This window comes from Perca flavescens, unplaced genomic scaffold (assembly GCF_004354835.1).
Source record: "Perca flavescens isolate YP-PL-M2 unplaced genomic scaffold, PFLA_1.0 EPR50_1.1_unplaced_scaf_11, whole genome shotgun sequence".
Classification (NCBI taxonomy): domain Eukaryota; kingdom Metazoa; phylum Chordata; class Actinopteri; order Perciformes; family Percidae; genus Perca; species Perca flavescens.
The window spans coordinates 99,821-171,909 of NW_021166526.1; the positions used below are offsets into that span (position 1 = coordinate 99,821).

Genomic DNA, 72,089 nt, shown 5'->3' on the forward strand with positions numbered 1-72,089 from the left:
CGTGTGGCAGTGTGACCTATTTCGTGACATAGGCACTGTGTCTTCAGGAATGTGTACAGCGGTTCAGGTTTTCTGCCAACAAATGTGTCACGCCTTATGTTCCATTTGTTATTAGCATCATCGGTTTGCAACTCGAGATACCAAGGGATGGACACCGTCAGTGTCCTGGCACTTCGTTTGTCTTGTAATCTCCACCATAGCTTTAGGAACCTTTCAGCAGTGTCTCCTTGGTCAAATCCGATGCTGTTTGTTTGGAGTTTTCCAAACACGTAGCTGGCAATACGGCTTCTGGCCTCTGCAGTCTTGTGAAAAACGTACCGTTTGCTCTGCGCGAGTTCCACAAACAGCATCACAAAGTAAGGTGTGTGCATAACAGCCAAGTGTTCCAAGCACTGCCAGACACTGATCACAGTCGTCCTCCGGGCAGTGGTCTCAGCCCTAAAACTACCACCAGTTGCTGTCATCGATATATTCCAGCACAGTATGCAAGACCTACTGTGGTCATCGAAGAACATATTGAGACTCACGGGACCACGCATTAGCTTCTCGGAGTGGTAGTAGAAGTCTGTGGCCGAGCCTGGGGTCCCTTGTTTATCCTGGTATGTGTACAAGTATTGTATGATATCATCTGTGCAGGCAAACGTTCTATCACGACGATGACCTTCGAGGGCTCCATAGTAGACAGCTGTTGCGACAGTCCTCCACATGACCACTTCATCCCAGGGCTCCATTGCGCAACGCTCTATAAAAAAGAAAAGATGTGAAATGGCGATTAGTGTGCAGCATGGGGGTGGCCCAATGCATAGCACTGTGATCTCAAAGCAAGAAGGTTCTAGGTTTGAATCCAGGTCGTTCTGGGCCTTTCTGTGTGGAGTTTGTATGTTCTCAAGGCACTGGCTCAGATATGGAGTTGGTCTCCGGGCGCTGTAAATGGCTGCCCACTGCTCCCTTGAGGGATGGGTTAAACGCAGAGAATGAATTTTGCTACATGTATGTGTATGTGACAATAAAAAGTACCTTTAGTGATCAAAACAATTATTGTTGCAACCATACGTCTGATGAGTCCCCAGTTAAAATATGCCTGGACCATAGACCTGTAAACATCATGTGAAGTGCCAAGGGTGCCGAGTCATCGCTGTACCGTCAAAGTCTGAATATTTGCAGTGATGTGTCAGTGTCCCTGACCGTATGACATACCATCATCTGGTATTTCATGTCCCTGGCATGATAGTACAGAGTATGTTGCACGGCAATTGCCATGCAACTACTTCCATCCTGCTTGAGCGTCCATTCTACCAAGGACGCCTTGAGCCCATCGGTGATAGCTGAGGCGCGCCCGTGCTTGATCCCGCAGCTAAACGGTGTAGGTTGGTAGCGTCTCAAACCAGGTAAGGAATACCAGAAACTAAACGCCAATGAATTTGGACACGGAGAGCCCATTCTACTCCTATTTCCTGGCACCCGGCCGATTGTGCTAGTGGCCAGATCCAAATCTCCCGTAAAGGACGTGTGCATGAAGAACGATTCGTTCTGATTAGGAGGCTCGGGTAGATCCACGTGAAACGTGTCCATGTCCATGAGTATGTACCTAATTCCGTGTAGTTCGTTTCTGTGGTCTACCATCTGCACCTCATTTGGTAGTTCGTTTGCTTGGCCGAAGAGCCACGCTAAAACTTTACACTCGATGTCCTGAACGTTGTTGCTGTGGTTTGACCACACGACAGCTTGCAGTCCCCGCAGTTTGGGGATCGCGTTGATGCAAGCAGTCTTAGTGTCGAATGCCCTCCACCTTAGATCTATGACACACATCCGCTCTGTCCGCACAGCTACCTCGTGATACCCGCACGCGATCTCGGGTGGCGTCGAGCAGCGTGTGATGAGATCCAAGGCTCTTGCCTCTCCGTACATTCTGTTCCCGTACTCCCGTGGGGACACGGCGAGATTCCGGTTGATCACGTACAGGGCGCTTAAATTCTCATGGCCGGGGAACATATCTATGGTAATGTCGCCCGGTAGCTCTTCCCCTCTGCTGCTAAACTGCTTCTGGTGACCATCAAAGTTGAACTGTTCCACGACCGTCAAGGGTCTCTCCACAACGCAGCCAAAGTGACGCGGGTGTGTTCTGTAGACGTACAAACCCGGAGGCAGACTTGGTGACTTTTTGAGCTGATAAACAAGCACGGCCCCACAGCACTTGGGGTATTTGAGGCTTCGATTCCGCATCAGCCAACTGTGTGCCATAACCACAGTGTCCAGTTCATACGCCCAAAGCATCCCGCTAGATCCGGACCCTACATTCGTCCCCCGCCTCGCCCCACCCCGCAACATGCAGGCGTTCCCTGTGGCATCAGGTACAAAAGGGGAGATGTGCTGTTCCTCCAAGCATTCATTCCGCAGCTTCGAACAAGACACCGACTCACACGAGCACTGAGTTTCCTTAAATGCGTGCTGACGCAGTGTCCTCACTGCGTGTCCAAAGCTGTATCTGTGAGCTGGGCAAGCTGTATTCACTAGCTCTTCCTTAAGATCACTCAACTTGAAACCCTCCACTGCAGGAATGTACACCATGTCCCCGATCACAGGGACAGGGTCCAGAGTTAGCGCCTTGAACAGCGAGCAGCACAAAACGACAGGATCCATCGACAACAACCCTGCGTTCACTGGCCTAGTTCCTGAGGGCCTGCTGAGAGACTGCGACAGGAAACGTACAGAAACAATGGTGGGAGCGGTGCGGAAAGCGACAAATCTTTACCGGAGAGTGGCCACAGTCACTTACAGAAACATCGGGGCCGCGACCAAGAACAAGCGTCTCAACTCGTCCAGTGCAAAGTGTTTCGTGTGCCTGGTGACCTTGGTTAAAAGCAGCAAAGACAAGAACAGGGCGGGGATTAAACTCCGTTGTCAATGTAACGTCAGAGTGTGTTCTACATGCTTCAGAAACAACCCGGACTGGCACTTGAGCGAGCCTCACTTCACAAACTGCCCAACCCTGTCGGGGTTCATCTGCACTGTGTGTGCATGCTTCGAAAGCACCAAGGAGAAAGTATGCTGTGACTGGATGTGTACTCGTTGTTCCTCTGAACGGCTACAAAACCAGGGCTCTCGATGCTTGAAATGCTCACGGGCCCTGAATCAAAGGTCTAGACGTGAGATCCATACCTTGTATAGGTTGGACAAGCACAAAGAGCCGTGTGGGGACATGGTGACCAATACCTCCCTCATGTATGCAGCGGAACCGACTGCCACTTATAGGGATGTTATGAGAGCACAGGTCTTCGACAAGGTGTCACAGAGTAGACACTTGTCCCCATCAGACATCAGAGCCCTTTTCCCTGAGTGCTTTGCGCCGCAAGTGTGCACGTGTATGTCCAGCTGTGCCAGGAACCCTATGTGCGCCAGCTGCACCCCTGTGCTGACCGTTTTGCAACTACTGGCCAGGAACCCACGTCCTCTACTAGCGTCATTTGCAGAACGCGCTATAGCAGGCAGGGCTCTTGCTCGCAACGTGTACAATAGATCACTGCTGTGTACCATGCTTAACGATCAAGATCTACCCTCATGTGCCAACAGGGAGGGTTGCAAGGGCATGCTTTTGAACCCTCTGGACAATCCCAAGCCACTCACGGCGCTGATTTCACCGCAGTCTTACGAGTGCTTCGTGTCGAGCAGAACCAAAACCGGAGAGATTCAGCAGCTTGAGCCATGTCGATGTATCCTCTGTCTCCTCTTCAACCAGTCGGCTGCCATTGCACAGATGTACAACTCTCATAGCCTACGACTGGAGCCACATCCTACGGGACCCGTCTATTATTTCAATGTTAAACTATCTCCTGATCTTGGCGTGCCCGAAGTGTACATGGGTGATTACCAAGGCAATGTTGTTGACTTTCAAGGTTCAGTGGGTAGCTATAAACCCACTTACCATTACAATTGGAGAGAAATGTTAAAGGTCTTACACAGAGACAACACAGGGAAGATTACCATCTTACCTTAACAATGGTACCAGTGTGCTGTGATCCTATCGGGGACTCGTTGATTCTGTGGTAGTAGGGTAGTTGGGAGAGTAGACTAGTAGCTTTGGTATGATTACACTGAAAGACAAAGTGTTACACGGTCAATTGCAACCTCACAAGCACCGCTTCTGCTTACAGCCACTTCTCTCTGATTTTTAAAGCGTAGAAAGTGGTCAATGTAGATGGGCTCACACAATGTACTTAACTAACCAGTAGGAACTCCTGAATTAGTCATGGATTACATTATTGATAAGTATTTGTAACAGATGTATTAACACCCCAGCCCATTTAATTTATGGCATAAACAAATGTAGGTCTGGATAGTCTGTTAATCATTAACTTCCTAGTTTTAACTGACGGTATACATTCCTGAGTACCTAGTTAATGTTGTGGTAGAATTTCTTAATTTACAAATGGTTAATGCATCATTTTTTAATTATTAGCAAATCAACTCATATACGTTTTAGATGGGCTTACTTACTATGGACAAACCATTTACTAACTGTATTTACAAGGCTTTACTGATTAGAATGAATGTAGGAACCATGCTTTACAAATGACAAACAATACATTACTAATAGCTTGTAAATAGTTTATAAAGGAAAATTATTTAATTTACCAATGGTTTTCGTAATACTTTTTTAGTGTCAAACTTCTATATATACAAATGCTTCATTTATGAGAATTAACATAGGAGCACTGCTTTACAAATGATGAGCAGAGCAGTTAGTAATAGTTTGCAACTGGTTTATAATGGGAAATGATTTCATTTACAAACGGTTGTTTCATTATTTATATAAGTATAAATCTTGTACTTAGAAACGTATTTTTCTAGATAGGCTTATTTACTATGAACAAACCATTTATAACTGTTTGAACAAATGCTTTACTGATGATGAATTATGTATGAACAATTAATTAATAATGATGGACAAACCATTATCTAATGGGCTTATTTACTTTACTTTACTTTATGTAACCTTTTGTCTTGGCTTCAGCTGAAACCATTAGTCCATTAGGTGTATTTGATGCTGATAGTGTTGTACTTGTACTTGTTAAATGGTCAGGACTTTTACTTACAGAGTATTTACACACTTTGGTAGTAGTACATATACTGAAGTGGAAGATCCAAATAATTTTCCCAAGAACTATTTTAAAGTGAAACACTGTTCTTTAATGATGCATAGTGAATCGGTTGAAATTGAGATTAATAAGGGCCGTAAACATCTGTTTTATATCTTCTACATTGTTGTTGACCTGTTAACGTTACAACCCTTGCTTTGTCAGGGTTAATTAGTGGAACTTTTCCCTTATTAATAAAAAAAACAAAGGGTGGCTACTTTGAAGAATGTAGAATATAACACATGTTTCAGTTATTTCACAAGTTTTTGTTAAGTACATAATTCCATATGTGTTCTACCACAGATCTATCTGCAGCTCTGCATGTAGTTCCCAATGTTCGCCACATGGGGGTGCGATTACACCAGAAGCCAGAAGCTGACAGCTGGGATATCGATTTATGTGAACGTCTGGTGTGCCACTAATGACAGTGTGGTGTTTATATACATATGAATATCTGCTTTGAAAACATTGTCAGTGTACCATTGATGGAATTAAAAATATTTTCTCGTTTGAAAAAAAATATTCCCATGCTTGGATCAAACACGCAACTATCTAGTATAGAGAGCAAAGCACTAACCACTTGCCTATTGACTCACTGATGCTAAGATGTGTCTCTGTAAACCTATTCAATTCACTTAAACAGACAGAGAGAGAGAGAGAGAGAGAGAGAGAGAGAGAGAGAGAGAGAGAGAGAGGGAGAGAGAGAGAGAGAGAGAGAGAGAGAGAGAAAGAGAGAGAGAGAGAGAGACACAGAGCAACCAGCAGTGTTCAGATGTCCACCCCCTGGACAAGCTGGCTCAGCGGTACACTGAGCTAAACACAGTCAGTAATAGACAGACAGGTATAGAGAGAGACAGGTACACTGAGCTAAACACAGTCAGTAATAGACAGACAGGTAGAGAGAGAGACAGTTACACTGAGCTAAACTCAGTCAGTAATAGACAGACAGGTAGGGAGAGAGACAGGTACACTGAGCCTCAGAGCCGCCACAGACACAATCCTCAGTCTTCAATCAAAAGATTTGAAACTAAATTAAAAGACGAGTATGCAGAACAATGGCAAAATGAAAATAAAATACAACACAAACTCCTCTGTTAGCAATCCCTGAACAGAGATATAAAATTGGCTGAATATCTCAAAACAAAAAATCCAAAAGAAATATGAATTTTAACAAAATACAGAGTCAGTGACCATGAGCTTGAAATTGAAAGAGGTTGACATTTAAAAGTGTGGAGACCAAGAGAGGAACGAGTCTGTACACACTGCCACCAGGATATCGAAACAGAATTACATTTCCTATGTACATGTCCCAAATATGAAGGCTTAAGAAACAAATATTTCCAAAAATTCGAAAAACATATACCAGGCTTCACTACCTACACTGAGGACAAAAAGCTTCCTTTTTATTAGGGGAAGATAAAAACACGGCATGGCTAGCAGCTAAATATGTCTTCTCCTGCCACAATACAAGGAACAATAAATAGAGAATTGTATAGATTATCATTTCTTTTCTAATTTATTATTTTAGTTATTTGTATTTATTTATTTTTTTGTATATAATGTTTCAATGTACCCTCTGAGGGAACGGCACAGAAGTTGTTTAGTATCTGCATTTATATCATAATTATAATATGTTTACTTGTATTATTATTATTATTATTATTATTATTATTATTATTATTACAGCAGATGATGTTTTACTCCTTGTCATTTTATATGTATGTTTGTTCTTATGCTTTGGCAACACAGATGTATTTTTTTTGACATGCCAATAAAGCAACATGAAATTGAAATTGAGAGACACAGAGAAAGAGAGAGAGAGAGAGAGAGAGAGAGAGAGAGAGAGAGAGAGAGAGAGAGAGAGAGAGAGAGAGAGAGACATGAGCTTCATGAGGTATTCACCTGAAATGGTTTTCACTTCACAGGTGTGCTTTGTCAGGGTTAATTAGTGGAATTTTCCCCTTATTAATAAAAAAAGCAAAGGGTGGCTACTTTGAAGAATGTAGAATATAACACATGTTTCAGTTATTTCACAAGTTTTTGTTAAGTACATAATTCCATATGTGTTCATGTCTGTATCTGCAGCTCTGCATGTAGTTCCCACTGTTCGCCACATGGGGGTGCGATTACACCAGAAGCCAGCAGCTGACAGCTGGGATATCGATTTATGTGAATGTCTCGTGTGTCACTAATGACAGTGTGGTGTTTATATATATATGAATATCTGCTTTGAAAACATTGTCAGTGTAACATTGATGGAATTAAAAAGTATTTTCTCGTTTGAAAAATAATTTCCAAGGTGGGATCAAACACACAAATTTCTGGTATAAAGAGCAAAGCACTAAACACTTACCTGTTGTCTCACTGATACATATATGTGTCTCTGTAAACCTAATATATTTTCGTGAGCGCGAAAGGCGGAACTAACGTCCGTAGGCGAGCGTTCCACACAGGCAGATTAAAGCGGTGCACCTGAATACTAACTAGCTAGCCTTGGAGAGAGGAGACACGAAGGTGAGCCAGGGTTTCCCACCCAGAGACTAGCTAATGTGCCGCGGTGCGCCTCGCAGCCAACACCGTTTGTTTATTAATTTCTGTAACGCTATTTCAAACATGCAGCATATTCGTTCAACAGCGTTTCATTCACTCCTCCGTCTCTATGTCACACAGCCACGGAGCCGTCCCGTGTGTTAACAGCAAGCCACATTCGAAACGCGGTCGACAAGTTTCCTCAGACAAGACTCCAGAGGCAAATCAGAGAGGTAAACATCGTTATGTGTTAACATTTTAATGACAACTTAAAAAGGCATTCACGCAGACAGCTAGCTACGTAGTCTCTTCCCATTTCCAACAGCTGTTGTAAAAACGCATTTGGCTGACGCCTGTTAACATGGTCTCTTGTTAAACCCTGACACCGTAGGTATCAGTCTGACACAGAGCTCAACAGTGGAATTTATTAATTTGTTTACACTATTTTCAAGAGAGACAGACAGACAGACACAACCACACACACACACACACACACACACACACACACACACACACACACACAGCGTTCTGCATTGTATTTTTATTTATTTATGTGTGTGTATGTAGCCTGGGTGTATGTTTGTAGCTGTTATTTGTGTTTTTACGTGTATCTATTGTCTGTAATGGCAGCTACCACTATGTTGTTTTGTCTGTAAAACCCAACCGCTTCTCAACGGGTTTGTCCCAGTGCCATATATGCTAGATAAAGTGCAGAAGCATTCCAGCAGTCACATATTTTACCCTGTCTGTTACACAAATACTGCAGAGTCTAAAATAATTGGCTAAAAGTATTTAATTACTGTCTGCCCCGGGACCCAGTGAAAGGTGGGCCTGTAAACATAATACTATTATATGTAATGTTATTGAACACCACACATCTTCCTCTGACGTCAGCATCTGTGTTTATCTTACCAGAGGCCTTCAGAAGGAGGAACTGGTCCTGCTAACCCATGGAGATAGCGTTGATAAAGTGGCTGATGGCTTTAAAGAGGCAACATCATTGCCGGTGAGCAGAACGTGAGATTGGTTGTGGCCCTCAATAAAATAATTAAAAATAGATTGTGGTCGTATACTCACATGCAAGTTCCAAATAAACCGCTATATTTGTTTGTATATGCTCGGCCTCGGACTGTGTATGAATTTACATCTCTGAGAAGAATGTTCAATCTGTATTTTGTCTGTTTATTTTTCCAAATCTATCTGAAATCCTGATTTATTTATTTTTGTATGTTATAATAGTTTCTTGAATGTATAAGTGGCATTCCAAGAGGAAAATGGCAATGGTAAAAGTTCTTCGCCACATCTGTTTTTCCCACCAGGAATTGCTAATGAACAGAAGAAGCTGTATGGGACACAGTTTCACCCTGAAGTGGACTTGACTGAGAGAGGTTTTGAGATGCTGCGTAACTTCCTGTTTGAGATTGCAGGATGCACAAGTAATTTTACCGTACAGAACCGCGAACAGGTGTGCATCAACGAAATCAGAGAAAAAGTAGACAAGTCTAAAGACCTGGTGAGTAAAACTGTACCAAGTTTTTATGATTTTTTGTGTTGTTATCCAAACCATTGTTAGGGCAGAGTGATGACTTAAAAAAAGAAACATCAGAAAAGGGAAAATATTTTCTCAGCACATTTTAACATATAATGGGAGATAAATTGACTCAAATTCTAAAGCTGGGGTAGTGAGTGTGAAGCGTGGGCTTCCTCTCAGGGGCGTGTAAGGGCCATAAATGAGTGTAAGAAACAGGCTCAAAGCACAGGATTTATATTTAAAGAAATGCATGCAGCCTCAGTTTCTTTTTCCTCTACTACAGTCTGAGGGATATGTCTTTCATCCTTTGTTACTATACTCTTGTTGTAGTTTGTTTCTGCAGTAGCAATTGGCAAGTGTGGTATTGTGGGTGTGTGATTCCCAAGAGTTGGTAGTCCGCTAATTATAACTAAAGAAGTGTCAAGGCTGTAGTGGTCACGTCCTTTTTGAGGAAGTTCATAATGCCTAATATTTTACACCCTGCCACCAGAACCCCCCCAGATATATCAAAGACAACATGACTAATACATTGGGAGGCTAACATAACTAGAAATTAGACATACAGCTTATTAGAGAGCAAGACAGAGTAAGTGCAAGGGTTTTAATACATCCTCCTTAATCTAGCAGGGTCACAAATGTATCCCTAAAGCAGTTGGATGTCACTACTCAACTATCTGGCTGCACAGTTAATGACTGACTGTAATGATTTTTTTTTTCAGGTGCTGCTGAGTGGTGGGGTAGACTCAACAGTTTGCATAGCTCTCCTTAACAAAGCTCTTAACCAGGACCAAGTGATAGCAGTTCACATCGACAACGGCTTCATGAGGAAGAGAGCGAGTCAGAGTGTGGAGTAGGCCCTCACCAAGCTGGGCATCAAACTCAAAGGTAGGGACAAAAGTCCTGCTGGTCTAAATGAAGTATGGGGTGGTACAATAAGACCTCAAGTGAGTACATCCCATTGTACTTCCTTATACTGCCTTTCTCTTTTTCGCCTCTAAAATGTTGCTGTATTTAGTGGTAAATGCAGCTCACACCTTCTACAACGGAACGACAACCTTCCCCATCTCTGAGGAGGACAGGAGGCCACGAAAAACGCATCAGCGAGACTTTGAATATGACTACCAACCCAGAAGAGAAAAGGAAAATCAATGGAGATACATTTGTCAAAGTGAGTACTGTGTTTTAATCATTCATGTTGTGGAAAGTTTTTGTTATATATCACATCTGGATCTGCTCCTGGAGGGGACACACACAGAGAGAAAATATTACTGAAAGGTCTTTACTGTAAAAGAGGTTTTATTTTAAGCAGTCTTTTCAGAAAATAGTCCAACGAAAAACAGTAACTCAAACTCAAAAACGTACTGGGAGTAAAACGACTAGGTTTAGCAAAGTCCTGGTAGCTTAGGTTCTTTCCCCATGACCTCTGCCATTCTTCTCTCTGCCTCTGCTCTCCTTGTCTTCTTCCAGTGCATGAGCACATGCAGTAATCAACAGGCTGAGGCATTTGCACCTCCCTGTGCAGTGCATTCTGGGACTTGTAGTGTGGGTGGCGGCCAATTGGTCACTGGGTAGCCACTCCTGTAGAGGAAAATGGCGTCCCTATACCACACGTCCGCTTATGATGCCACAGTGTGTGTCTGTGAGAAGAGGAGAGCAGAAGAGTGTGGCTGCTTTGTTGCTCAAATTCACAGTGACTATTCATTTAGCCGTGTTACAGTCTGCACATAAGTAGCAGTTAATGTGGACAAAACTGCCAAATGGGATGTTAAAGTTTACCATGAAAATTGTGTGTTTCTGTGTGAGAAGTTTTGCAGCAGGAACTAGCCCACAGGAAGACTGTGGGGGAGAGAGGTATTTCTGTCAACCCCCGCTTCAGAGAATGAACAGACATCTGCTGTCCTCGGGTGCATGAAGCACTGCCACAGAGTACAGCAGGAGCAGAGCAGCCCAGCAGAGTGGAGCACACAATCTGGGGACAGGCTGAAAACTAAAGCTAGCACGGCTCTCATTCGGTGAAGGCTTTTAACAAACAGCCTGGCTCACCCGTGCAGGAGGCTACAAAGGTCACCTCTATATCATTGACACAGTCACACTTCACTTCAGGTAGGATTTACATTCTTCTTAAAAACACAGTTTCATATTTGTGAAATCTTTATTCTGTTTGTGAAAATGCAATGGGGTGGGTTTCACCTTTTTTTGTCTTAGGCTTTATGCCTCTGTGCCTGTATTTAGCTGTGTCTCTGAGGACAGGAGAGGAGAAGGGAAGAGTGTACAATGCTATTTTGCTTGCCTGCCTGAGAGGCTTTGTGGCTGTCCGCTTGTGCCTGTGTTCCCTGTGTGCAGCTGTGTCTTTCATGAGAAGAGAGGATAGGAGAAGAGCATGCCTGCTTTTTTTTTTGCATGTGCACCTGAGCATCTTTGTGCCTGTGTGTCTGTGAGAAGAGGAGAGCAGAAGAGTGTGGCTGCTTTTTTTTGCCTCATTTTGGCTCTAATTCAACGTGAATATTCATTTAGCCGTTATACAGTCTACACAGCCGCAGTTCATGTGGACCAAAGTCTGACTACAGTCTGCACAGTAGCAGTTCATGTGGACAAAACTGCCATATGGGATGTTAAAGCAGCAGACATCTGCTGTCCTCTTCCTCGGGGAAGAGCAGAGGAGTGTAGAGTACCCAGCTATTTTTCTTGCGTGCCTGAGAGGCTTTATGCCTGTGTGTAGCTGTGTCTATGAGGACAGCAGAGGAGAGCAGAGGAGTGTAGAATAGTGTACCCTGCCCCTAAATAGAAATTAGACATACAGCTGATTAGAGAGCAAGACAGAGTAAGTGCAAGGGTTTTAATACATCCTCCTTAATCTAGCAGGGTCACAAATGTATCCCTAAAGCAGTTGGATGTCACTACTCAACTATCTGGCTGCACAGTTGATGACTGACTGTAATGATTTTTTTCAGGTGCTGCTGAGTGGTGGGGTAGACTCAACAGTTTGCATAGCTCTCCTTAACAAAGCTCTTAACCAGGACCAAGTGATAGCAGTTCACATCGACAACGGCTTCATGAGGAAGAGAGCGAGTCAGAGTGTGGAGTAGGCCCTCACCAAGCTGGGCATCAAACTCAAAGGTAGGGACAAAAGTCCTGCTGGTCTAAATGAAGTATGGGGTGGTACAATAAGACCTCAAGTGAGTACATCCCATTGTACTTCCTTATACTGCCTTTCTCTTTTTCGCCTCTAAAATGTTGCTGTATTTAGTGGTAAATGCAGCTCACACCTTCTACAACGGAACGACAACCTTCCCCATCTCTGAGGAGGACAGGAGGCCACGAAAACGCATCAGCGAGACTTTGAATATGACTACCAACCCAGAAGAGAAAAGGAAAATCAATGGAGATACATTTGTCAAAGTGAGTACTGTGTTTTAATCATTCATGTTGTGGAAAGTTTTTGTTATATATCACATCTGGATCTGCTCCTGGAGGGGACACACACAGAGAGAAAATATTACTGAAAGGTCTTTACTGTAAAAGAGGTTTTATTTTAAGCAGTCTTTTCAGAAAATAGTCCAACGAAAAACAGTAACTCAAACTCAAAAACGTACTGGGAGTAAAACGACTAGGTTTAGCAAAGTCCTGGTAGCTTAGGTTCTTTCCCCATGACCTCTGCCATTCTTCTCTCTGCCTCTGCTCTCCTTGTCTTCTTCCAGTGCATGAGCACCTGCAGTGCATTCTGGGACTTGTAGTGTGGGTGGCGGCCAATTGGTCACTGGGTAGCCACTCCTGTAGAGGAAAATGGCGTCCCTATACCACACGTCCGCTTATGATGCCACAGTGTGTGTCTGTGAGAAGAGGAGAGCAGAAGAGTGTGGCTGCTTTGTTGCTCAAATTCACAGTGACTATTCATTTAGCCGTGTTACAGTCTGCACATAAGTAGCAGTTAATGTGGACAAAACTGCCAAATGGGATGTTAAAGTTTACCATGAAAATTGTGTGTTTCTGTGTGAGAAGTTTTGCAGCAGGAACTAGCCCACAGGAAGACTGTGGGGGAGAGAGGTATTTCTGTCAACCCCCGCTTCAGAGAATGAACAGACATCTGCTGTCCTCGGGTGCATGAAGCACTGCCACAGAGTACAGCAGGAGCAGAGCAGCCCAGCAGAGTGGAGCACACAATCTGGGGACAGGCTGAAAACTAAAGCTAGCACGGCTCTCATTCGGTGAAGGCTTTTAACAAACAGCCTGGCTCACCCGTGCAGGAGGCTACAAAGGTCACCTCTATATCATTGACACAGTCACACTTCACTTCAGGTAGGATTTACATTCTTCTTAAAAACACAGTTTCATATTTGTGAAATCTTTATTCTGTTTGTGAAAATGCAATGGGGTGGGTTTCACCTTTTTTGTCTTAGGCTTTATGCCTCTGTGCCTGTATTTAGCTGTGTCTCTGAGGACAGGAGAGGAGAAGGGAAGAGTGTACAATGCTATTTTGCTTGCCTGCCTGAGAGGCTTTGTGGCTGTCCGCTTGTGCCTGTGTTCCCTGTGTGCAGCTGTGTCTTTCATGAGAAGAGAGGATAGGAGAAGAGCATGCCTGCTTTTTTGCATGTGCACCTGAGCATCTTTGTGCCTGTGTGTCTGTGAGAAGAGGAGAGCAGAAGAGTGTGGCTGCTTTTTGCCTCATTGTGGCTCTAATTCAACGTGAATATTCATTTAGCCGTTATACAGTCTACACAGCCGCAGTTCATGTGGACCAAAGTCTGACTACAGTCTGCACAGTAGCAGTTCATGTGGACAAAACTGCCATATGGGATGTTAAAGCAGCAGACATCTGCTGTCCTCTTCCTCGGGGAAGAGCAGAGGAGTGTAGAGTACCCAGCTATTTTTCTTGCGTGCCTGAGAGGCTTTATGCCTGTGTGTAGCTGTGTCTATGAGGACAGCAGAGGAGAGCAGAGGAGTGTAGAATAGTGTACCCTGCCCCTAAATAGAAATTAGACATACAGCTGATTAGAGAGCAAGACAGAGTAAGTGCAAGGGTTTTAATACATCCTCCTTAATCTAGCAGGGTCACAAATGTATCCCTAAAGCAGTTGGATGTCACTACTCAACTATCTGGCTGCACAGTTGATGACTGACTGTAATGATTTTTTTCAGGTGCTGCTGAGTGGTGGGGTAGACTCAACAGTTTGCATAGCTCTCCTTAACAAAGCTCTTAACCAGGACCAAGTGATAGCAGTTCACATCGACAACGGCTTCATGAGGAAGAGAGCGAGTCAGAGTGTGGAGTAGGCCCTCACCAAGGCAGTCAAACTCAAAGGTAGGGACAAAAGTCCTGCTGGTCTAAATGAAGTATGGGGTGGTACAATAAGACCTCAAGTGAGTACATCCCATTGTACTTCCTTATACTGCCTTTCTCTTTTTCGCCTCTAAAATGTTGCTGTATTTAGTGGTAAATGCAGCTCACACCTTCTACAACGGAACGACAACCTTCCCCATCTCTGAGGAGGACAGGAGGCCACAAAACGCATCAGCGAGACTTTGAATATGACTACCAACCCAGAAGAGAAAAAAGAAAATCAATGGAGATACATTTGTCAAAGTGAGTACTGTGTTTTAATCATTCATGTTGTGGAAAGTTTTTGTTATATATCACATCTGGATCTGCTCCTGGAGGGGACACACACAGAGAAAAATATTACTGAAAGGTCTTTACTGTAAAAGAGGTTTTATTTTAAGGTCTTTTCAGAAAATAGTCCAACGAAAAACAGTAACTCAAACTCAAAAACGTACTGGGAGTAAAACGACTAGGTTTAGCAAAGTCCTGGTAGCTTAGGTTCTTTCCCCATGACCTCTGCCATTCTTCTCTCTGCCTCTGCTCTCCTTGTCTTCTTCCAGTGCATTTGCACCTGCAGTGCATTCTTCTGGGACTTGTAGTGTGGGTGGCGGCCAATTGGTCACTGGGTAGCCACTCCTGTAGAGGAAAATGGCGTCCCTATACCACACGTCCGCTTATGATGCCACAGTGTGTGTCTGTGAGAAGAGGAGAGCAGAAGAGTGTGGCTGCTTTGTTGCTCAAATTCACAGTGACTATTCATTTAGCCGTGTTACAGTCTGCACATAAGTAGCAGTTAATGTGGACAAAACTGCCAAATGGGATGTTAAAGTTTACCATGAAAATTGTGTGTTTCTGTGTGAGAAGTTTTGCAGCAGGAACTAGCCCACAGGAAGACTGTGGGGGAGAGAGGTATTTCTGTCAACCCCCGCTTCAGAGAATGAACAGACATCTGCTGTCCTCGGGTGCATGAAGCACTGCCACAGAGTACAGCAGGAGCAGAGCAGCCCAGCAGAGTGGAGCACACAATCTGGGGACAGGCTGAAAACTAAAGCCAGCACGGCTCTCATTCGGTGAAGGCTTTTAACAAACAGCCTGGCTCACCCGTGCAGGAGGCTACAAAGGTCACCTCTATATCATTGACACAGTCACACTTCACTTCAGGTAGGATTTACATTCTTCTTAAAAACACAGTTTCATATTTGTGAAATCTTTATTCTGTTTGTGAAAATGCAATGGGGTGGGTTTCACCTTTTTTGTCTTAGGCTTTATGCCTCTGTGCCTGTATTTAGCTGTGTCTCTGAGGACAGGAGAGGAGAAGGGAAGAGTGTACAATGCTATTTTGCTTGCCTGCCTGAGAGGCTTTGTGGCTGTCCGCTTGTGCCTGTGTTCCCTGTGTGCAGCTGTGTCTTTCATGAGAAGAGAGGATAGGAGAAGAGCATGCCTGCTTTTTTGCATGTGCACCTGAGCATCTTTGTGCCTGTGTGTCTGTGAGAAGAGGAGAGCAGAAGAGTGTGGCTGCTTTTTGCCTCATTGTGGCTCTAATTCAACGTGAATATTAATTTAGCCGTTATACAGTCTGCACAGTAGCAGTTCATGTGGACAAAACTGCCATATGGGATGTTAAAGCAGCAGACATCTGCTGTCCTCTTCCTCGGGGAAGAGCAGAGAGGAGTGTAGAGTACCCTGCTATTTTTTTCTTGCGTGCCTGAGAGGCTTTATGCCTGTGTGTCTATATGAGGACAGCAGAGGAGAGCAGAGGAGTGTAGAATAGCGTGCCCTGATGTTTTGCCTTTATGTCTGAGAGGCTTTATGCCTGTTTGCCTGTGTTTAGCTGTGTCTCTGAGGACAGGAGAGGAGAAGGGAAGAGCGTACAATGCTATTTTGCTTGCTTGCCTGAGAGGCATTGTGGCTGTGCGCCTGTGCCTGTGTTTTCCTGTGTGCAGCTGTGTTTTTCACGAGAGCAGAGGAGTGTAGAAGAGCTTGCCTGCTATTTTTCCTGCATGCCTGTGAGTAGCTGGGACAGTCAGCCATTTGGTTTGTCAGCTGTCATCAAACAGTCAGCCAAAGGTCGGACAGTCAGCCATCGGTCGGACAGTCAGCCATCGGTCGGACAGTCAGCCATCGGTCGGACAGTCAGCCATCGGTCGGACAGTCAGCCATTGACAGTCAGCCATCGGTCGGACAGTCAGCCAGCGGTCGGAGAGTCAGCCAGCGGTCGGAGGTCAGTGTGCAGCTCTGTGTGCTGTGTCTGTCAGGAGAGCGGAGGAGTGTAGAAGAGCGCACCCTCTTTATTCTATTTGTGAAAATGCAATGGGTGGGGTTTTATCCTTTTTGTCTTCATCTGTAGACAAATTTCATTGAACAAAGCACCCAATGGAAACAGTAGTTTAAAAAAAACTGAAAATGCACTGTTCCAAACTAGTATGCACAACAGGGTTTCAAAGCATCTTATAGGTTGTAAAGAACTGTAAATGGTCCTTTGCTGAATCTGCCCCATGATTGCCCTGTTGAAATGACTGTGTGTGTGTGTGTTTTTTGTGATGTCGTGAGAGAAAGTTTCTTTTGTAGCAGGTGGGGGGTAGGGCAGAGACAAGCCAAAAAGTGGTTGCAGGCAAACAGAGGTTTTATTTTAAGCAGTCTTTTCAGAAAATAGTCCAACGAAAACCATAACTCAACAACGTACTGGGAGTAAAACGACTAGGTTTAGCAGAAACAGGAGCTGTCCTGTTTCTGAAAAGGAGGGAGAGAGAAACTGTGGCTGCTCTAAATGTCTCTGAGAGGGCGGGCAAAGGACACCAACGCCAACAAGGGGAGCGATGAGAATTGGGCCAGCGGTAAATGAGAATTAAAGTAAAAATGATATTGTGATGTTGGTGAGTGAATTGAAAAGTCATTCTAACACTGACTCATACAATTCAAACCGAGTCTAGGCCATAGACAGAGCAATCAAGCATAAACAACAATAATATACAGCAAATATATACACATAAATACATAGACATATGCATGTATACATAAAATCAGGTACAACAGGACTATAACATCAGCAGCTTTAGGGGCACATCAATATTGGAATACTTAGCAGTGTTATTCATAATACAGGTTTATCAGTCAGTGTGATGTATGTCCAGAAACTATCCCATGCTGGTGCTTCATCTTTTTTTTTTTGCTTATCCTGTTTAGCATATGCTCATATGAAGCTGTTTTTATCATGGTGTTGGCCCATTCTTTTAATGCTGGGATTTTAGGTGTTTTCCAATGCTTCAGTATCGTCCTGGCAGCTGCAGTAATGCCAACCATGATTACAGAAAACTCTTTACTTGACATGTTATGTAATTGACTTCTGTGACCTAATAGGCAGAGTCTCGGAGATATTGGTAGGTTTCTTCTGGCCCAGTTACCTAAATATTCCAATATGTTTCTCCAGAACGGCTGGATAGCTGGGCAATCCCAAATGCAGTGTATTAGAGTGCCTACTTCTATCTGGCATTTCCAACACAAATTGTTATTCATTACTCCCATTCTGTATAATCTTAAAGGTGTCCAATAATATCTGTGCATTATTTTATATTGGGTGAATTTCCCTTTCACTTCCCTTATGTATTTACCATTTTCAGATACTATCTTCAGCCATTCCCTGTCCTCCATTATACATCCTAGGTCTTTCTCCCATATAACTTCTAGGTTATTACAGTTGTTGCTGAGTAGTTGGTTGGTTGTTTTATAGAATGCAGAAGCTCGATGGCACTCCTTGGGTTGTGTGAAATAGTCCAAGATGGGGTTTCCGACTGTGAACTGAATCTTGGTGGAAATACAGCTCCTGATTTGTAGGTACTTCCAAAAATGATCTTTCCCCTTGAGCTTGTATTTTCTAGTTAAGTCAGAGTATGACACAAACAGGTCCTGTTCAAAAAGATCAGCAATGTTACATATACCATTATCATGCCATTTTTTCCAAAATACTGATGTCTTCCCAATTTTAATTATGGAGTTATACCATAGAGGGGAGTAGGATTGCTTATGGTGTGAAAGTTTAAACATCTTATGTATTTTAGTCCAAATTTCTTTGGAGTGTGACATGATAGGATTGAAGAAATCCGACAAAGACTGAGAGAGTCTATCTATAGGCGAGAATGGAGAAGCCAACTTATTTTCAATAGAAACCCAATCTAATTTATTATCTTTAGTCCAATTTTTGGCCATTTCAAAGGAGATACAATACAATTTTGGGTCTGGCAGTCCCAGTCCTCCTTTATCTCTAGGTGAGCACATTTTGCTAAGCTTAATTCTGGGCCTTTCCCCTCCCACAAGAAGTCTTTAATTATTGTGTCATATCGTTTGAAAATCTGAGGAGAAGTAGTAACTGGTACCATCATAAGTATGTAATTGAATTGTGGTGATACCACCATTTTTATAACATTAACCTTTCCCCATAATGTAAGCCTGAGTTTACACCATTTATCTAGATTTGTTTTTATTTTTTGTATTACTGGTTCAAAGTTTATTGCCAGTATTTCCTCAACATCCTGGCTCAGTTTTATTCCCAGATATTTCATCCCTTTTGGAACCCTTTTAAACCCAAACTGTGAGACTGAGGTTGAATTACATAATCCCGAAATAGGCATACCTTCTGACTTTGTCCAATTAATTTTGTATCCTGATAATTTGGAATATGATTTTATTGTGTCCATTAAGTGGGGTATTGAACTCAATGGGTCTTTTACCAGCATCAAAATGTCGTCCGTGTACAATAGCAATTTATGCTCTTTCCCGCCTCCATCCACCCCCTTAATATTTCCAATCAATAGTCAATGTGGCTTGTCTGGACTTTTAAAAACTTGGATTACGATAGACAAGCAGTATGAAGGCCTTTTTATTTTTTTGTAAAGTTGTATTTTAACAAAAGCCGTTTGAAACAAAGCCGCTGTTGACTACAGTTTTTTGGGAGGATGTGGCAATCTGTTTTCATGTGAAACTCCAGGAGGGTTTTGTGAACTGAAAAAAATAACCTGACCTTCTTTCAGAATGAGGGTTAGGTAATGACTGATTTTTAATTTAATGTGAGCTACCTTTTTAAAGAAAAGTAATTTACATTTTCTATGAGACGTTATAGTTGAAGGTTTTTTCCCAGAAACGATGTTGAAGGGTATGAGGAGAGGATAGGAGAAGAGCATGCCTGCTTTTTTGCATGTGCACCTGAGCGTCATGGTGCCTTTGTGCCTGTGTGTCTGTGTCTGTGAGAAGAGGAGAGCAGAAGAGTGTGGCTGCTTGTTGCCTCATTGTGGCTCTAATTCAACGTGAATACTCATTTAGCCGTTATACAGTCTACACAGCCGCAGTTCATGTGGACCAAAGTCTGACCACAGTCTGCACAGTAGCAGTTCATGTGGAAAAAACTGCCATATGGGATGTTAAAGCAGCAGACATCTGCTGTCCTCTTCCTCGGGAAGAGCAGAGGAGTGTAGAGTACCCTGTTATTTTTCTTGCGTGCCTGAGAGGCTTTATGCCTGTGTGTAGCTGTGTCTATGAGGACAGCAGAGGAGAGCAGAGGAGTGTAGAATAGCGTACCCTGATGTTTTGCCTTTATGTCTGAGAGGCTTTATGCCTGTTTGCCTGTGTTTAGCTGTGTCTCTGAGGACAGGAGAGGAGAAGGGAAGAGTGTACAATGCTATTTTGTTTGCTTGCCTGAGAGGCTTTGTGGCTGTGCGCCTGTGCCGGTGTTTTCCTGTGTGCAGCTGTGTCTTTCACGAGAGCAGAGGAGTGTAGAAGAGCTTGCCTGCTATTTTTCCTGCATGCCTGTGAGTAGCTGGGACAGTCAGCCTGCTCTCGGACTATTCAGTAATAAAATCAACTGGGCTCAAATTACCTCAGGCTACACTGAGGTAATATTTCAGTTAACCCAACCCATTGAAATATCTAAATCTCTATTCAGTTGTACAATCATTATTACATGTCTTCTTTTAAGTATCAAAAGCATATAAACCCCTTTCAGGTATGGATTATATTATGGTTAGGTAACAACAAGTACCTTAAATCTGTGTTTGAGTAAAAGTAATCCGTTACATTCCACGTCTGCTGTGTTTTTGTGTCTCACCTGACAGGACAAAGAGAAAGATGAAGATGAAGGTCTGAGGTGTTCAACAGTGGCCAGGTAAGACGGAGACCATCCTGTGTGTGGGTGGGTGGGTGCAGTGATTCATTGAAAACTGAAATGGTTGTCTAAATTGAATGTCTTTTTATTAAGTTTTGCAATAGGTGTTATACAAATAATTACAAAAACCCACAAATCTTACATAACCCAAATGAGTGTAAGAGACATGTATGTGTTGGATTGCAGGACGGGTCTCCGGCACCCCAGAGGACGAGATGATGCGTAGCGGGAAATGCATTCGACTGCATGGAGGGTCTACAAACACAGCTAAAAAAACAAAAATGTATGTTGAGTATGAGCAATATAGTCAGTATTGTGTATTAGACGTAGGTCGGAAGCAAGAGGATGCCAAAGCGCCTGTCCCGCTAAGCCTACGCGAGGCTCACTGTCACGAACCAGAGTGTGTGTTGCAGGCGCATGAGCGAGCCCTGGGACAGGCTGAAGAGGACAGGACAGCTGTGACACCTGCAAGCGTGTTTACAAGCCAACGACCTCTGCGGCTGAAAAGCACCCAAAAAAATAACATTTGCGTCTAGACAGGGCCACAAAGAGTCAGTATTGTGTATTAGACGTAGGTCGGACGCAAGAGGATGCCAAAGTGCCTGTCCCGCTAAGCCTACGCGAGGCTCACTGTCGCGAACCAGAGTGTGTTGCGGGCGCGCCGAGCGAGCCCTGGGACAGGCTGAGGAGGACAGCTATGACTGACACATGAGCGCCGCTTTGCAAGTCAACGACCTACGCGGATGAAAAAAACGCCCAAAACTAACATTTGCGTAAACTAACATTTGCGTCTAACCACAGCGTGTATTCTGGGCGCACGAATCGAGCCCAGGGACAGGCTGAAGACAGACAGACACCTGTGACTTTGACACCTGTGAAAAGCGCCCAAATAAACTTTTGCAAGTCAACAACCTACAGGCTGAAGCAGCTGTGAAAAGCGCCAACAACCTCATTAACTAACAACATTTGCGTCTAACCACAGCGTGTATTGGGGCGCACTATCGAGCCCAGGGACAGGCTGAAGAGGACAGCTGTGACTGACACCTGTGAGCCGCCGCTTTGCAAGTCAACAACCCACGCGGCTGAAAAGCGCCCAAATAAACTAACATTTGCGCCTAACCACAGCGTGTATTGCGGGCGCACTATCGAGCCCAGGGACAGGCTGAAGAGGACAGCTGTGACTGACACCTGTGAGCGCGCTTTGCAAGTCAACAACCCACGCGGCTGAAAAGCGCCCAAATAAACTAACATTTGCGTCTAACACAGCGTGTATTGTGGGCTGGGGCGCACTATCGAGCCCAGGGACAGGCTGAAGAGGACAGCTGTGACTGACACCTGTGAGCGCGTTTGCAAGTCAACAACCTCACGCGCTGAAAAGCGCCCAAATAAACTAACATTTGCGTCTAACCACAGCGTGTATTGCGGGCGCACTATCGAGCCCAGGGACAGGCTGAAGAGGACAGCTGTGACTGACACCTGTGAGCGCGTTTGCAAGTCAACAACCTACGCGGCTGAAAAGCGCCCACATTAACTAACATTTGCGTCTAACCACAGCGTGTATTGCGGGCGCACTATCGAGCCCAGGGACAGGCTGAAGAGGACAGCTGTGACTGACACCTGTGAGCGCGTTTGCAAGTCAACAACCTCACGCGCGAAAAGCGCCCCAAATAAACTAACATTTGCGTCTAACCACAGCGTGTATTGCGGGCGCACTATCGAGCCCAGGGACAGGCTGAAGAGGACAGCTGTGACTGACACCTGACACCTGTGAGCGCGCTTTGCAAGTCAACAACCCACGCGGCTGAAAAGCGCCCAAATAAACTAACATTTGCGTCTAACCACAGCGTGTATTGCGGGCGCACTATCGAGCCCAGGGACAGGCTGAAGAGGACAGAAGTGACTGACACCTGTGAGCTTTGCAAGTCAACAACCTGTGAAAAGCGCCCAAATTAACTTTTGCAACCACAGTCAACAACCACACTATCGAGCCCAGGGACAGGCTGAAGAGGACAGCTGTGACTGACACCTGTGAGCGCTTTGCAAGTCAACAACCCACGCCGGCTGAAAAGCGCCCAAATAAACTAACATTTGCGTCTAACCACAGCGTGTATTGCGGGCGCACTATCGAGCCCAGGGACAGGCTGAAGAGGACAGCTGTGACTGACACCTGTGAGCGCGTTTGCAAGTCAACAACCTACGCCGCTGAAAAGCGCCCAAATAAACTAACATTTGCGCTAACCACAGCGTGTATTTGCGGGCGCCCGAATAACAGGCTGAAGAGGACAGCGTGACTGAACCTGTGACTGACACGCGCGTTTGCAAGTCAACAACCCACGGGCGAAAAGCAAATAAACTAACATTTGAGCCCACAGGGTACAGGCTGACTAGAGGGGACAGGCTGAAGAGGACAGCTGTGACTGACACCTGTGAGCGCGTTTGCAAGTCAACAACCTACGCGGCTGAAAAGCGCCCAAATAAACTAACATTTGCGTCTAACCACAGCGTGTATTGCGGGCGCACTATCGAGCCCAGGGACAGGCTGAAGAGGACAGCTGTGACTGACACCTGTGAGCGCGCTTTGCAAGTCAACAACCCACGCGGCTGAAAAGCGCCCAAATAAACTAACATTTGCGTCTAACCACAGCGTGTATTGCGGGCGCACTATCGAGCCCAGGGACAGGCTGAAGAGGACAGTTGTGACTGACACCTGTGAGCGCGTTTGCAAGTCAACAACCCACGCGCTGAAAAGCGCCCAAATAAACTAACATTTGCGTCTAACCACAGCGTGTATTGCGGGCGCACTATCGAGCCCAGGGACAGGCTGAAGAGGACAGTTGTGACTGACACCTGTGAGCGTTTGCAAGTCAACAACCCACGCTGAAAAGCGCCCAAATAAACTAACATTTGCGTCTAACCACAGCGTGTATTGCGGGCGCACTATCGAGCCCAGGGACAGGCTGAAGAGGACAGTTGTGACTGACACCTGTGAGCGCGTTTGCAAGTCAACAACCTACGCGGCTGAAAAGCGCCCAAATAAACTAACATTTGCGTCTAACCACAGCGTAACCACCCCACAGGCTGAAGAGGACAGTTGTATTGAGCGGGCAACAACCCACGCAAAAGCTAAACTCGAGCCCCAGGGACAGGCTGAAGAGGACAGGCTGAAGACAGCTGTGACTGACACCTGTGAGAGCGCGCTTTGCAAGTCAACAACCCACGCGGCTGAAAAGCGCCCAAATAAACTAACATTTGCGTCTAACCACAGCGTGTATTGCGGGCGCACTATCGAGCCCAGGGACAGGCTGAAGAGGACAGTTGTGACTGACACCTGTGAGCGCGTTTGCAAGTCAACAACCTGCGCGGCTGAAAAGCGCCCAAATAAACTAACATTTGCGCCTAACCACAGCGTGTATTGCGGGCGCACTATCGAGCCCAGGGACAGGCTGAAGAGGACAGCTGTGACTGACACCTGTGAGCGCGTTTGCAAGTCAACAACCTACGCGGCTGAAAAGCGCCCAAATAAACTAACATTTGCGTCTAACCACAGCGTGTATTGCGGGCGCACTATCGAGCCCAGGGACAGGCTGAAGAGGACAGCTGTGACTGACACCTGTGAGCGCGCTTTGCAAGTCAACAACCTACGCGCTGAAAAGCGCCCAAATAAACTAACATTTGCGCCTAACCACAGCGTGTATTGCGGGCGCACTATCGAGCCCAGGGACAGGCTGAAGAGGACAGTTGTGACTGACACCTGTGAGCGCGCTTTGCAAGTCAACAACCCACGCGGCTGAAAAAAAGCGCCCAAATAAACTAACATTTGCGTCTAACCACAGCGCAGCCACAGCGCGGGGGCACTATCGAGCCCAGGGACAGGCTGAAGAGGACAGTTGTGACTGACACCTGTGAGCGCCGTTTGCAAGTCAACAACCCACGCGCGCTGAAAAGCGCCCAAATAAACTAACATTTGCAAGTGCGCCCAAATCTAACCACAGCGTGTATTGGGGCGCACTATCGAGCCCAGGGACAGGCTGAAGAGGACAGTTGTGACTGACACCTGTGAGCGCGTTTGCAAGTCAACAACCTACGCGGCTGAAAAGCGCCCAAATAAACAACATTTGCGCCTAACCACAGCGTGTATTGCGGGCGCACTATCGAGCCCAGGGACAGGGACAGGCTGAAGAGGACAGTTGTGACTGACACCTGTTAACCACCGCTTTGCAAGTCAACAACCCACGCGCGCCGTTTGCTGAAAACCCACGAAAAGCGCCCAAATAAACTAACATTTGCGTCTAACCACAGCGTGTATTGCGGGCGCACTATCGAGCCCAGGGACAGGCTGAAGAGGACAGCTGTGACTGACACCTGTGAGCGCGTTTGCAAGTCAACAACCTACGCGGCTGAAAAGCGCCCAAATAAACTAACATTTGCGTCTAACCACAGCGTGTATTGCGGGCGCAACTATCGAGCCCAGGGACAGGCTGAAGAGGACAGTTGTGACTGACACCTGTGAGCGTTTGCAAGTCAACAACCTACGCGGCTGAAAAATAAACAAATAAACTAACATTTGCGCCTAACCACAGCGTGTATTGCGGGCGCACTATCGAGCCCAGGGACAGGCTGAAGAGGACAGTTGTGACTGACACCTGTGAGCGCGTTTGCAAGTCAACAACCTACGCGGCTGAAAAGCGCCCAAATAAACTAACATTTGCGCCTAACCACAGCGTGTATTGCGGGCGCACTATCGAGCCCAGGGACAGGCTGAAGAGGACAGTTGTGACTGACACCTGTGAGCGCGTTTGCAAGTCAACAACCCACGCGGCTGAAAAGCGCCCAAATAAACTAACATTTTGCGTCTAACCACAGCGTGTATTGCGGGCGCACTATCGAGCCCAGGGACAGGCTGAAGAGGACAGCTGTGACTGACACCTGTGAGCGCGCTTTGCAAGTCAACAACCCTACGCGGCTGAAAAGCCCCAAATAAACTAACATTTGCGCCTAACCACAGCATTATTGCGGGCGCTAACCAGCCCAGGGACAGGCTGAAGAGGACAGTTGTGACTGACACCTGTGAGCGCTTTTGCAAGTCAACAACCCACGCCGCTGAAAAAAAGCGCCCAAATAAACTAACATTTGCGTCTAACCACAGCCCAGGGACAGGCTGAAGAGGACAGCTGTGACTGACACCTGTGAGCGCGTTTGCAAGTCAACAACCCACGCGGCTGAAAAGCGCCCAAATAAACTAACATTTGCGCTAACCACAGCGTGTATTGCGGGCGCACTATCGAGCCCAGGGACAGGCTGAAGAGGACAGCTGTGACTGACACCCTGTGAGCGCTTGCAAGTCAACAACCCACGCGGCTGAAAAGCCCCAAATAAACTAACATTTGCGTCTAACCACAGCGTGTATTGCGGGCGCACTATCGAGCCCAGGGACAGGCTGAAGAGGACAGCTGTGACTGACACCTGTGAGGACAGTTGTGACTGACACCTGTGAGCTTTGCAAGTCAACAACCCACGCCGGCTGAAAAGCGCCCAAATAAACTAACATTTGCGCCTAACCACAGCGTGTATTGCGGGCGCACTATCGAGCCCAGGGACAGGCTGAAGAGGACAGTTGTGACTGACACCTGTGAGCGCGCTTTGCAAGTCAACAACCCACGCGCTGAAAAGCCCCAAATAAACTAACATTTGCGTCTAACCACAGCGTGTATTGCGGGCGCACTATCGAGCCCAGGGACAGGCTGAAGAGGACAGTTGTGACTGACACCTGTGAGCGCATTTGCAAGTCAACAACCTACGCGGCTGAAAAGCGCCCAAATAAACTAACATTTGCGCCTAACCACAGCGTGTATTGCGGGCGCACTATCGAGCCCAGGGACAGGCTGAAGAGGACAGCTGTGACTGACACCTGTGAGCGCGTTTGCAAGTCAACAACCTACGCGGCTGAAAAGCGCCCAAATAAACTAACATTTGCGTCTAACCACAGCGTGTATTGCGGGCGCACTATCGAGCCCAGGGACAGGCTGAAGAGGACAGTTGTGACTGACACCTGTGAGCGCGTTTGCAAGTCAACAACCTACGCGGCTGAAAAGCGCCCAAATAAACTAACATTTGCGTCTAACCACAGCGTGTATTGCGGGCGCACTATCGAGCCCAGGGACAGGCTGAAGAGGACAGCTGTGACTGACACCTGTGAGCGCTTTTGAAAAGCAACTAACATTTGCGTCTAACCACAGCGTGTATTGCGGGCCACTATCGAGCCCAGGGACAGGCTGAAGAGGACAGCTGTGACTGACACCTGTGAGCGCTTTGCAAGTCAACAACCCACGCGGCTGAAAAATAAACTAACATTTGCGTCTAACCACAGCGTGTATTGCGGGCGCACTATCGAGCCCAGGGACAGGCTGAAGAGGACAGTTGTGACACACCTGTGAGCGCGTTTGCAAGTCAACAACCCACGCGGCTGAAAAAACTAACATTTGCGCCCAAATAAACTAACGTGTGTGTGTCGAGTGGGACAGGCTGAAGAGGACAGTTGTGACACCTGTGTGTGTCAACAACCTACGCGGCTGAAAAGCGCCCAAATAAACTAACATTCGCGTGTGTGTGTGTGTGTGTGTGTGTGTGTGTGTGTGTGTGTGTGTGTGTGTGTGTGTGTGTGTGTGTGTGTGTGTGTGTGTGTGTGTGTGTGTGAGTGAGAGTGAGAGAGAAATAAAGAGATTTTCCAAACAGTTGTACCCATTCTTTAGTTCACATTGAAAGGTGCGGCTAAATAAGCGCCTGTGTGAGTGAAATAAAGAGAATTTCTAAACAGTTGTACCCATTCTTTATTTCACATTGAAAGGTGTGGCTAAATAAGCGCCTGGGTGTGTTTGTTCAAGTTACTTTATTTATACCCAAAGGTAGATTTTGTTTGCAGTAGAGTCACACATCACATTATCCCACATACTCACATTATCACACATCATCAGAAAAGTTCTTATCGGTCCAGAATAAGATAATACATAGACCTACATAAAAATCGAGTAAACACTTGTGTCAATAAATAAAAGTCTGGCATCGGAGCCATTGTTATCTAAATGCTTAAAGAGTAAATTTAGTAAAGTGACTGTTGCATCTTCCACGGCCCTACGGGGTCTATAAGCAAATTGCAGAGTGTCAAGTGAATTCTCTGTTTTTCTCAATATTTCAGACCTCACCAATTTTTCAAGAACTTTCATCACTATTGATGTGAGTGTCACTGGACTAAAATCATTAAGGGTTTTAGTGATGTTTAAGAACAGGGATAACCACGGCATTCTTCCAGACCTCAGGTACTAATTATGTCTCTAAAGACTTGTTAAAAATGTAATGGAAAGGAATACTCAATTGCTTTGCACATGTTTTGAGTATGCGTCCACAGATGTTATCTGGACCATGGCTTTTATTAACTCTTATAGAGAGGAATGCTTTGCGCACTTCTATTTGTGTTATATTAACATGTTGAACATCTACGAGCTGGTTACTCAAATTGTCAATTTCATTGCTAAAATATTAAAACGATTATAAAATTGAATAAGAGAACTGGCCAGCTCAGTGTCTGAGCTGAAACCATTCAGGGTGACTTGGCTACTGCTCTTTAGATTCTGGAGGCCTGCTATGGTTTTCATACCGTCCCAGACTGACCCAAGGTTGTTTGCTGCCATTTTGTTCTCCAGTTTACATTCATAGTCTCGTTTTGCTTTGAGATTCCTATTTTCAGATCCTTTTTTGCTATTTGTAGTTCAGCATTGTCACCCCTCTTAAAACGAGTTCTTTTTCTGTAACCTATCTTTGACAGGTTTAGTTATCCATGGTTTGTTGTTGGGATAGACTTTCACTTGTTTACATGGAACAATTATGTCTCTACAAAAAGCAATATATGAGCATGTCACATCAGTCCATTCATTTAGGTCATCCCCACAGGAACTTTGAAACATTCCCAGTCAGTACAATCAAAGCAATCTTGTAAGCATAGTACAGATTCATCAGTCCAATCTTTAATTACTTTAATTTGAGCTTGAAGTCTTTTTAGAAAGGTTTTGTATGTTGGCAGCAAATGCACACAGTTTTGGTCTGCTGAACCCGCCGGCTGTAAGGGCAGCGATTGGTAAGCGTCTTTTATAGATCCATAGCAGAGGTCCAGGGTTTAATCCCGTCTGGTAGGACAGGAAACATATTGGTAAAAATTTGTCAATGTTTTCTTGAGACATACATGATTAAAATCACCCAGTATGAAATTTGGCGCCTCAGGTGAGAGTGATTGCTTTTTCTGCACGGTTTCAATGATGGTGTTAGAAGCCGACGCAGCATTTGCCCTTGGGTGAATATAGACTGTTGTAATAAAAAGTTGTGGAAATTCACGGGGTAGGTAGAAAGGTTGTAGTGATACTGATAAGAGTTCAACATCTGATGTACTTATACGTTCTCTTACAGTCACAGAAGTGCAGTATCGTTTCTTGAAGTATAAACATGCCCCGCCACCTTGAGATTTCCCCGTTACCTCTCTCTCTCGATCAAGTCGATAAGGTGCCCCAAATCCATCAATTGAAAAAATCTGTGTCCTGATCATTCTCCATCAGCCAGGTCTCTGTGAAAGCCAGGACACAACACTCCCTGAAGTCCTTCAAAAAGCTGACGTTTCCCTGCAGCTTAATCATTTTATTCCTCAGGGACTGGACGTTCCCGAGGATCATGGAGGGTATAGGAATACGAGAAAGCCGCTGTTTTCACAAGCGTTGCCTGCTGCCGCCCCGCTTGCCTCGCATTCTCTTTGTTGCCGCTGTTTTACCCCCTGGGTCTTTTAGGATACAATCAGGAATTGTGACGTGATCTATGTCCCGCACGTTATCCCACAGTTCAGTTGCAACAATGTAGTTCTGCTGTACTGTAGCATTCCACGGCTAACAGCTCCTTTGACGAAGTTGGAGATAAATAACCCAAAGAAGAGCGTCCAGAGGGCAGAAAAGGTTCTAATATACATTGTGTATACGCGCATACATAAGCGACGCAATAGAAATAGAAACAGGACCGTAAAGAACTTTACCAAAATAATACAGAAGGAATAACACAACACAAGAGCTCTAAATCTTCCACGGCAAACTTTTCACTCACTCTCACTGCCAGTCACAGCGTGCACATGTGCCCTTTCCAGGACAGGAGGTCTGTGTGCCTGTGTGTGAGGAGAGAACAGGGTGTCTGTTTGCCTGTGTTTGAGGAGAGGAGAGGGTGCCTGCTAGCCTGTCTGTGAGGAGAGGAGGCCTGTTGGTCTGTATGTGAGGAGAGGACAGGGTGCCTGTGTGGCTGTGTGTGAGGAGTGGACAGCAGGCCTGTTGGCCTGTGTGTGAGGAGAGGACAGGGGCCCTGTGTGTGGGAGGAGTGGACAGGAGGCCTGTTGGCCTGTGTGTGTGTGAGGAGAGGACAGGGTGCCTGTTGGCCTGTGTGTGAGGAGTGCACAGGAGGCCTGTTGGCCTGTGTGCCTGTGTGTGAGGAGTGGACAGGAGGCCTGCTGGCCTGTGTGCCTGTGTGTGAGGAGTGGACAGGAGGCCTGTTGGCCTGTGTGCCTGTGTGTGAGGAGTGGACAGGATGCCCGTTGGCCTGTGTGTGAGGAGAGGACAGTGTTCCTGTTGGCCTGTGTGTGAGGAGAGGAGAGGAGGCCTGTGTGACTGTGTGTAAGGAGAGGAGAGGAGGCCTGTTTGACTGTGTGTGAGGAGTGGACAGGGTGCCCGTTGGCCTGTGTGTGAGGAGAGGACAGGGTGCCTGTTTCCTGTGAGTCAGCAGAGGAGGCCTGTTGGTCTGTATGTGAGGAGAGGGCAGGGTGCCTGTTTGCCTTTGTTTGAGGAGAGGAGAGGGTGCCTGCTGGCCTGTCTGTGAGGAGAGGAGGCCTGTTGGTCTGTATGTGAGGAGAGGGCAGGGTGCCTGTGTGGCTGTGTGTGAAGAGTGGACAGGAGGCCTCTGTGCCTGTGTGTGAGGAGGGGACAGCAGGCCTGTTGGCCTGTGTGTGAGGAGAGGACAGGGGCCCTGTGTGTCTGTGTGTGATGAGTGGACAGGAGGCCTGTTGGCCTGTGTGCCTGTGTGTGAGGAGAGGGCAGGGTGCCTGTTTGCCTGTGTTTGAGGAGAAGAGAGGGTGCCTGCTGGCCTGTCTGTCAGGAGAGGAGGCCTGTTGGTCTGTATGTGAGGAGAGGGCAGGGTGCCTGTGTGGCTGTGTGTGAGGAGTGGACAGGAGGCCTCTGTGCCTGTGTGTGAGGAGAGGACAGCAGGCCTGTTGGCCTGTGTGTGAGGAGAGGACAGGGGCGGTGTGTGTCTGTGTGTGAGGAGTGGACAGGAGGCCTTTGTGCCTGTGTGTGAGGAAAGGACAGGAGGCCTCTGTGCCTGTGTGTGAGGAGTGCACAGGGTGCCTGTTGGCCTGTGTGCCTGTGTGTGAGGAGTGGACAGGCGGCCTGTTGGCCTGTGTGCCTGTGTGTGAGGAGTGGACAGGATGCCCGTTGGACTGTGTGTGAGGAGAGGACAGTGTTCCTGTTGGCCTGTGTGTGAGGAGAGGAGAGGAGGCCTGTGTGACTGTGTGTGAGGAGAGGAGAGGAGGCCTGTTTGACTGTGTGTGAGGAGTGGACAGGGTGCCCGTTGGCCTGTGTGTGAGGAGAGGACAGCAGGCCTGTTGGCCTGTGTGTGAGGATAGGACAGGGGCCCTGTGTGCCTGCGTGGGAGGAGTGGACAGGGTGCCTGTTGGCCTGTGTGTGAGGAGTGCACAGGAGGCCTGTTGGCCTGTGTGCCTGTGTGTGAGGAGTGGACAGGAGGCCTCTGTGCTTGTGTGTGAGGAGAGGACAGCAGGCCTGTTGGCCTGTGTGTGAGGAGAGGACAGGAGTCCTGTTGGCCTGTGTTCCTGTGTGTGAGGAGAGGGCAGGGTGCCTGTTTGCCCGTGTGTGAGGAGTGCACAGGAGGCCTGTTGGCCTGTGCGCCTGTGTTTGAGGAGTGGACAGGTGGCCTGTTGGCCTGTGTGCCTGTGTGTGAGGAGTGGACAGGATGCCCGTTGGCCTGTGTGTGAGGAGAGGACAGTGTTCCTGTTGGCCTGTGTGTGAGGAGAGGAGAGGAGGCCTGTGTGACTGTGTGTGAGGAGAGGAGAGGAGGCCTGTTTGACTGTGTGTGAGGAGTGGACAGGGTGCCCGTTGGCCTGTGTGTGAGGAGAGGACAGTAGGCCTGTTGGCCTGTGTGTGAGGATAGGACAGGGGCCCTGTGTGCCTGCGTGGGAGTAGTGGATAGGAGGCCTCTGTGCCTGTGTGTGAGGAAAGGACAGGGTGCCTGTTGGCCTGTGTGTGAGGAGTGCACAGGAGGCCTGTTGGCCCGTGTGTGAGGAGAGAACAGGGTGCCTGCCAGCCTGTGTGTGAGGAGAGAACAGGAGGCCTGTTGGCCTGTGTGTGAGGAGAGAACAGGAGGCCTGTTGGCCTGTATGTGAGGAGAGAACAGGAGGCCTGTTGGCCTGTGTGTGAGGAGAGAACAGGAGGCCTGTTGGCCTGTGTGTGAGGAGAGGACAAGAGGCCTGTGTGTGATTAGAGGACAGGCTGCCTGTGTGCCTGTGTGTGAGAAAAGGACTTGGTGCATGTTGATCTGTGTGTGAGGAGAGTAGGCCTGTTGGTCTGTATGTGAGGAGAGGGCAGGGTGCCTGAGTGTTAGGAGTGGAAGCCTTTTTGCCTGTGTGTGAGGAGAGTAGACCTGTTTTCTGTGTGCTTGTGTGTAAAGAGAGGAGAGGGTGCCTGCTGGTCTGTCTGTGAGGAGAGGAGGCCTGTTGGTCTGTATGTGAGGAGAGGGCAGGGTGCCTGTGTGTTAGGAGTGGAAGCCTTTTTGCCTGTGTGTGAGGAGAGTAGATCTGTTTTCTGTGTGCTTGTGTGTAAAGAGAGGAGAGGGTGCCTGCTGGTCTGTCTGTGAGGAGAGGAGGCCTGTTGGTCTGTATGTGAGGGGAGAGGGCAGGGTGCCTGTGTGTGAGGAGAGGAGAGGGTGCCTGCTGGCCTCTGTGTGAGGAGAGGACAGGAGGCCTGTTGGCCTGTGTGTGAGGAGAGGACAGGAGGCCTGTTGGCCTGTGTGTGAGGAGAGGACAAGAGGCCTGTGTGCCTGTGTGTGATTAGAGGACAGGCTGCCTGTGTGCCTGTGTGTGAGGAGAGGAGAGGAGGCCTGTGTGACTGTGTGAGGAGAGGACAGGGTGCCTGTTTCCTGTGTGTGAGGAGAGGACAGGAGGCCTGTTTTACTGTGTGTGAGGAGAGGAGAGGAGGCCTGTGTGACTGTGTGAGGAGAGGACAGGGTGCCTGTTTCCTGTGTGTGATGAGGGGACAGAAGGCCTGTTGGCCTGTGTGCCTGTGTGTGAGGAGAGGGCAGGGTGCCTGTTTGCCTGTGTTTGAGGAGAGGAGAGGGTGCCTGCTGGCCTGTCTGTGAGGAGAGGAGGCCTGTTGGTCTGTATGTGAGGAGAGGGCAGGGTGCCTGTGTGGCTGTGTGTGAGGAGTGGACAGGAGGCCTCTGTGCCTGTGTGTGAGGAGAGGACAGCAGGCCTGTTGGCCTGTGTGTGAGGAGAGGACAGGGGCCCTGTGTGTCTGTGTGTGAGGAGTGGACAGGAGGCCTCTGTGCCTGTGTGTGAGGAAAGGACAGGGTGCCTGTTGGCCTGTGTGTGAGGAGTGCACAGGAGGCCTGTTGGCCTGTGTGCCTGTGTGTGAGGAGTGGACAGGATGCCCGTTGGCCTGTGTGTGAGGAGAGGACAGTGTTCCTGTTGGCCTGTGTGTGAGGAGAGGAGAGGAGGCCTGTGTGACTGTGTGTGAGGAGAGGAGAGGAGGCCTGTTTGACTGTGTGTGAGGAGTGGAAAGGGTGCCGGTTGGCCTGTGTGTGAGGAGAGGACAGCAGGCCTGTTGGCCTGTGTGTGAGGATAGGACAGGGGCCCTGTGTGCCTGCGTGGGAGTAGTGGACAGGAGGCCTCTGTGCCTGTGTGTGAGGAAAGGACAGGGTGCCTGTTGGCCTGTGTGTGAGGAGTGCACAGGAGGCCTGTTGGCCCGTGTGTGAGGAGAGAACAGGGTGCCTGCTGGCCTGTGTGTGAGGAGAGAACAGGAGGCCTGTTGGCCTGTGTGTGAGGAGAGAACAGGAGGCCTGTTGGCCTGTGTGTGAGGAGAGAACAGGAGGCCTGTTGGCCTGTGTGTGAGGAGAGAACAGGAGGCCTGTTGGCCTGTGTGTGAGGAGAGGACAAGAGGCCTGTGTGCCTGTGTGTGATTAGAGGACAGGCTGCCTGTGTGCCTGTGTGTGAGAAAAGGACTTGGTGCATGTTGATCTGTGTGTGAGGAGAGTAGACCTGTTTTCTGTGTGCTTGTGTGTAAAGAGAGGAGAGGGTGCCTGCTGGTCTGTCTGTGAGGAGAGGAGGCCTGTTGGTCTGTATGTGAGGAGAGGGCAGGGTGCCTGTGTGTTAGGAGTGGAGGCCTTTTTGCCTGTGTGTAAGGAGAGTAGATCTGTTTTCTGTGTGCTTGTGTGTAAAGAGAGGAGAGGGTGCCTGCTGGTCTGTCTGTGAGGAGAGGAGGCCTGTTGGTCTGTATGTGAGGGGAGAGGGCAGGGTGCCTGTGTGTGAGGAGAGGAGAGGGTGCCTGCTGGCCTCTGTGTGAGGAGAGGAGAGGGTGCCTGCTGGCCTCTGTGTGAGGAGAGGACAGGAGGCCTGTTGGCCTGTGTGTGAGGAGAGGACAGGAGGCCTGTTGGCCTGTGTGTGAGGAGAGGACAAGAGGCCTGTGTGCCTGTGTGTGATTAGAGGACAGGCTGCCTGTGTGCCTGTGTGTGAGGAGAGGAGAGGAGGCCTGTGTGACTGTGTGAGGAGAGGACAGGGTGCCTGTTTCCTGTGTGTGAGGAGAGGACAGGAGGCCTGTTTTACTGTGTGTGCGGAGAGGAGAGGAGGCCTGTGTGACTGTGTGAGGAGAGGACAGGGTGCCTGTTTCCTGTGTGTGATAAGTGGACAGAAGGCCTGTTGGCCTGTGTGCCTGTGTGTGAGGAGTGGACAGGAGTCCTGTTGGCCTGTGTGCCTGTGTGTGAGGAGAGGGCAGGGTGCCTGTTTGCCTGTGTTTGAGGAGAGGAGAGGGTGCCTGTTTGCCTGTGTTTGAGGAGAGGAGAGGGTGCCTGCTGGCCTGTCTGTGAGGAGAGGAAGCCTATTGGTCTGTATGTGAGGAGAGGGCAGGTTGCCTGTGTGCCTGTGTGTGAGGAGAGGACTTGGTGCATGTTGATCTGTGTGTGAGGAGTGTAGGCTTGTTTTCTGTGTGCCTGTGTGTAAGGAAAGAACAGGGTGTCTGTTTGCCTGTGTTTGAGGAGAGGACAGGTTTCCTGTTGTCCTGTGTGTGAGGAGAGGAGAGGAGGCCTGTTTGCCTGTGCTTGAGGAGAGGAGAGGGTGCCTGCTGGCCTGTGTGTGAAGAGAGGACAAGAGGCCTGTGTGCCTGTGTGTGAGGAGAGGAGAGGGTGCCTGCTGGCCTGTCTGTGAGGAGAGGAGGCCTGTTGGTCTGTCTGTGAGGAGAGGGCAGGGTGCCTGTGTGCCTGTGTGTGATTAGAGGACAGGATGCCTGTTGGCCTGTGTGCCTGTGTGTGAGGAGTGGACAGGAGGCCTTTGGGCCTGTGTGCCTGTGTGTGAGGAGTGGACTGGATGCCTGTTTCCTGTTTCTGCGGAGAGGACAGGAGGCCTGTTGGCCTGTGTGCCTGTGTGTGAGGAGAGGACAGGGTGCCAGTTTGCCTCTGTGTGAGAAGTCCCTATTGTGTATAGGACAAGGGTAAGTTGCAGAGACAAGACAGTCTAAGACAAAGTCTTGGCTCCACATGCCAGGAGACCGTATCAACTCGGCTGAGGACACGGTCTGTGTTGCTGTGTTGCTCAATGTCTGTACAACATACACCAAGAACCTTTGTTGACACTGACAATAAAGACACTTCACTCTGTGAACTGACTGACTCTGTGCGCTGCTGCAGCTGTGCTCGTTTGCATCATTATATCAGTATGCGCAAACGGACAAACTGTCATGCTTGGACAAACAGCCACAGAGAGGAACATAACATGCGCGGTTCATGTCTGCTGGGGCCTTGCATATCACAGCACAGCGCATGGATCCTTGGTCGAGAAGCCTCACGTGAGCTTTGGGTGCGCAACACAACTGAAGTAGATCATGGATAAGTACCTCACAGGTGTGGTACGCGGTGAAGGTGCCTATTGCACCGTGTACAAAGACACATGTCAAAACACTGGAAAGACTCTTCTTTGAAATGTTACAAAGTGAGGCGCCGAGGCTGCAACCGTGAGAGAGTTAGCCTATCTCACGGCACTACAGGGTCAGCCACGGCACCAATAGAGCACAGCACACAGTACTCAGTGTGGTGTTTACGTACTCTGGACCTCTTGGGTGAGTTAACCCAAGATGTGTATTACTAACCGTTACTCTTTAGGTGACAGTGCTAGGGTACACATATCCTTGCAAAAAGCTCAAGACTACATTTATGTTATGAACAACTAGCTACCCAATCCGAGTGTAAGAAATGTAACCTAGCATTGTATGTTTTATGGAGTGTTGTCCCTGACCACTGTTCAATGTCACTAGTCAATCACCTCCATAGTAAATACAGGTTGTACAATAAATGAGACATGTCAATGACAACACCTTTAATCATTAGTATTCAAATACACAACACATTATGGCAGAAATAAACAAACAAAAGACAAGGTCGTGTCAAGAGAAATGTTAAAAACAAGGTACATAGTCAAGTATGACACAAGCACACAAGCATACTGACATACAGGAAAAAGCTATAATCCTTGGCTATGTTATGGCCAGCAATAACAGTGGGCTCCTGATGACACCAAGGCAACAAATGGTCTGTGAGCAATCTGATACTCAGGATATTTCGATCCACGTCCTCTTCGGCATATACACGTGAATACGCAAATGAGCACTCGTGGGCTAAAACGGAGATCCCATTGTACTGTTGACACGGGTGCTGAGCGCCTGTGGACTGAAATTGAGATTCAATGGTCTGTTGACACTGCGGCTGGGGCCTCGTGGACTATTGATAAGGCTGATGATCTCCCACGGGTTGATCGTGAGCTCCCATGGGCTGAACAGCTGGTGAGCTGCCACGGACTGTGGAACCGGATGATGGCCTCCCAAGGCCTGGGGAAAAGGTTGATTAACTCCCATTGTATGTGGAAACTGCTCATGAGCTCTCAGGAGTTGTGGAAAAGGCCGATGAGTTTCCAGGGGTTGCAGGAACGGCATACTGTCCGTCATACGATGCTCATGTTCGTGCTCGTGTTTGTAAAAGCATTCAGGTCCCAAACTGCACATTCCCCGACGAAAGTATCGACACGGTATGGCTGCCATCTGATTCTTATATCTTTGAATCAACATCTGCTTCTTGGGTTCGTCTACCGCCCACTGACGACTCTTGAGATAATAACGTGATACAGTTCGACACTCTGGACACGACATACTGGTTTGCTTGTTTCTGTATGAGACCTGTTTCCACGATTGGATGCACTTCAGGCAGTAGCAGTGACTACAGTTTGGCAGAATCGCGAAACATCGCTCCGCGGGGTTTTCCTTGGCTAACACCACGTCCAAGCACACACCACACACCATGTTGCTACTGTGCTGTGCGTCAGTTGTGATTGCATGTTCAACTCTGCGATGCGCCATGTTACATTCTGTATTCTGTGTCTCCACATTCAAGAGGAGCTTACGCTGATCACGGATATCTTGTCCCGGGATCGCAGCAGCGTAGGGTTCCGGCTGCTCCCTCTCCACATTCCGGAGTAGCTCACGCTGATCGCGAATATCTTGTCCCGGGATCGCAGCAGCGTAGTGTTCCGGCTGCTCTCTCTCCACATTCTGGAGTAGCTCACGCCGATCACGGATACCCTGTCCCCGGGTAGGCCCATCCATTGTCCTTGATTTTGTACCCAGCTTGATGTGATGTGTACAACTGTTAGTAGCCTTACAGAGGCAGCTTAATATGATCTCAACATTAAACCCTACCCCCTGTCTACTCTCGTTCCAGATGAAAAGCCTCTGTCGTCGGATGCGCAGCCCCTCTCGTCGGATGCGCAGCCCCTGAGAGTGTGTTCAGCCACAGACAATTCCGAAATGTTCAACATGAGCTAGACACTGTACCCTCAATATTCCTCTTCACTGTCAACTGTGGAATTATATCCACCGTGAAACGCACTCCTGGCAGTATCCGGGCCTTTAGAGGCTTTGGTGCGTTGGACTACGTGTTTGCTATTGCAAGGCTCTGACGCATGTCGCTCACGCTCTAGAGCTTGGGATAGCTGCTGAGGCTGACGAAGACACTTGGAGTTTTTGGGCCCTGGGATGTTGCCATGGGGCATAGGTGGAGCCGAAGGGTAGTTGTTACACACGTTAGTCTCGAGCCAGCTCGCGGGTATGTCGACTAAAGGAGCTGTGGGCTTCTTGGCTTCCCAGTGAGACATGCGGATCCAGCGGTTGTGTGTCACAGGCCACGCGGAACTCATGCAGTAACGAAACAAAAGATATATGTAGTATCTGGAGAGTTTGCGATTGTCCACGACTATCGACTCGGGGATTTGGGTTTCGCGATACACCGTGCTAGCGCACTCCATAGCATGGAGAGACTCTAGGTCTGCCCTGGGTGTGTACAATGTGTCGGCTCTCTGCCACATATCTCTCAAGTGCTTCAAGGTAGTCTGGAGAGAGCTTTCACATTTCAACGTGTCGTGCAGCAAACCCGTGGCTGGCGCACCCGCCACAATCAAGCACTCAAAGAGCGCCAACGACGCGTTTTCAGAGAACACGATTCTTCTGCGAGAAACCGAACCACCGTTCATCTCGTATTATTTACTAACCCAGATATGAACACGGGGCGCGCGGGTGTTGACGATCTCGCCAAAATGGCCCTGATACAGGTTCCAGACAACCTGGACAAACTGATGCATCTGGTGGCGCGGTACAATCTGTTTTACGTTAAGACCTTGCGTTACAATGACTTGCGCGGCGTGTTGGACTGGCTCGGAGTACGGTGTGGCGATTTAGCATTCAGCCAACACGAAGACACGGTTACAGTGCTCAATAGGCTTCTCCCATCGCGCGGTGACGTGGCGGTGGTGAGTATAGACACGGAACCAGAAATCGAGGGAAAGACACGCGTAATTGTATACATAAAAGGGGATCATGGGCAAGCGCAAGCGCGGTATGACTCTATAGTATTGTTCCTAGTGGTCAACTTCAATGGCACTCCATACAATCAGGATGCCAACATCATCTTCAAACACGCGCGGGCACTGCTCACCGACCGCAAGACCCCCCTATTCCCAGAGTTCGCCAAGTGTCAACATCATAATCCGTCAACTGTGGCAGTCCGTCAGGAGCAGTATCCCATACTAGACGGCTTCCTAGCCCTTAGCTACGATACGACTAGGCCCAAGACACCCAACGTACCCGTGGACAGATTTGGGCGAATATACAAGCCTCTAAGGTCTACCAAAGAAGCCAGTCCATGGAGCCTCTACACAGATATACCCCGGGACCTCGAATGTGCCACCGACATAGAAACACTGATAACCACAAAGGACACAGTTCTGGGGCGAGGAGGCTTTGGGGTGACCGTTCGGCTTGACAAGGACCTCGTTGCAAAAACCAACCTGTTTCCAGACATGGTGAACTGGAGCAGACCTGAGATAGACTCGGACTTTAATCGCTATGCACACATTGCCTCACAAGTGGAAGAGGTCATGATGGGTGTTTCGATGAAACACGGCAACATCTTGCGCACATTAGGCGGCCTTTGGTGTGACATCCCCGGGTACCAGTTGGGCGGTAGAGCCGTGCTCATCATGGAAAGAGCCCTATGTTCACTGCTGGAGTTCATGTTGAACATTCGCAACGTCTCGACTATTGTGCCCATGGTCGAACTGGACACCCTACGAGCACTGGATTACTTGCGATCGAGAGCCATCCAGCACAGGGACATCACGCACAGAAACATCTTGGTCTGTCACCAGAAGGATAGAACGCCCGCGCCGTTCGCGTTCAAGATCAGCGACTTTGGCACGGCGTGCAACTTCTCTACCCCGGATCAGACACGAGGCAACTGCTGTAACATGGCGCCGGAGGTCATGTGGTGCTTGAATGCCGCCACAGGGAGCGATGTGTTCAGCTGGTACTGCGTTATGTGGGAGTTGTACAATCGCTCACATTTGATACCGCATAAGCGTGGGAACGAGACAGGGTTTTGTAAAAAGACGTACGCAGAGAACCTATCCAAATTGGTTGGGGTGTACATTGCCGAGGACAATCTGTCGTTCGAACTCGACTACATGAAAGCGATCGACGCTCGTGCCCTTCACGCGAAATACAAAGATTCGAGACCTAGTGCCGAGCAGATACGGGCAAACCTCACGCACATGGCCCTGAACAATAATGACAAGGCGTTTATCCAGATAGGAACGCTGTGCATTACGCTCTTCCCTCAGGAGAGAATGTCCCCTTCCGAACTGTTGAACCTTGCACGATACACGTGTTTGAGTAGAGACATCAGCGTGGCAACTGTGCCACACAGAGTGCTCCCGCTGTCAGTACACGCAGGGGAGTACAGATTGACCGATATCATAGTCAGTGATGACTGTGCCCCCGAGGGACTCGCTAAACCGATGACCAATGCAGCATGTCCGCCGACTAGAATCGCGTCCACTGTCAAAGAGTACTACGGAATAGATATTTTGAGGCTGGCCCCTGGTCGAATACAGCCTTACCAGTGGTACTCGAACAAGGTCAAAGAACTCGCTGATGTGTACCAGATCAATACCAAACGCAAAGCTGCGGACACGGAGATTCCGATCGAGGCCAGGCGCTTGAAAGTGAACTGTGTAGAGGAGAGTGGAGAGGGCACTTCAACCGCTGGGCCCGTTCATCGAGAGCAGGCAGAGGAACTGCTACCCACTAGAGCAAGGGAACGCCCGCTTGGAGACACGGCGGGCGATTCGTCACATAACTGCGAGCATTGGAGCAATGAGCCTGTGCACATGCTGAGCTCTGGCGTTCTGGGTGCCGACGCGCTCAACGGTGGCAATGTGTCCGCGGGGTCGATGAGCCTCAACAATCGGGCTTCAGAGTCTCGGGGTGAGGTGGTTCTACAAATCAAGCAGATCCCCGGGGAGATTGATACGCACATGGTCATTCTCAAGAGTCACAACGGGAAAGAGATAAAACGTTTCAAGGACAACGTAGTCCTGCTGTCACAAAGCATGACCCAAACGTTCCCTCTCATGTTTGCTGGTCCCCGAGATGGCTTTTCTAAGTGCTGTAGGTGCAACGGTGTGTTCATCTTCCAGTACGCACAGTTCTTCGAGGGGTGTAAGCACGTGTTGGCGTTGGCCACTTCGGACGCATCTAACTCGGCTCACGGATTACTGCTGCAGGTTTTTCTGACGCTCAAAGCTGCTTTAGAGTGGAAGCTTCTGCCCACGCACATGACCAAGTGTACGGACATCCTAATCAGTAGAGGAGCCGTGATGATCGACATCGTCTCGTACCTCAGCAGGAACTTCAACAAGCCCCAGTCCTCCATGTTCGGCGAACATTGCGAGGGCTTGCTCAGGCTCTCTGTTATTATGGTGACAAAACACTTACCCCATTCGAAACTGTGCAAACAGCTCCGAGCAATGAGCCCCGAGACACCCGCATCGTGTATACTGGCCACGGCAATTGAACACTTGAGAGGCTTCGGTCCCAGTGAAAGGACCACGCCGAGCATATCGACCCTAGATGGTAACTTTTTCACGTTCAAGGATTACGCATCGGATATACCCAACTGGCTGACAGCCATGGGTGAGGAGGAAGATGCTCACGATAGAAGTTGCTCTAAAGTGCTGGTGTACGGCCGACCGAAACCTTGCAAACGAGACTTGACAGTAGAGGGTTTACGCGCTGTCAAGCTGAAGACACTGGTTAGGGACATCGTACTGAGGATGAAAGCCAAGATGTTCAGACTGTGGAGGCTTGAAGTGACGACACTGGATTGCACGCAGGGTTTCGCTAAGGTTACTCTCAAGAATTCAGCACTCTGTAAGATCCCCAGTGTAGACCAACTACACTGGTCGAGGTTACTTCATGACGACGACAAAAACTGTTTTGCACATGACGCTATTTCGCCCTTGTCCAAGTGGGCCCCAGTCATAATGTTCACAAAGTGTAACCAATCTGGACCTACTCCAGAGTGCACTTTTGCATATTACAGTGTTAAGATCCTGATGGTTCTACTGGGACCCGAGGGCACTGTGGTATCGCTTACAGATCTGTTCCAGAGCATGTTGAGTTTCAGTGTAACACACTACTAAAAGAGTGAACCCGTGTGTAGTTTCAAATCACATGCCGGTGTGTAAACTCCCCAAGAGTCCTCACAAACTCGCAGAGCCAGCAGGCTGACTGCCCTTCTCTCATCTACGTCTCTCACTCACTGTCCACAGTCACGTATGCATGTCTTGTTTCATCACGGGAGCATATTGTAGCATCATGAAACATTGGGGTAGCTTACATTCAAGGAAATCAGCTGCCATTTAAACCTCCGGTGAGAAAGCTTTGCTGTACATATGTTTCATGGTTGTCTTTTCAGCGTATAATAAATGTGACAGTAATTCAACTTGTGATTATGAGTCAACTTTATTGATATAGGAAAGATGTGTGCACACCTGCAATAACGACACTCAGACACACTCAAAGGCTGTGACTTACTTTAATGTGTTTCGTACAGCGTGGTCAATACTCACAGAACACAACTATGACAAGAAGTTAACCCATTTCAATCGTTATACAAAACATGAATGGCATGCAGCAAAGTAGACTTAAACATAAGACACAAATACAGAGTATAATAAAGGTTCCTAAGCCTTCCAAACAATCATATCCTACAAATCATTTCCTACAATCATATCTCTACAAATGGACTCTGACACACTTAGGGTCAAATTGACCTGTTTTTACTTTTTTTGTTTTATATCAGAAACTGTGGGATGTAGAAATAGGCACTGAAAATGTAAAGAATAAAAATTATACAATTTAAAAGCAAAAACAAAAAAAAAGGTGTCAAAAACGTTAAAAAAGTGTTTTTTCAAGGTTGACGGGAAGACCGCGGGGTTAAACAGAAGACACAAATACAGAGTAGAATAAAGATTTCTAGGCCTTCCAAACAATCATTTCCTGACTAAATATCTATCCAGAGTATTAGGCACGACCTTGGGTCCCGGACTCGAATATTTAGATGACAGTGCTACAGTTGAACAAGGTTCCTCCAACTGAGACGTGCACACAGCATTTGCCAGACGCTCCAAATATTGTATCATAGAAGCACTGCTGGGCCCCGGTGGAGCTCTTGGCTTTTTCACCACATTGGAAGACATGATTGAAAATATCTCTAGTAATGGACTCTGTCACAATTGTTGTCGTCAGAGTCAGTTTCAATCTCGTCACACCCTGTCTTGTCAGGTTTGATGTCCAGACCCTCGGCCTCAAGATCCAAATCCGAATCCTCTGATGGACTATCGTTCGGATGGCTTGAGTGATCCTCGTCCTCTGATGCACTCTCGTCCGGATGGCTTGAGTGATCCTCGTCCTCTGATGGACTCTCGTCCGGATGGCTTGAGGGATCCCTCCGGTCCTCGTTATCAGATTCACTAGTGTCAACTAACTTGGTCAAATTATCAAAGTTGGCAGCCTCTCCATGTAACCGTGGCACCTGTGACTGTGAAGCTTTAGCCACGGGGTAGTTACTGAATGACCCCTGCGTCTTCCCTTGCTGTACTGTTTCACGTTTCTGGCTGGGCGTATTGTCAGGCCTGGCCTTTTGGGTCTTACTGTGCGATCTTCTCTTCTTTTGTCTGGCCTGGGTGACTAGGGAAGTAGGGCATTTTATGTTGGCCTTGACCCCACCCCATTGCATCTCCGAGTCATCCGTCTCTGGGGCTGAAAGCTCATTTTTAAAGGCGGGGAATCTTGTTTCTGGGGGGCATGTGAGTTCTTATTAGGCTTTACTGTTTTACACCTCTTGGACCCATCCTGTTTCTTTCTAGTCTCCTCTTCTCTTTTAAGGTGCGGGACAGACGTTTCTTTTTCAGCCCTAATCAGTTTCTCCTTCACACGTCTATCCTTCTCTTGTTTGTAGCGCTTAACAGGGGGTTTGCTCAACTCCTCATCTGAGGACGATGATAGTACTCGCTGAAACACAACAGTGTCCCCTTTGGTGTCACCACCAGAGCCGGGTTGGCGAGGGTAGTCTTCTTCTTCGGACTCTGAATGAGACACATGCCTAAGCCTTCGAACAACCCTCCTCCTCCTTTGATGCTGCGCACAGAATGCCTCTTCGGCCTCCTCCTCAGAACTGCTACTGCCCTCCTTTGTAGGACCGTCATCTAGGAATTTGTCACTGTAATCATATTCATTAGGACCCTCGATCTTGTCCTTATCCATCGTTGCTGCCAAGTCCTCACCGAGGCCCTCATATTCAGCTGCTTCATCGCACTCTCCCTCATCACCACTCCCTACCATTGCCTCGCACAGTATATGCTTGTTGTACCTCGTGGTCCGGTTGTAGATTTGCGACCTGGCAGTCTGCGCTTTCATGTCTAACTTGGCCTTGAATGAATTTTGGGTTGAAAGCATATCCTTGTCAGAAAACTCCTCCACCTCCTCCTCCTCCTCATCATCCTCATCCTCCTCCTTGCTAGTCGCTTCCACAGCATCAGAGGCTCGCTCTTTGTAGCTCCCGGTAGACTTATATGTTGAATGTGTATTTCCCTCATATGTGCGATCTTGCTTGACAGCGCTCGTTTGTTGTAATTGTTTCCCATGTCCACGTCTTTTGCCAAGGAAACCGCTAGTGTTCCTTTCAATGTCACGCATAGTCTGGGCCGAAAACCCCATGGATTGACTTGGGGCCCCCTGGAAGGACATCAGTATCTTGTGTTTCCAGTGCTCTGTGGACGTCGACGCCAAGCAATCCACAAGAGCTTTGCTGAGTCTATCCTGTAAGCTATGGCTATCGAGCACATTGACCACGGGGCGATTATTAATGACCCACTCTTTGAGGATGACGCTGTGTCTACTGTCCAGGAGAGTGTTGTCTAATGCAAGGAGCGTGCAAACAGCTTCTCTCCTCAGATGTTCACCAGTCAGCCATGGTTCACTCATCAGCAGAGTTGACAAGTTCTTTAGCCACGTACAAATGGGAACAGCTTCTGGTATGGCTATAGAGTACAGAGCGCTCTGGACTCCGGTCTTGAATTTGTTGCGCTCCTTTCCCTCGACTGCAGGTTTAAAAGGCCTATCGGTGCCATCTGATTCTTTGGCGGGCTCTCCTCTTGACTTGAGACCTTTCTTCACTTTTTTGTACTTGGTGCGGAGTTTTATAAAGAGCAACTTAGCTTTGGAATACAGATGCACCAACAGTTTTTCCTTATTTGGGTCAGGTCTGATCAAGCTGTGCCACATTTTCTGAGCTTTGGCTGCGTTGTCCACGGAAAATTCTTTGTACAACGCTTTGCATGCTAGCACCATCTTGTCATCGCCCTGGTATCTCACTTGACCGTAACTCGAGGCAATGTGTCCCAACTTGGTCCAGTCCAGTGCCATCTGTGCCAAAATCATATCGTGGTGCGTCTTCTGTACAGCAGTGTTGACACGTGTGTCAGAGTTGTACGCGTTCCAAAACCTCTGATATCCATGCACTTTCTTCATGGGACAATGTAACAGCCCCGCTACTGCGAACGCATTGGGGATCTTGCTGTCCATGAATTTAATGGCCAAATCCAAAACTTCGATCGCGACGGGATCCGCAACTGTGCTAGCAATGTGTTTGGGTGTATAATTGCACCAGCTTTTTGGGTTGACACGTTTAATGAAGGCTGTCAATGCAGGATTGTATATCTCCTGATGCATCTCGGGTCCGAGGATGAAAGTATCCCTTTCCAAGTCCTTTATCGTGTCAAGCCAAGTGCTCACTAGCTCCCCGCTGCCCTTAACACAACTTCGTTTCACAGCCCTGCAAAACCTAACCGTTGTGGACACATAGAGCTCACGTATATCATGCTGTCCCTGTCTCAGGATGACAACCGGGACCAGGCATGCCTTCCTGCCATCCACTGACCCACTGTTCCTTTTGTAATGGACAGTAGGTTTTCCGCCGTTTTCGTAACGGAAGTGTGTCAAATTGTATCTCACTTGCTCTGCCCGGAGACAATCCAGGCCCTTATCACGTTTGCTCTTCGTCAATTCAGCCGCATCTGTTCCTACCACGCAGCACATGGGATCTATCTCGCTCATGTGAGAAGCCAGGGCCTCGCTGTTGCTCTGGGTGCCCGGGTTGGCGTCGCTGTTCAGTAGCTGGGAAGGATGGATTTGTTGAAAGCAAGGCATAAGAGCTTTTAGGTCCGTTGGCACCTCTAGGGCCATGTCCCAGAATTCGTACTTGTTACAGGTGACAACCTTCAGCAACTCAAGACTTTTGTGTCCCGGAACAAACAGCACCTCTTGTAGGAAGAATGTCTTCCCATGATCTTCGCTGATTTGCGGCATTTGTACGATGTAGGTTCCGATCATGGATCTGTGTTTGTCGTATAACATGATATTGTGGGTTCCAAAGGACTGCGTGACAACAGGGATAACCTTCTTCTTACAATTGGGGCTTTTCAACTCCTTTTGTGGCACATAGAAGACCGTAGTTACCGGATGCGATAAGCAGGTGTTTCATGCCAACCTTGTCTACATTTGCAATACAGTCAAATCCGTTCCCTCCTTCGACGTCCACTAGGTCCATAAGCGCACGTAACAGTTCGACCGACGGTTCCTGTCTGATATATTTGGCATTCTGGAGCACCTTGTCCTTGATAGTTTTGTGAATGTTTGTTGGGTTGCGCCGTTGCTCGCTTTCAGACAGTTCGGATTGCTTGCGCACCATTAGATCGGCCACAGTGTCGAAGAGTCCTTGTGCGCTTGCACATGCAAAAACATCTTTGTAGCTTGAGTCGTTGTACCATTTAGGTTTCCCTGTTACGATAAATCTAGGTTTGTTATCCGCCATGTCGTTCAGCTCAATAACTTCACCTGGGTTAAACTCAAATACAAACTGCTCTCTTGAAGCAACCAGCGAGTGCCCAAAACGTTGTGTGCTGTTCCACCGCGGGTGACCTGAGCTTGTCCTGAGCCTATGAAGCCTCAGAGGCTGTGAGGCAGATGTGAATCTTGCTAGGGCTTTTAACCGGAGTTTGACAGAGAACTCCCTCCCCTATCATTTGCATGATACGGAAGCTGTGAACCACCAGAGTTTCAGCTACGGGTCACTGTCCAAGCTCAGGCTGTTGATCCTAGCTCAGTCAGGTGATCCGAGCACTGGCTGACTGTCCGACCGCTGGCTGACTGTCCGACCGCTGGCTTACTGTCCGACCGCTGACCGCTGGCTTACTGTCCGACCGCTGGCTGACTGTCCGACCGCTGGCTGACTGTCCGACCGCTGGCTGACTGTCCTCAGTTTTTGTCTTGCTCAGTTTTTGTCTTCTGGGGTTGGGTGGTCTCATATAAGCTCTCCACACCATAGTCACCCAAACCTCCTATCTTCTCTATCTGCCAGCGACTGAGCTAGGGTGAACGTGTTTGAGACTCTTGGTTGGAGAGAGACTGGGGAAATATGCATCTGTTACAATCAGGACCTGAACCAGTGGCATCTATGGACACCACACATTTTGATTCGTGCCGTTTTGCTGAATCCGCAGTCAGCAAGTCTGGGAACTGGTATGTGTTGAACCAAAAGTGGTTTTGGTTTATACAGATGCTGAACAAGCGCTGGTGGGGCTCCGTGTCTGAAGAGCACATTGAGTCTTTCCTGCGTAGACCCGAGGTTGACGACTGGGCTATTGTTCTCGCAGAAAACTTTTATGGCGCAGCTCCAGGAATAGTGTGCTCAGGTATGCTGAAGTTCAACAATATCATATTCAGATTAGATTTTGACCTGGACCGAGTCTATCACAGGGAAAACAGACATTGGCACCTTGACACTCTTGTGATTGAAAACACTCCAGTAGCATGCTTAATGCCTAGACCACAAGACATCCCTGATGGTCCAAAAAGGTTTTCTGGTGCATGTGTAGTGGAACAGATGCGTGACATGATACAGTTGCTAAAAAAAGGTGCATGGTGGGGACTTACACATGGTCTTAACACTTTGGAGTGTAAAGAACAGATAGAGGATCTACAAAGAATGAAAGAGGGATACCACTGTAATCCCGCTGCAGCGATCTGTTATATGGATGACGAAAGTTGTGGACACCTCTTCGAAATCATAACCTCAGACCTGCAAATATACCATGTGACATTCTGTGGCACCGGGTTTAAGCTTGAAACAGACAATGGTGAAAGCAAACAGTTCTCCACGCTCCGAAGTTTGCTGGACCACATGACCACAGTTGAACGGTTGACATTTGTGAGAAGACCTCCTCCTAGACTGAAGCAATTATGCAGGAGGGTGATCGATGTTAATTGGGAGACAGTCAAGGACCTTCCACAAACTCTCTTGGACTTCTTGGGGGTCAACCCATCGGACTGCGACTTACGTCCGTGAACATGAAAACCTTGACATGTCTATTTCACACCCCAATTGTGTGCCTCGGTACTGCTTTATTTTACACAGTGTAACTGCCATTCATTTCTGTTGTCTGTATTCACATTGCAATGTACTGAGTTTGCACATTCCACCCATTAAAGACAGTGAATGTAAATTAGTTTTTTCTAATGTTTTTATTCACGTGTATCCAGCTTGCACATTTCACCCATAGTAGAGGCGAGACCAATCCTTCAATGACATATGACTATTCCACACAAAAGTCAACTGAGTGCTCATGCTCAACACGGTCGGAGCTCCACTGTGTGATATTGACCACATTGTCAAAGTTTTGATCCTCACACACCTCGGGACTGTGCACACCATGGATGAGTTTATTGTACACGGCGAGGAGAGTTGATCGGTAGAGTTTGTTTAGGGACACAGAGCCGGTCACTTCACCTACTGTATGTTCTCCGAGGGCTCTCAATCACGACTTTGATGTACACACATAGCCATCTACACACCACACGGGAAAGAGAATGACGGAGGTTCACAAGGACATTGAAAGCGCCTTACACTTTATCCAAGCCCCCAGCAGGATCCGAGCACATACTTGGATCCGAGCACATACTGTGTATCCGAGCACAGAATGTGGATCCGGCCACAGGCTGTCTATATAACACGCAAGACATGTAGCACTAACAAGGGTAGTTATTCTCGTGTACCATGTACGCATAGCGGGTTAGGGAACACACAAGTCAGTGTTTGTCAGACTTGACAACACCACACCAAGTAGTCATGGCAGCTAGGAGAGACACGACTGGGGTCATGGAGTGTACTACATTGCCTCACAGAGAGGCGAATACAGCTGTGGTAGAGAAGATCAAGGTGCCTTGCAACAGGAAGGCATTGTTCCTAGCGGTTGGGACTGACCTATTGCACGAGGAGACATATCACACATTGTCCTTTGGTGCGTTGTCTCCGAATGACAGAGCAACGTTTCAATTTCTTCTATATCTGACATATTGCTGCAAAGGGGAGTTTCTACAAGTAACCCTAGAGAACACAGATTTTGGCAGCATGTCACCTCCCATTAGAGAGGACTTTGCTCACGGGCACCTATTTTGTTTTGTATTAGACATGAGCGAAGAGAGCTTGTGTGACAAAGAATCCTCCAGCGGTGCACTATCCGTTCTGGGCAGAGTGGACACGGACGATAACATGGGCGAGCACGTATCCAGTACCCAGCTATACAGTCTCATGGAAGTGTTCAGAGGAGCGGAAGAGCCCGAAGATAACACCGGCTCGCAAGCCACCTCAGCTGACAAAACGCTCGAGGAAGCATTCAAAGCCTTCATGCGTCTACAGTTGGTTAGGAAAAAGGCATCTTCGCTAAACAACGCTATGTTATGCATGAGAGACGAGAAGGGCGAGTTGGGCCCCATGTTCGAGTGTATAGACATCGGCAGTGACACACTGAACGCCAGCAAGGTGGACAAGAAGAAAGTCAAGGACCTACAGGGTTCCATGTACACACCGGCATGTGGCCGGCAGGCTGTCGTCTTGCCAGAGCCTATTACCGCCCTGAATCTCAAATCTCTGGACAACTCGATAGGTAGGATCACAGACTGTGTGAGCGATGGAGAGGGCAAGGCGTTGTTCCTGTCGGTCATATCTAAACTCACGGGCATGCAATGGTTGAAACAGAAAGTTGTGCAAATGGGCTATAACCAGGACATGCCAGAGGATAGGAAATTCATGAACCTACTGAGATGTTTCACGAGTGAACTCGACGGTTCCTCGAGACACTGCGAGGTCGACATCGGTGGACTGTTGGTATTCAGGTACTCTCTGGAGACACTCATCGAGCGGGAGAAACCGGATCTGTTTGTCAAATCTCTGATTCACAGGCACGTTCCCATCTCACAGACCCGCATTGACACTGTGCTATGTGAAATAAAGAGCCAACGCAGGACGAAAGCTCTGGCCTCTTTGCTGAACCACGCACGGTGTTATTGCAAGAGGAGTAGGCACACGGAGGTACGCAGCACATGCAGCGGACTGTGTCAGACCGCATACTCGTGTTTTTACAATTCATCCGAGCAACACCCGTTCGTCGTGAGCAAAAGTGACCACAGTAACCACATTGCGCGCCTGTACCCTTATCTGGGTAAACTGGAGCTACTGAGCAAAGAAATGAAAGTCAAATACAGAGGACGGTGGCTATTTGAGAGCATAGCGAACATGGTCTTCACTACTCTTGTCAGGCGCCGGTTCAACGAGAACGAATCACTGTACCAAGGTTTGAGCGAAGTGATAGACCGGAATATGAGCACCTCGAGCCTGTCTCTCGGGCACGGTCTCGCTGACATACACGAGACGTTGTACCTCGCGCCGGACAATCATGATAACTACCCGAATGAGCCCAGTGCTCTGAATCCACTGAAAGTGTACGACCACGCATTAGTAAGATACTTGTACTGTGACAGCCTACAAGTTGGCCGGCTGTTTCAAGCGTCAACCACATTCAACTACATCATCTCCAACACGGCTCCCAGGTTCACGACCGAACGGTTCATGCTGTTCAACAACACGGGTCCGGGAGAGGGTAAGAGCTACGCAAACAGTGTGCTAAACTACCAGTTCCGGAGGGTGAAGGGTTGCATAGAGACACTGACGTCTTTCACACCACAAGCTTTCAAGTACAAGCAGAAGAGAACTGGCTGCGTGGTCATAATAGATGACGCGCACATAACCCACGAGAAGACCATCAAGGCCGCGGACAGGGAGTCCAACGTGATCCCCAATACATTCAAAAACCTCCTGGACACCAGTGTGTTGGAGAGTGATGTGGTGACCAGAGATATGAGCAGCGGTAGGATGACCACGGTAAAGTACGAGGTTACACACAACTGCGGCTTGTGGAACACCAACACAATGGGGTTTGTGAGCGAGGCCTGGGCCGACCGGAGCCTGATCATGGAATCCGAGTTTCCCGCGCAAGTGACCCGTACGCGTAGCACCAAGCAAATACAGGACACAGTGGAGACATGCAAAATGGAGCAAATAGCTACAGTGTGCCTCTACAGGCAGAATCTGATCCAGTCCGCCCACGATGATCGCCATGTCCGACATTGTACAGTTTGGAGAGAGGTTCGACGTGGCCAGAGAAGCCTGCATGGCTGCCCTACGCTCGAGTCACATTGTGTGCACGCGGTCGGTCAGTCGCAGGGTTTCGTCGTGTATCAACCATTTAGTGTTTGCCGAGGCTATGAAGTTGGCGTGTCACTTTGTGTTTGACATATGGATACCTCCGTGGACTGAGATCCCGAAAGTCAAGGCGTGTCCCGATTTGAGGACTTACATGAAACAGATAAACGAGAACAGGCTCAACGCTGAACAAGTTGTCCTTCGGACAGGTCTGCCTGGAGACCAACGCGGTCTACAAGCTGTGCGCTGCCGCTTGTCTTCCTGACATTTGTCCCCGTGCGGTCGACACCCAGGGTCGCTTTGCCTGCAAGGTGCTAGGCTACGTCTTAACCCAGATCCACAAGCAGCACCTGAAGACTAGTATGAAGGATGGACACCTGTGCATTTCGGGTATAGATTCAATGTTTTTCTCAGAGACTGAGATCAAGGGCGGCAATGAGGTTGCACACGAGATGCTCCTGCTGTGCTCGACATGCGAGGTTCCAGCTCGACAGGGCGCGAACACCGAGGTGAAGAACTACAAGCTGTGCACCTACAAATATGCAGTGAACCGGACCGCTCAGCAAAGCAGACGGGGTCACTCGACTCCCAAGAAAATAGGTTCTGTCACAGTCCCACTCGAGCAGTGTACGACTTGCTGGCCCTTTACGCGCCGAGTTCACACTCGGGCTTTTGGGATCAGTTGTCCTCGGCCATGGTTGAAGCTTACAAAAACCAAGAGTACGGTGAGGTCAACGCTTTCGGGCAGTGTTCGAACGACATCGGGGATGAACAGCCGCCTACGCCAAGATTGGCATTCACCTTGGATTTCAATGAGGACCCAGTGCGCGCTCTGATACTGGAGGCAAGTGTAGATATAAAACCCCTGAATGAACTTACGTTCGTGAAGTGTCACTTGGCAGGGGAAAAGTTCCAGTGTGCCGCACCCGTGTCATATGGGAGAGTTATCATGAAGGAGATGTCTCGGGATGCACCTGAGGAAGCTTACGATGAAATGCATGTGAGAGAATCTACACTAGGTCCGAGAGGCACCTTCCACGGGCCCAGACTTAGCGTGTACTCAACCGACTACTCGGGTGTACCAGTGAAAAATGTCAGCTCGTTTTGCACTACACGGACCGTTTATCATCAGGACAAGATTCTTTTGAGAGTCAGCTGTGATAATCGCGGCCACTTGTCCGAACTGGAAGAGGATTGGGAGTGGAAGGACGCATGTGAGGTGCTTAACAGCGTTCACGGTGTTGACGTGTTCTCTGTGGAAATGCTTAAACGGGACTATGCAGCAACCATGATGGTGGTAAAGGGAGATGTGATTAATATGAAGCCTCGAGAGTCTCCACGGCTCGGTGCAATGATAAGGGCGCTGCGTGAGACGAACGGGTGCACAGCGCTCGCAATGAGAAAGACTAGGGCTGCGGCGCATGACTTGCAAGAGCCTAAGCGTCGAAGGCAAGCTCAGGAAGTCTCACCTACTGCAAGTAGCCAGGGTCGAAAAAGGACCAATTCAAGAGGCTCCGTGGACGCTCTGAGACTGGACAGGCATAAACACGCAAGGCAAGATCAAGACGTCTCACCTACCGCAACAAGTAGCCAGACTCGTAGGGGGACTAATTCGAGAGTCTCCGTCGACACTCTTGAGAGGACATGCGTGAACTGAGCATACGGGTGAGGAAGTGGGTGACGCAGGACACTTGAGCGTGTGACACGTGTATGTATGTAAGTAAATGTGGTTGTGTGTTAAACCCATTTGTGCAACGTCTGCTCAGAGTCGTGGGTGGCATGCTGAGCACTCAGCAGAAGAGAAAGCAATCAGGGTTTAAATTCAGACACTTGTATGTTTGTACAACCACTATTTTGTATATCAAACTGAATAAGAAGAAAGCCTCTTGAAATGTACCATTGTGTCTGTCTTTGTATAAACAACATCCGTTTAGTCTATGGAAGTCATGAGGGGTCCTAGTTGAGTGACTCCAGAAGAGTGTCGCTCACGTGTTGTGTCACATGTGTATTTGTGAATGAACAATGAATTCCAAACTGCCAGTCGATTGAGACAAACTGTATTCTACACAATCATGTAAAATATATACAAAAAGAATGTAATATCCGCCTTGATGTGTTTCCTACATGCACAGCATGGCCAAGGACTGTCATCAGCGGTCGGATAGTCAGCCTTTATCGGATAGTCAGCCAAGATGTGCAGAGTATAACTGGACTCCTCCAAAGAGACTCCTGTCAAAACAACCTCCTAGGTCCTGCCTCACACGAGTCATGGCTCCTCTGAGCAAACTTACTGAACAGGTGCTAGAGCTGATGAAGACCCATGATGCGTTCACTTTAATGTCTGCAACCTTTCTACTGAAGATAGCCACGAAGGATTATAGCAGGATGTACGATATACTTTCCTCACTGCAAGGCCTTGGACTTCTGACTAAGTTTCAGGACCAATATAAATGCAATACACAATATCGTGAGCCATTTGGATTGAGCAAGCGCAGTCGGATACATCAGATGCACGTTTTGTACCAGTATGTGCGAAACAACCCAGGCGTGTTCTCCATACGTGACGTGGTTAAAGAATTAGATATTCCACGTCGCAATGTGGGGGACATGTTACTCATACTTGCAGTAATTGGTTCCGTGAAAAAAGTAATAACTGGTGGATATTATATAACAGAGTCGGATTTGGGGCTCTACTGGAAGCAGAGGTTGGACAACATCTGGGCTAGCTCCAATAATCTAAAGGTTGTCCAGAGTGGCTCAGAAGAGATCATCCCACATGACAGCGATGTGCCAAGATCGGATTCTCAACCCATCCAGAGTGAGTCGCACGATTTCCAGTTTGTGCATATCAACCCGTTACCAGCGTCGTTAACACAGGATAATCAAGGATCCCAGTCGGCGGGGAGCTTACCGTTGCCCAATGATACTACGCTTGACTTTGACCAAAGCGAGGAAGCACTATGCAACTTTCAGCTTGACGAAATTGTGCAGCTTCTCGAGCTCTCGGCAGACAACTCTCCTGTGGATAATCAAGGATCCCAGTCGGCGGGGAGCTTACCGTTGCCCAATGATACTACGTGTGACTTTGACCAAAGCGATGATGCACTGTTTCTGCTGGACGAGGTTGTGCAGCTTCTCGAGCTCGCGACAGACAACTTCCCTGTGGCCAAACAAGGATCCCTGTCCGTGTGGGGCTTACCGGTGCCTGATGATACTACGCTTGACTTTGAACAAAGCGAAGATGCACAGTTTCTGCTTGACGAAATTGTGCAGTTTTACGATCTCGTGATGACCAACTTCCCTGTGGATAATCAAGGATCCCAGTCCGCGGGGGTCTTACCGTTGCCCAATGATACTACGCTTGACTTTGAACAAAGCGAGGAAGCACTGTGCAACTTTCAGCTTGACGAATTTGTGCAGCTTCTCGAGCTCGCGGCAGACAACTCTCCTGTGGATAATCAAGGATCCCAGTTCGCGTGGGGCTTACCGGTGCCCGATTATACTACAACGTCTGACTTTGACCAAAGCGAAAAAGGTGCACTGTATCTGCTGGACGAGATCATGCAGCTTGACGATATCGTGACAATGATGACCACCTTCCCTGCAGACAAGCTAGATTGGAACTGAGACCTGGAGCTTTGCAGATAGCTTTGCAGAGATCTTGCTAGCGACCGCACTATGATGTGACAGGTCACATGCATGTTTGTGTGATTGGGGTGATGTGTGCCCTAGAACCAAGGATTGATCTTGGTATTTCCACGTGTGTGTAGAGTGACGTTGTACACGCTGTGACATAACTGTGTAAGAGATAAGTCTTTTGTCTATGTTTTGACCATGCATGCTGTAGTGTATGAAATTTATATTAAATAGGAACAAACGCACTTGTTCAATTGTTTATTATTCCAATCCAATACACACACACACACACACACAATAACTTGTCAACGTTGTCATCGAGGGGCATAAGCCTGGTGTTCACTTGATCAACAAGGTCAGAGCTGCCCCAATGCCAGCAAATCCAGCAGTTGTGAGAAGTATGTTTGTCAAAGTAGACTCCTGGTCTGGTACCCGAAAGAACTCCACAAAGCCATTCTGGAAAGAAAAAGAATTGAACTCGACTTTAGCTACTCATTAGAGTGACAAGGGTGGAATTGCTCAGATACAATGTAAGTCAACTGACCCAGGAGTCATTTCTAATCAGCCAGTCCATGTGGGCAGTCAGCAGGTACAGGGAGATTTCCTCTCTCACTAGCGCCACACAGTCCTCTCTGCCGATCTCATTGAAGCGCTGACACAAAGCAGCACCGAATGCTATCAAGCTGGCAATGCGGCCCCAGTTCCTGGTCCCATCATTGAAAATGTTCGTAGCTATCTTGCTGACAAACCCCATGTCATCATTTCTGGTCCAATGCTCCAATGCGCGTTTGACCAGACCTAAGGGTCCAGATCAGAAACATGTTATACTCCCTATAAGCAGTCACAACGGTCATTTGTATACATCAATACCCACCATTATATTTGCATCTGTATTTCTCCAATAGGTCAGCCACAACTCTTTTCATCGTAGACAGAGCTTTGCTTTCGTCCCACGTGGGTTTCATGAGTCCCGTGAAGTCATCTAGGCACCTATGTATGAGTTGCCTGGTCTCATTGTCCGGCGAGTCTCGGGATATTGAGGTACTGGGTTCAGCTGCCACGGCTCTGTTTTTACCCTCAATACAAATCAGATCACTGTCCTCTTCCAGATCACTGTCCAGTTGAGGTTGAGACACATATACAATCATAGGAATCCCCTGAATCATCTTTACTTCTCCGTTGGATCTGTCTCTACTATTGCCTGGCATCTGCATTGTTATAGCACAAACCCTCGCGTTTAGATAGATAAATGTACTGCTCAGTCTGTGTGATAGACAAACCTCTTAACAGATGAATGTCACCTGTGGTTACTGTGCAATAGCCCTTAGGTCAACCCAGTTAATATAAGCAAGAAGCATTCCTGTCCGACTATGGCTGACAGCCCTTCCACGGGTGACTATCCGACTATGGCTAACAGTCCTTCCACAGGTGACTATCTGACTATGGCTGATCATATTTTGAGCGTTCGTTGGAAACACGGCCCCTTTCAACTTTACAATGATCTGCCTCTCAGCCTCTGAAATGAGCAGCTAGTCGGAAGGTGAATAAACAATGAACTTTATTGAACAGAACGTGACATCAGAACAATAGTCAGGGACAACGAGCCGTAACACATACAACGTTATGATACACTTGTTACACTTTATTGAACAGTACTTGACATCAGAACAATGGTCAGGAACAAGGGCCGTAATACATACAATGTTAAGATATATTTGTTACACTTGGATGGGGTATGTTTATAACATGCACATATTATTGAGCTTTTTCTGAAGTGACTCTTTCATGGCATCGCAGTACGAGTAATGACCATTGGCGGGCAGGAGGATTCGCTCGATCGCGCTGCAGATGACGCAGCGGCGTGCACCACGGGATCCTACATGCCCATAATGGGCCTGTATGGCAAGAGCCGGGATTGCGATATGTCCCCGTCTGTATCGCTCCTTGCCCATGATAGCATCCAGCTCGCCTTTTTGGTTCTTGAACTCACGTGCGATGTACGGACAATTGCCGTTGCTGTGATGAATGTGTTCACCCAGTAAGGTGTCGTTCTCCACAAAGTTGCTGACTGTGATCCCACACTGGAGACATTGATGTGAGTCAACCGTACCGTGAATGTATTGCATGTTAGCTCGCGGTCCCAGTATACTGAAATCCGTGGTGCAGCGTGTTGCGATACCGTCGCATTCGATGAGGCCCCAAGTGGTACTTCTCGCGGTAGGGAACAGTCGAACCGTGTCCATGTTCTCATGCAGTTTCAAAGACATCAGCTTGATCTTGAGAAGGCGCTTCATGTTACCACAGTTAGAGTCAGGGTGTCCTTCTCCGGGTTCATGTGCGCAAACAACGCAGTGTCTGGTCCCATCGATTGTCATGCAGCCGTCTTCTGAGTAGAACACGAACTGGGGGAATGCCACATATCCCCTCATGAACCGGAGTTTCCCCTGTATGATGAGAAGCTCCTTTTCCTGACCCCCATTTATGGCATTAAAAGACAGACATTGGCCTCCGCCGTACTGGAAGTGCGCACGATCTGGCTTGGCATTGTCCGTATGCAAGCCGTATATGTGGTCACAGTCATTACACTGGTACATCTCCGTACCAGGTATGCGCATCACACCGTTAAGCCCGTTCACTGGTTTGGGTCCAGTTTTCAAAGCCGCACCAGACCAACCTCTTGGAGTGGTGTATCTCGACCATTCCACGGCTGTGCTCACATCACCGTCCGTTTCCAAATCACTGTCCAGTTCAGGTTGAGACACAAACACAATCATAGGAATCCCCTGAATTATCTTCACTTCTGCGTTGTATGTTTCTCTACCATTGCCTGGCATATACATGGTTATAGTTCAAACCCTTGCGTTTAGATAGATAAATGTACTGCTCAGTCTGTCTGATAGACAAAACCTCTTAACAGATGAATGTCACCCGTGGTTACTGTGCAATAGCCCTTAGATAAACCCAGTTAATATAAGCAAGAAGCATTCCTGTCCGACTATGGCTGACAGTCCTTCCACGGGTGACTATCCGACTATGGCTGATCATATTTTGAGCGTTCATTGGAAACATGGCCCCTTTCAACTTTACAATGGTCTGCCTCTCAGCCTGTCGTATCCCACTTGCATCTGACAGGCTGTACCTGAGCCTGGGTTCGCCCGCATTACTGACAGTCCTTCCACTGGTGACTATCCGACTATGGCTGACAGTCCTTCCACAGCTTTGAGAAACAACCGGGATCCAAAAAGACGTTGCAACTTGCTCGACTATCACAGTTTGTTTTTATTTACACAGTGTTACATACAGCGTGATTCACAGGTACAGTCACATGTAGCTAAACCAAACACAGAGTCACTTTATTCTGTGACCCTTCGCTGTCCGTGGTGGCATCATTGTGATCAGTGTCCTTAGCATTGCCTTTCCCACAATCTGAGCATGACATAGACGATATCCTACGTAGAGAGTCTCGCACCGCACGGCTGACAAACGAACCGGTGCACACCACACATCCCTGGCTTAATGACATCTTGAGGTCACCTAGCTCAGTTTGTGTGAACTTGCCAGGCATCAGCTCTTCCAAGAGTGCGATCAAACTATCTTCCACACGGAGCCCCTCTTTGGGTTCTGTCACGCACTCTACAATCACCCCAAGCATGCAGCACACAGCTATGCACAGCCACCTCTTTACGCGTAGGAACGCAACGTCCAACGTAGTCTTCGACAAAAGCTTGCTAGCCACAAACGCGGCCCGGTCCTTCAGGATGTACTCGGTTGTCAACAAAGTCGAAGGCTTTCCGTAGTCCAGGATCAGATACGCACACAGTAAGCTGATCATATTCTGAGCGTTCGTTGGAAATACGGCCCCTTTCAACTTTACAATTATCTGCCTCTCAGCCTCTTGTATCCCACTTGCATCTGACAGGATGTATGTGAGCCTGGGTTTGCCCGCGTTGCCGGATGGGTCTACAACCAAGGCCTTGTTTACACCGTGGTTGTGTCGGTTCAAATCCTTTGCGTCACTTGTCATGTTCACAGCGTACATCTTGATTGAGAGCGAGAGACAGGCTGCTCGGATGTTACCGATATTATTCAATAGCTGACGTGTATCATCGCCGAGGTGAGCGCAAGTGGTCACGTATCTGTCCATGACATTCACAGCTGGTATAAGGAAAGAGTTATGATCCTCACCGAGGACCAACTCGAACCAGCTCACGGCCGCCAGTCGATGGGTCTGGTAATCTCTATTGTCGATCCCCTTGTCATTTGCAGCATGTTTGGTGTGTAGATGAAATTGGACAATCAGGGCTCGCTTCATGTCATCCTTATCCATCGAAAACATACCAAAGTCCAAGTTTGGAAACTCCATGACAAGCCTATCTGAACGGGGAGTGCGTTGTATTTCATCTATGAACATCTCCCTGGGGATCAGTTGTTGTTTCCTCTTGCGCTTTAAGGGGATACAAGCTGTCACATTAGGTTGGACAGGCACTTGAACAGTGTCCATGGTTTGCATTTCACTATCCTCTTTCCCACTGTGAACACACCTTCGCCTTTAATACCGTAGCTTAGCCAATTTACTTTATACCCGAAAATGGCTCCGAGGACGGGTGTGCATCCGAGGGAGGCTTTGGTCACCAGCAGCCTGGGTTACTAGAGTGTGCGGAGCTACGTGAAGGCATCCGACCGCAGCTACGTGTCTCCGACTGCTGGTATCCAATGCAGATGTAACCAAGGCAAAACTAGCCAAAGTTGACTATCCAATGCTAGACTGGCGTTACCTGACGAGATGAACCTATGGGCTGTTTCTTGTTGTATCTCATTGTGTAAGCAGTTGCCACGACTGTCACTGGTTTCATCAACAAAGTCAATGGCGCAGCTGAACGTGTTGTGTACACATTCTTTGTCTGGGAGTTTCATGAACATACGTTGTGCCATGAACCCCCGAACCCAGTGTGGGACGTAGACTCGGACACATTGTAGTTGATATACACACGACATACACACATATCTAGTATAGGAGAGATTATTTATTGATAACATTCAGAGCACAATAACACACATTGACATTTCTATACACACACAGGTCTTTATACAACAGTGGTTCCAGTCTTTCCAGGTTTTGTTCTACTGTATTCCCGGTAAGCATCTTCCACGGTTACTTTCGTGACAGGTTCTCTCGCATCGTCCAGGTCCCTTTGCACAGCCAGGGTTAACACCTGCCTGTTGAGATATGCTGATGCATTGAGTTGTAGTCCCACGTTGTCTGAGAGAGTCTTCACGGCACCGATCAACCTGTGAGCATCAAGCCTTCCCCGGAGTGCTCCCAGTAAGCAACGGAAGTCGGCTCTCTGCTTCTGGCTCGAGAGCAGCTCATTGTTCAACTTTTTGTACTCCTCCCCTATGGTTGTAGTCATGGTTTCTTTGAGCAAGGCTATGTTAGCGTCTAAACTTGCTATGAATCTCGCAATGTCATTTATTGCTATGTCCAACTTGGCGTCCTCCCTTTTCCTGCTCAGGATTAGCTTGTTCTCCTGTTCCATGGGGTGCATGTAGAGCGAGGTGAAAAAGTTTACACCACACGAGAGCACAAAGTCGGTCAAGGCATACAGTGCCAGGGCTATAGTGTGTGCTAAGCCACTACCGTGCACCCCTTGTCCCATTGGGACAGTGAAATGATTCTGACTCTAGTCAATCGTCCCATGGTATCGCAAGTTAATGGTTCAAGTACCGGGAGTACCTGGTATTTGCGAATATCCTGTTGAATATAGGGTTGATCAGGCGAGTGGTTGTCTGGATGGGGTTGCAGGCAAATATACCCGTTCCGTTGATTCTAGGCGCTAGCCTCTCGAGCAGGGTCTCCTGGGTCAAGTCGCTGGCACACATGAGCTTCTTGTCAGATGTGAGCCCTATACTATAGGTACCACAGTAGGCCACTCCAAGCTTTGGCTGCATTATGTCTGTGGTACGCTTGTCTCCATTCACTCTCTCCACAGTATCCTTGAAGGGATCGCCAATGGGGTCGAGTACTCCCTTTTCAAACTCCGCAATGTGAAGTGTCTCTCGGAAGAGCTTGTGATTGCTTTCCTCGTTGCGGTCTCTGTTGGTGTACTTGTTTACACCCCTGCGCACGGAGCTGAAGGGATGGAGTAGACTTGGCATACAAGTGTACGCGTCGACTAGCATCCAGGGGTCCTTGGTAATGGACCCGTTGAGTCTTTCGGAGCGACCTGTTGTGAAGATGTAAGGTCTGCGGTAACCGCTCGAGCACTCTGACTCTGGGCAGAAACCGTTGAACGCGTCCGCGACCACCATGTCGAAGGGGCCATTAGTGTGTATGTGCACGTCTCCTCCTCGCACGTCTTTCATGTACAGGTTGGGGATGTGGACCCCGGGGGACTCTATGGTCTCTGGTATGACAGTAGACTCGCAGTATTGGTTCACGGTGTGCACCTGGTGCGTATTGTGAGACGTGGGTTTACAGAGGATCTCGGTGCCCAGTGTGTACAAAGCTGACTTTTGTCGAATGAGAGAGACACCACATCCCGTGAAACGCACGCCTCTGAAAAGCAGGTAGGACATACCCGAGTAGTACTTTGTATCGTAGTGCTCTTGTATGACATTGTGGGTCAACAGGGTGCTGTAGTGCATCCCCAGTAACACCTTGGCTAGGTCGTTGCTGATACCCGTGAGTTTTTGCAGTCTGATCGCCCACATATAGGTGACCACGGATGTTGCGCTGAATCCGGTGTCGCTAGACCGCTCGTGTGTCAACGCAGTAGGCTCAAACATGTCACTCACGTCTATGCCGGTGCGCAGCGCTGCCTTGGAGAAAGCGCAGTTGCCATTCAAACGCATCACCGTGAGAAGGTTGCTGTTGGCAAGGCCTAACTCCCTGGTCAGATTGCGGTCCTGCCGTCTGTATTGGATATGAACGCGGGCACTTTCGTCTCCACTACAGGCGCCAATCCGGTACACTCGAGCTCCGAGGGCTGGTAGGATGATCCAGTACATGAGATTGCAATAGTCCACATCATCCAAACTAAAGGCCCTCGGGTAGCCATAGTCTGTAACATCGTGTCCATCGAAATTGTAACACGCAGGCATTGAGGCTATCACAGAGTTGAGTCTACATCCAACGATGGCCTTGAACAGCCCGATGAGGCCGTTCATCAACCCCTCGAGTTGTAACAACACGGTACGTTCCTCTGCGGTGATTGTACCGCTCGAGACCCCCTCTTTTGCTACGAGAACGTGGCGTATGTGCACCGCGCAGATCGGGTCGGCTATCCACGACCAAAATGACCTGCCCTTGGTCCATTCTGTTTCAAATTCTTGAGGCACTTCTCCAGCTAGGATCTTCCGTCTTAATTCAATCATTGACCCTATGCCGTGTTCGTGGTGGAGCGCCCGGTCGAGGAACGTCAAGTTCTCTTGCACCAGTTTAGCCTGCTGGGTGTCACCAAAGTGCGTGAGTAACTCACTGCCGATCTGGGCCATTTCGTTGTCGATGCTGTTCATGGCCGACGAGTTGAAAAGAGCCACTCTGGGTCTGACCAGCCATTGTCCAACTTGTACGGGATTATTGTCATCAGGGATAGGTACCACCATGTTGCGCGTGTCAAACTCCAGTACGGACGCGGGGTTGTTTATCTTACTGTACCAGTCTCTACTGCGCGCAAGACAACCCAGTGTAGCTACAGAGATGGCGTTCAGGTCGCCTCTCATCAACGTGTTGACCTGTTGTTGCAGTCTCGCTCTGCGCTCACTCGTGAACAGCTCCTCCGGGTTACCCACGGGGTGCAGGCTACGGAGACTGACCGAGGCGACTGCACCGTCATACTGGTGAAGGTACGAGGTGCAGGGTGATCGCTGGGCAAGCTGCTTGTAGTTGACGCCGTCAGAGTCTGTCGTGGAGAGCACGTTCGAAGGGTTGATTTGATGCAGAGCAGGCGCCGTGCAACCGACAGTGAAGTACTCCCACTTGAAACCCTCCGAGTTACAGAAGGCCTTGTGTTCTGTGGAAGTGTTTCTCTGGCCACCCAGCTCCATCTGTACCGAGTCCACGGTCACAATGGGGATCCTGTCCGTAGGGCCTCCTCCGAGTCCAATGTGGTGTACTTTCATGTCGAACGGGCTGTCCCGGAAGCACGACTCGTTGGTGAAAGGTAGATCTTTGTCACCCAGAGCCTGTTGTGTGACCTGTTGCATGGTAAAATCGTACCCTCCCCCGCCTCTACTGTTCTCGTTGGCCATTGTGTACACGGAGAACTCGGGCGTGATACGGGTGTCCTCGCTGACTATCTGAAGCCAGACATTGCAGCTTCTCTGGGAGATGACGCGGAACAGAGTGTCACCTACGATCACAACTTCAGGCTTATCGCTTGCCAGGATCCTCCGAGCGTTTTCCAGCGCGCAGACAAAGGAGTCGGGCTGTATGTTGACCATGCCGCACATGAGTTCTGCCATGATCAACACGGAGTCCAATTTCTCTGCACGACTGACGGTGGTGGTCCTGTGCGCGATCCTGTCCGTCAGGGTGGGTTGAGCGGCGCAGTAACGGAGCACTTCAGTGGTCCTTGTCAGCTCCCAGGAAGTACTGGCCATGTCCAACTCTCTTTTGATCAGGTCGAAAGCCTCTGTGGGCACTGTGACGCTGAGGAGGCATCCAAATTGCATGGTGACCACAAAGGACTTGTGCTGGAACACTTGGCTGTACTCTCTGCTCTGGACTCCATTGGTGATTGTGTCGTAGGTGCCATGCTGAGCCTCGCGCTGATCCGTGATCCTGTAGCGCTTGCAGAATCTGGTACCAGTGGGCACCACTTTGTCTGGAACTAGCATCTTGTAGACGAAGCCAGCGAGTAGACGACTCGTGTCTTTCTGTTGCCTAAACAGAGTTGCTCCCATGTGAGCTTGCGCCATCATCACGGTGGCCTCTGCGGTGATGGAACTATTGGTGGCCGAGGCTCTGGTTAGGTTGTCGACCACAAACTGGGCAAATGAGCTGTGGGGATCGGTCATGAATCCGGGGGCTTTCAACAAGCGCTCGATCGTGTCCAATGGTTTCAGCTTGTAGCTGCTCGGGTCCAGGTTCACCACACTCATGACGACGGAGTACCGAACTGTACAGGGTACTCAGCTGCAGCGCGAATAGCAAGATGGATGGACAGCGTGTGCGTCGTTAATGTGTATTTTGGGTTAGACGATGTCACTAGCGCAACGCTCACCATTACCGTTACCACGGTAGTTGTGGTTGCAGTAGGGCTTCTTCACTAGTGCTCCGTGGGACGTCACAGGGATTTTATCGAGAGCTCGATGCATCTCTCTGTCGCACTTGCCGTGGTACATTAGTAAACTCGAATCGTCACCGTGTCTTCTCAGCAGGTTTTCCGCGATAATCACATCCGTGGTAACGCCGATAGCGTCGCGTTTGAGTTTGGAGAGCTCGACCACACGTGCCCGGGCCTTGGTGGAGGCAAACCCTTCGTCGTCCCAGTCGTCCCAGTTGTCAGTGTCAAAGTGCCGGTTATCACGGTTTCTGTTTGGAGCGCTTTGTCCGTTGCTACACAGACGACAAAATGCCCTAAACAACATACAGAACATCTCGGAAACTGGCTGTCTACGCTGGAAACCTGTGGATATCGTTAACTACACATCGCACGCGATACTGCACACCACACATTCAGACCGGGGAAGAGAGATGACGAGAGCTGCACCGAGCGTGTCCAGGGAACAGCTTGTCCATTGCGAGAAAGCGCTAGCCGTGGCTGCTTTGGAGGACAGGGGGGATTCCTACGTGTTAGAGACTTTCAGGAGAAGAGAGTGTTCCCAACGCGAACGGGGTCTTGACCCTCACGCTGTCGACTATGAGCGTTACGGGTTGATCCCCATCCACAGGGACACAGAATCCTGGGTCTACGTGAGTGAGGATCCGCAGCTGGCCATAGCGATAGAGGAGATTGTCAACACGTTCAGTCCGGCTCTGTCCGTGGAACTGCTGCTTTACAATGTGTTAGGGAGCAACAGCGAGAGCGCCACTTGCTTGGTGCGGTACCTCATCAACTACTATTCGGCGAACCACGTGTGCACACACATCAAGACCACACTGAGGAACATGATCCGCTGGACCGTGTTGGCAGGCTTTGTGCCCTGCGTTTTCTTGCCTTGGAAGACAGTTAGAGCTCTAGGTCTGGGGTTGTCAGGCAAAGCCGCCGTGACTAACCTAGTCTCGTCCAAACTGGTCGTACATAGGGATGTGTACATGGGGCACGTTGGCGACAGGGTGTGTGACCAAAGTAAACGGATGAGGAGGAGGACTGAGACACATGAGAGACCGATGAGATCATATCGCGACGCTGCCCGAGGCCAACACATCGCCAGGGGTAGACAAAAGCATCACAAACCTTGCTTTAGCCCTGTGCCGGATGGACTCAGTCCACCGGCTGCTGCTTTCGAAGCCGTGCAGGAACGAGAAGCTCACGAGCGGGCCCTGCCTTCGGTGTTGGACGTGCCACTCGATCACCTTGCGGACATGTTGAAACTTCTGATGGACAATTCGGTGCCCAGAACGCAGGTCTCCGTGGTGTGTAAGATCATCGCCGACTGGGTGCAACGGGACATTGCGCTCAAGCGTGACCCGATCAAGGAAACAGAGCTGAAGATGGCAACCGTGGCCCTGTGGGGCGTGATGAAGACCTTCGAGCATGGACGGTGTCCGGTCATACCCGAGTGCAGGGCTTCCACGTGTCTGGCCTTCTATGACACGGAGACGGACCTTGTCACGGCCTCAGTGGACGGGGTCCTCTACAGGCATGTCTCCATGTGGGATAGTTGCTGGTCGTGGGCTGGTTCCACCTTCTCTTCGTTGGCCAAGAGATCTCACACAACTGTCCGGAGCTGGGCTACTCTCTTTTACAAGATCATACAGGGTCTGACGACTGCGTCGAGCAGACACGCGTACACCAGCACGGGCGTAGACCGCTCCTCTTTGACACACCTGGCCGATGTGATGCTTTCATCCCGTGGAGAGCAGCAGCATGCGGGACTTTCGGTCGCGGGCAACGCTTTCGGGCAACCTTTACTCGATAACTTGTCCCGCTTGCTGGCCAGCGAACAGCAGCGCGACATGTTCGGGCTGAACGCAGCCGCGCTACCAGATGTGTTTCTGAGACCCGGGGTCGGGACTACGGTTTCTGAGCACAAGGCTGCGAGTGTCTCGCACAGCTTGAGTAAAATGATGACCTCGATGATCTCTGAAGGCAAGGAGGTTCTGCTCCTCAAGCAGTTTCTCGGTGAGGCGAACAGGCACCCTCGCCTGGCCTTGGAACGGCTCAAGAGTGAATGTAAGGATCGGGGGCTGCTGCAGCTGGCCGAGGCTCTCACGAGGCAGCTGGAACGGGCGATCGGTGAGGCTGAGGACGCCACACACGAGCAAGAAGCCGTGACAGAGCTCGGATCGGACGTCAAACTTGTGTGCAATTACCCGTCGTCTGTCAGCGTGGCTCACCTGGAGGAGACCTTGAGCATGTGGACCAATTTTTGGCGAAGCACCCTGTCTGGATTCAGCCAGTTCAACAGGAGACACAATACCATACAGTACAACAACAGGGATACGGTGAGAGAGCTAGAGTCTGGGTCGCCTGTGCACGTTTTCCACTGCATGCTGGTGACACTTTTAAACACGTCCGGTGTGACATTCGCAGACAGCCTGTCCGGGAGAAGGCCAGACGCTTCTCTCACAGTCAACGACATCATGCTCACGAGAGAGTCTCTGCATCCGAGTGCGTATGGGTTACTCTTGGCCAACAAGCTGGGTCTCAGACCCTCGGATGTGAGGTGCGAAGGCGAAAGGGAGTGCGATCAGGGGGTTGTTGCAGCGGAATCCACGGACCCGGGGCAGCTCTCGGCTACATCAGCAAGCAAGCCTGGGTCCTCAGACACTCGACCCTACGTAGATCACACACTGGGTTCTGTTGAGACTCTGGGGACTGAGATCTCAAAGGGGATCTTTGGTCAACACTTGGCAAGATGTCACAAGAAGGAATCACAACAGACTCTGGGTCAGGGTCACAGAGGCGTTGCTCCGCTTCATCGGAGTTTGTCGACTCAACGGGGCTCCGTTGTGCCGTCCCACGGTGATTGTGGGAAGCTGCGGGGACAGCAGCACAAGGTTCAACAAGGGACGTGATCGCCCGAGCTGTCCGCGCTTTCTGTTTGTGCGCTTTGGGGACTGGACAAGGCCATTGTTGGGATCGCCTTCCGTCTTCTCTGTGCAGGGAGACGGGGTCTTGTGACTTGCTGTTGTACAGACGACGCATTCGCCTCTTCATATTGTTCATTGTGTGCATTCCTCTTTTGGCCTGTTGTCTGGATTTCATCCTGGTTTGCATTCCCAGATTAAAGTTTGTGTGTACAACATTTGGTGCATTGCATCTTTCCTGCAAGTCTTTTTCTGCTCCCCGGACCTTGGGTTCAGAGCCTAGGCTCACATGAGATCCCTCGGTCTGGGTTTTAGGTTTCTTATGTGCCACCGTAGCCTCGTCCTTGCCGACTGTACACATCTTACGCTTCTGTGTGACTCGAACCCTGTCCTCGGTGTGCTCATCACCGGCCTGCTCTTTCCCACTGCTGTTCGCATCATGAGCATACCCGTAACCATCACTCACGTCGTCACATATATCCTCCTGATCGTGATCGATTAGACCTTCCTTGGCCAATCTGAGGAATTCCTCTGTGTGGTATCTATCGGGTTGAGCGCACAGCAGCTGTTCACGGTCAAGGACACACGGATCAAGCGCACGGTCTTCCATCTTAATCGTGACCCACTGCTCTTTGGAGTGTAGCTGGACTATCCCCTTAATCTTCCAAAGAGGTTCCAAGCTGAGCTCTTCCAGGTGTGTTAGTGACACTCTCATCCATAGAGTCTTTTTGCTTGACGGCATGAGCGTATGCAGGCATGTCTCTATTGGTATGGCCTTGTCTCGCAGCGTCTGAATGAACATGTTGATCTGCTGAACGCGGTTGATCTTTAGCACTCCACACTCTTTGTGTTTTTCAGTGACCTTGTATTTCACAAAAGAGTAATCTGGACCCAGAGCCGCTACTCCGATAAAGGAGTCGAGCGTCACCATGTCTTCTTGTATGGGTTCCGTCCTGTCCTCGGTCCCATGAACGGGTTGCCGCTGAGGCATAGGCGGCTGCATAGGCACAGGAGAAGACAATGGCATAGTTTGAGGTTGGTACGAGTAGGAGAACATGGTTTAGTCTCTCAACTGTAAAGCCAGGAACCCAAAAGTGCTATCGAGAGCTCGAGAGAATTCGTAGTCTGAAAGGAAGTGTTTCAGGTTCAGCTCTGCAAGACTTTGTCCAATCTCACAGGCGTTTTCTAAACCTCTGGGTCTGTAAATAGGGTTCCTCCAACCCGCACTCCGTTCCACTATCCACCTGGGTGCCGCTGAGCCGTCCAAGGACTGCCAGGCTGGCACTCTGTTACCCCTCTCTGCAATCTCAAACAACGCGTGCTTCCAAAACTCAGAAACTTTGAAAGATATCTGACAACAGGGACACAGTGTGTAGTCGCCCGTTTGAGTGAAATCACCACACAAGGTCTCATTCACCTCTCTCAGTACCCCTAAGGGGACAGTGAATTCGGCTCTCTTTACGTGCCCTTGCCCGTTGTCACTTTCGCCACTGACCGAGATCGTTTCTGGGACCAGCTTCATGTATCCAAAAACCCGGTTGTCTTCCATGTAGAGGAAATGCCAGTCTCCTACTAGGTCGCAGCATGGAGTCTGTTGCAATGGACAGTTCTGGCTCTTGTTGAGCACAGTGCCCTCATCTTGTCTATGCAATTCCGAGATATAAGCCTCAATGCTCTGCAGCCGCGTGCCACACACTTGCATTAGGTTCTTAAGTTCCTTGACCTGAGACTGTATGTTGGACTCAGCCCTGCTCTTCGTGGCCGACCGTTCGGCAGTTGCTAGTAGAGATTCAAAGTGTCTGTTCACCATGTCCCACACCCTTAGAATTGTGACTGTTGAGGCCACGGAAGGCGCTGCTGCTTGGCAGCTGCTGGATGAGTTTTCGCTTGTCATGTTGCTGGCGCCGCTGCTGTTGCTGCTGCTGTTGCTACTGCTGCTGCAAAATGTTACCTATAGTCCACGTGCCTGTCCGGAGAATAATTAGCTTACACGCTCAATGTGCATGACAAGCACCCAGTGACGATCACAGAACGCTCATACCCACTTTAGAAACCCAGATCATAATACCACACACACATTGACATTGTGAAACGGTCCCGAGTATACCTATGTCATGGGAATGTGTCAATGCAACAATACACCACACTGAGGCGTACACACAGTCAAAGCATCTTTAATATCGACAACATGTACCACAAAGACAATGAGCACTCGAGCCACGTAGGACTCGATGCGTGTGCTACAGGTAGAATGCTCAGCTCGTAGTGAGGCACTGAGCTCTACTCAAGGCAAGCTGTAGTGTCCGCTCGCTGTATCTGAGCTCTTTGAAATCAACGTCCTCTAAGCTGGGAAATCCTTGGGGTGGGCAGCACTTGGGGCTTTGGGTGGCGTGATTGTGTACCGTAGTGATCAGTTCCACTCTAGCGTTCACTTTACCTTCCTCTCTCAGGTATGTTTCGTGCGCGAGTATCATGTTCTCGTGCAGAGCACTGGGATTGTCGAGGAGCCACGGTACTAAGTGAATAAACTCTGTGTTCTTCAGGTGGTAACGTGCGAGGACGTTATCCTGACATGAAGAGAGACTGCTACGGTAGCGCTCAACGAATGCGCGTCTCACTGACTCTCTGTATCCTGGCCAGTGCTTGGGGTGGCTGCGGTCTCTCACTTGTATAAAGTATGTCTCAGTGAGGTATACCAGAGCCATCTTCTCCTGGGATGTCAACGTGCCGCACCGCTCCTGAGCCAGCTCGCAGCACAACCTGTTGAGATGTACATGCATCTCCACCAGCTTGGCCACTTCTCCCAGGGCATTTGGGAGCTCCGTGGCTACGTCCCTCACCTTCTGCGAGTTGATAGACATCGATGCGAACACCTGGTGTCTGGTCTCTTTGCCGGTCACGTTGACGGAGGAGAAGAAGAAGGGTGTGTGGAAATGTTTCTTATTTTCCTTCATGAGGATCATTGCAGTCGACGGGTTGGCCACTCCGTATATGTAACAGGTCAGGTTCTCGTTGCTGATCGCGAAAGGTTTCGTGGAGACCACGCAGGTTCCCTGGGACAAGGCTATGGTCTCAAACACACCTCTGAAGTAGGGCTGCAGCAGGTGCTTGGCGTTGGATGTGTAGTTGGCACTGCGGCAGGGGCTGGACGAGAACTCTATGCGGGTGTTTCTATAACCGTGTTGGGAGCACAGCCTCTTCTTGTCTGACACGAACTTCAGTCTGCTAAGCAACGTGGTTTTAGTGGTGTTGGACTGCATCAGAGCATACTGTCTGAGACGCGTAGAGAATACGGTCGCACTGAATTTCTGATTACCAACCGTGTTCACATGTAGCACATGAAGGAGCACGTCGTTGGCCAACTCCACCACGCAGCTACCTGTTGTCCTCAGCATTTCATTTGGTCTCTGAGGGGAGGCAACGCGCTGTGGCCACCGCTGGGGTGCACCGATCGCGTTTGTGCTACACTCTGTGCGGTTCGGGTCTGTAAAGCCAGTGAAGGGTGCTCTTGTTGCACTCAATGTCCAGGATCCACAGGGCTCCGAGCCAGCAAATGCGGGACACTCGAGACTCGTATAGGCTGTTGACGGCGGCGGGCCTGGATCTAGACGTAGCCCGCTTGGGCCTTGTGTATGCATCGCGCGGCAGAACTGGGCACTTTCTCTGTTGTCTGTGGCAAGGTTGCTCGCGCTGAGACAGTTGGTCGCGGCTAGCTCTTGTGTACGAGCGACGTCTTTGGCAACGTTCCGTGCGCTGTGAGAAGGGGTCATGTTTACCATGTACAAACAGCGCGGCTCGAAGCTCGCTTGGACACAGATGCAGGGCGTCCTGAGGTCTGACGAGGAAGAGTTCCAGATTACAGAGCAGGAGCTTACGATTGCCAGCATACACTAGCACCAAATGAGACCAGAGGAGCTCCACGGCAATCTTTGTCTCGGCTGAAACGTCAGCCGACTGACACACCTCGCCGAATTCGGCGGGAGGTGTTGCAGAGAGGTTGTCTATCAGGCACTTGAGGGCTCTGAGTTCGAATTCGGCAACAGCACTTCTTCTACAGTCACCAGATCCTGTGACACGCACCAGCAACGCTTGCGCCACTGCCTTGGCTTGTTCGTGGCATTCGGACAAAAAGCACAGCCTGCAGTACACCGCTAGCAACTTGCCCAGGAACTGAACCACAGTAGGGCCCCTGGGCTTTATAACTGCAAATTGTCCGTGAGCATGCTGCTGAAAGTGAACATAGGCTCGAGCTCTAGGCGACCAAACGTGAGGGCCTGAGATCAGCTCTCGGTGCTTGACGAGACACTCTATTAAGGCTTCGCTGGAGAGTGGCGGAGCCTCGCCCGTGCAGTCCAGCTCGTCCATTAGGTACCCAAGGAAGATATCGTACCTTGTTATGTCAACGTGTGGACCAGGGCATCTACCGATGGGGTCTGACAAGGGGATCCCCGAACAATTCTTTGTAGCGACTGCCATCAAAGCGTGTTACGGGACGCTGCCTTCTTGGGATGAAACAAGCGAGCGATCGGGAGACGACGGGTCTTCGCTCGTAAAAAGACCCAGGTTACAGAACCCACGGGGGTCTGTGTCTCTAGAGCGAGGCTGTGAAACTATCGACGCTGAGTACAAGCGTCTGTACTGTGAACTGAGGAATAAAGCGCTCTCAGACATAAAGAGTCTGGTGAGAGAGCACGTGGAGAAACTGAGCACAGTGTCCGCCTCCTACGAGTTCATGAACATATACGGCATGTGTTCCTTCGACCCAG

The 72,089-nt window shown here is 48.9% G+C and overlaps 1 long non-coding RNA gene across 1 annotated transcript; it reads left to right on the forward strand.

Annotated features, from left to right (window-relative positions):
• Nucleotides 1-14,748: 14,748 nt before the first annotated feature.
• On the forward strand, nucleotides 14,749-20,939 carry LOC114551490 (uncharacterized). The gene is made up of 4 exons (XR_003691902.1): nucleotides 14,749-14,776; nucleotides 15,377-15,673; nucleotides 20,614-20,663; nucleotides 20,850-20,939. It is a non-coding gene; the product is annotated as an uncharacterized LOC114551490 (long non-coding RNA).
• The last annotated feature ends 51,150 nt before the right edge of the window (nucleotides 20,940-72,089 follow it).